A 72089-nucleotide genomic window follows, 5' to 3' on the forward strand; every position below is an offset into this window, starting at 1 on the left:
CGTCACAGTGGACCAGCACGGCCACTATGCCCTTTGCGTTGACATACGGCCACGATGCAGTGTTACCAGTTGAGGTTAACGTAAGATCAGCATGAGTAGCATTCCAACAGGGACTCACGCCAACGGCCAACAGCGAGATAATGATGGCTGAGCTCGATGATCTAGAAGAAGAGCGCTTGGCCACGCTGGATAGGATGCAGGTTCAGAAGAGGAAGGTTGCAGCTATTTACAACAAAAGGATATGCCCAAAGCACTTCCAAGAAGGGGACATCGTCCTGAAGGCCATACTCCCAGTTGGGACAAAGGATCCTAGGCTGGGTAAATGGTCCCCAACATGGGAAGGACCTTTTATGGTCTGCTAGGTGCTCCGGGGAGGGGCCTACAGGCTGCGCAACTTGGAAGGATGCATCCAGATCAGGCTTATCAATGGCAAGTTGCTTAAGGCTTTTCATCCTACGATTTGGGATTTAGGGTGAGCAAGACAAGAGAATCGCACCATAGGAGCGAGGCCGCGAGTTAAAGGAAAGTAGGCTTTAATCCTAAAAGAAGTTTAGACTAGGTACGGCCTGAGTAGGCTGAACAGACAAAAGCTAAAAGATAAACAGAGTATCATTGTTCTTTTGGCAGGGGAAGGGAAGGCACGCAAGCTTACTTTAGAAAGTCCTGAGGGGTGGTCTCTTGCAGTTCACTCCATTTCTTTTCCATCACGGTCAGACGTTCCTTAGCTATGACCAGATTAGCTTCATGGCTCGGTCTCAGTAACTTCAGCTCCTTAACTTGGACCTTGGCGACCGTTGCATCCGCAGATAGGGTCCGAGAGCCAAGGAGTTTCTCTTTGTTATCCTAGCTTAGGGTGGTCCTCTGTGACCGAAGAGCTGCGAGCTGAGTTTTTAGGTCCTGAATGTTGCGGTCTCACTGGGCTAGACGATTTTCTCCTTCTTTCACTTCATCCAGCACCTTCCTTAGGTCGTCCCGCAACTTTTAAAAATGCTCATCCGCGATGTCGATCTCCTTTAGAAGGGTCTTGTTGCGCTAAACATTCTGAAGAGTGAGAGGCACTGAGGTAGTCACGTCAAACATGAACGCAACGGCCCCATCCAGCCATTCCTTAGCTGGGGCAGGGAGATCTGGTGAAGACAGCAGCGTTCGAAGGGCCTCGACGATAGACATCAAGTTGTCAATACCCATGGCCTTGTAAAAAGGGGAATGAAAAAAAGACTGCAGGAGCACTTTTACTATGGACAGCTGCGTAGGGATGGAGCTGGAGCCCGAGGCGTCACCGGTTTCTTTACCATCCTCAGAAGAGCTTAACTCGGCTAGAAGCGCCTCAAAGTCGACAACCTGAGGAAAAGGGGGGTGTTAGCATCTGCGAGATATGAGAGACAGTGGTGGAATTAAGAAGCATGTACTGTAGGGGTCACTACAGGGGCAACACGATCTGGGGAGGACGGAGGTTCCGGGTCGTGAAGTCGAGTTTTGGACCCACTGGGCTCGGTCTCTCCATGACCGCTTGGTGCGTCGCCATTGCTGTCTTCTTCTTCTTCTCCTTCGGAGTTACCCTTTGATTCATTGGGGGAGGGAGAGGCAGATCCAGTTGTTAAGGAGCTAGAAACAACGACCTGGGCAATCTGACATGGCACGGCCTTTTTCAGGGGTACGCTTGACCGTGTGTGATCTTTCATAGAGCTGGAAGTACCTGAAGGAGATGCAACTGAGCTGAGAGGCTTGGCGCTTACAGCCTGACTTTGTGGAAATATGCTAGGAAGTGTGGCCCGGAGAGGGAAGGCTTTCGTCGGGCTAAGGCTCTTGGATTTCTTACTGATTGGGGGGAGTTCCTCTTCTTCGTCAGACTCTTCAGTGTTTTTTGGCGACGAATCATCGTCGCTCCGCGTGGACTGGGCCGAAGAAGTTGGTCGGGCTGAAGATTTGGCTGCGGCCATAAGAGGGGTCAGTCCAAAGGTGGATAGGAACAACAAAGAAAGACCAAGCACAAGGTTTACCAGCGGCTTGCTTAGAGACCGTCATTTTTTTCCGCTTTGGAGCAGTTGATTGATGATTGGCAGCTCCCGAGGCTGAGGGAGGGCCTTTGTCACCTTTGGAGCAAGTCCGAAATGGAAGCAGAGTGAAAAAATATGCACCCCTCTAGTTTGTGAAATCTTCGATCACTAAGGGATCTTGGATGAAGTACTGCAGTCAAACTTGGAGAGAACCAAGGCATTCAAGGCCGAGGCATGGAGTAGGACGGCTACCTTTAAGTAAACCACCCTTTCAAATTCATAGTCTATAACTGAATAGAAATTGGGATAGGAGATCATCTGGCGTAGACTGAACTAGCACGCACAAAAGTGGGGGTTGTACATTTTAAACCCACAAGTATTATTGCCGGATGGTTCCAGAGTGACGCCGATGTGCAAGTCCCGATAGACTAGAAATCTGGTCCATAGGGGCTAGGTCGATGGAGGGCAGTCCATGGTCAGGGAGAGCCATTCAGGGATGGCATCCCGTGATTCAAAAGGAAGGAAAAAGCTACCACTAGGATCAGGCTCAAAGGAGGAGAAGAACTGGTAATACTCTTGAAGGGACTTCAAATCGTGGGAAGGGGAAGAAGCAAACAAGTACCCAGCCACAGAATAGACTGGGAGTGGTGAGGGCACAGCATACTGGTCGGTGAAATAGGCACGGCGCCACATTTGAAGTAGCCAGAATGGGCCACCACCATAGTCAAAATCAGACTCTATGATATCGTTGCAGCCTCGGAAGAGGGCGGCCAGGGCAAAGGAGGCTAGATCGACCACTCGGCCTCGTGCCAGAGCATTGATGAGATGAAGGCAGGTCTTTGAGATCTTATTAGAATGGACACAGGCTGCATAGCGACAGAGCCAAAAGAGGAAGAAGGCTGTGAGCTCCCGGGCTGAAACAGAACCGCGGGTTTGGCGGTAGGTACGCAAGCAATGGTTGTAACTGGCTGACTTAGAGAATTCTAGGCCGTGGTCAACCTCATTGTCATTAGCATCGGTCTGGCCTGCTGATGAACCTTTGAACTCCTCCCCTTCAGCCTTCAGGCCGGTCAGGGCTCCAACATCCAAGAGGGTGGGACCTACCATGCCGAATCAGAAATGGAAGGTGTTGGATGACTGTGACCAAAATTGAAGAGCGGCCATGAGTAGAGGACGATCGAGAAGGATTGGAGTGGTCGAGAGCTGTATGGCATAAAGGACGCCGAGGTTGATCAGCAAGTCAGGGCGATCACAGGCTACCCGGTCAACCCAAGTCTTCCAGTTCAGAAGATAGTGAGGCCAGAGACGTACGAAGGCTTTATCCTTGAGCTGCAAAGGGGTTCATTTTTGGAAGAGCATTTGTTCTTAGTCGTATTTGGGGAAATTGGACACATCGGTAGGGCAAGAAGTGAACGCAGGTCCTAGCGCGTAGATAGAAGCTTCAGGATAAGGGATTAGTTCCTCAGGCTGGACTGAATGAGGGAGGAGCGAGTGTTTCTGTACCAAAAGGCTTACCGCCACTTCTGCCGTCGACTGAGCTACAGGTTTTTGGGCCATGGTAAAGGGTGATGCTCTTGGCAGAGTGGAGAGGAAAAGAAGAGGGCGAGAAGTTTGTTGGGCTCTCAAAAAATGGTGAAGGTTTAAAGGGAAGCTGGAAATTATGCCATCATTATGGCGCCAGGGTTTGAAACTCAAAACCCTAACGAACCGAGAAGAAGAAGCGACGAAGAGGTTTTTCACGCGGCAGGGCAGCTGAAGTTGACTGACGTTTCGGCCACAACCCCCCAGAGCTTGTGCCACGTGGCGTCACTCAGGGAGGTTATGAGGGGCATTGTTTGCAGCCCAAACCACCTAGTTCTGGTTAGGGTAGGCTAGGCATGAACCAAAGCTGGGCCATCATCATTGGACCAGGAACAGGGAAGGCGCCAGAACATGGCTGCGCCTTGGTGGTTAGGGGATGGCCCACGTGTTAAAGGCACAGGCAGTGACAGGCGCAGGTCTGCATCTCATATGGAACGAGGATGGTGATAGCATTGGTGGGGCCCACCACCTCTGCAACAGTCGGAGTGAGAATAGGGATGGTGGCTTGCATGGCAGCACCTGATTGGAGCTTGGGAGAAGTGGGCCGAAGAGGATCGCCTTGGAGGGAGCAGTTGCACAGACTGATAACTACTAAGGCCTATCTTATATAAGGGGGAAGGCTTATCCGTGAGGTGGGGAACACACAACACATCTGACAACCAGCATTTTGTCTATACTCGTTTTACATTCTACCTTTACTTGTTTGCTCTGCATTTCTTTATTGCTTTTTGTCATTTGAGGCTGAAGGGAATGTACGGTCACATACTAAAGACAGCAGGGGTGTATGCGCAAGGCTCACACTTGTATCTGGTATGATTGGTTAATGCATTTACTATTTCAATTCTTTGTTGTTTGTGTCTCAGAGTTCTTTTCCCTTTTATTTGAGCAATAGCAGCTCGGGCTGCAGTCCATAGTTGTTGGCTTAACCCAAAAGACCTTAGAGCTACTCAGGCAGGAGGGAAACCTACTAGCCTGGTAAGGAGTCAGATTAGGCTATTCTCGGCCTCGTTTGAACCTGCACAAAGGTTTTGGCACGCCCACACTATTCGCACCACGTGCATACCCCGCGTGTAAGTGTTTGGGAGTTTTATCACCAACAGTATGATGCACAATACAATATTTTAAACACACCCAGCACCCAGGGTCAGGAGCACCTACTACCAATTAGCTACAATCCCTTCCTTTGTGTAGTAGCACCCACTGTACGGGACCCCCAACTATCAAGCACCCACTTGATAGCCAATCATACAAATAGTAGGCTTTTTATGATGAAATGCCCCAATTATAAGAAAATGGATTTATAACAATTTTCCAAATTAAGCTCAAACTATGCTAGGCATTTCATCAAACATATAGCCTATGCAGTAGTACATGTGATTGAGAATACAAGTAAAGGTTACCTCCAACCAATATCAATTCCCTCTTGTGCGGGGTTCACTCTTGTCGAGTCTTGTTCAATGTGGGAGCATCAGCCAAGCAGTCACTTGAGATGATTGAAGTTTCTCAAAGAACCATAAACCCTTCATTCTCTTCTTCTTTTTCTCTTTACTCTACAACTCAATCCAATACCCATTTTGACGATAAGTCTGATTGCGATGATTCCGAGAACAATTATAACAAAAATTACCGTTCTAATAAACTCCTCTCAGGCTCCCTGCCCGGTCAGGTTCTTAGGTTCCTCTCATAGGGGATTGAAAATGACGACCTCACCCCCTGCCCGAACACACTACCCGAGTGGGGTGAGGTCGTCATTTTTGCCCTTCCTATGAGAGGAAGCTATGAACCTGACCGGGTAAGGAACCTGAGAGGAGAAAAATTCCTGATTGTTGGAGCGTGAATGATTGTTACCGTTCTGTTAAAAAGAGTTAGAGATAGTAGAGTTTGAAGTAGCAACATTAGCAGTTGTGATGGATGCAGAGGCATCAACCAAAGAAGATTTCAAGAAGCTCTCATGGCTGAAGAGAAGACCAGTGAGCTCAACAAATGATATTGGCTCAATACGCAAGTCAACGGTGGTTGTGAAATCATGAAAGCAAATCCAAGATCCTGGAGGCCGGACAGCTAAAACTAAATCATCATTACTCACTAGAATGAAACGAGAGGAGATAATCAAGAACTGAGTCGGAGCCCTTCTGAATTCGACAAAGACGATCTTCCTGTTAAGGTTTTTTATTTCAAACATTAACCATGGAAGGAAGTAGAAGAATAGAAATGGAGGAGGAGGAGACGAACACCAAGAACACGAGTTAAGTGGTTCAGGCCATAGGCCCTACTCCACGGATCCAAGGCTTACACAACCATATCTTTCATTATTTCTTGAATGAATTTTACATCAAATGACATCCACATATAGATGGTGAATGCACAATTACAGGAGATAAATATGGTAGTAGAATATCTCAGAGAAAGGAGAAAATCAAATATCCTTATCACCAGTTATTCTTGGTGGCCAAGTCATAGGCCTGATCCACCCTTATCTTCAATACTTTCAGATCAAGAACTCTGATGCGCGATGATGGCGCAAAAATTCGAGATAGTATGTTCTACGCTTCAAAGCCAGTGAAAGAACTAACAACATGATACACTATTGATTCAGAATGTGAGGAGATGATCCAACTTAAAATAAGTTGGTCCTACTGATCCCAAAGAGTAGTTGCAACATCAGGCGTAGAGTAGGGTTGTAAATGGATAATTGAAAATCCGAATTCGATTTGCATCTGTATCCGTTTAGGGACATCCGTATTCGTTTAGAGATATCTAGAAAAAAATCCGAATGCTTCATAATAAAAAAATAAGTAATGATCTTGAGGGTATTTGAAGATTCAACCGGGTCTAGAATATAAGGAAAAGAGAATCATGATCTAAGATATATGGATTGAGAGTAAATTGTATCCTTTAGGGGGAGGAAAGTCCAGGTTACACAAGACAGAGATGTAAGTGGATGGTCGAAATCCAAATTCGATCTGCATCCAAATCCATCCAAATCCAGTTAGAGGTATCCATATTCAGCTAGGGAATATCTGTTGGAATTTAATTCCTAATATAATTCCATGTAGACATAATTAAATCCCTAAACCAGGCTAATTAGAGTTTTGGTCTAATAAAGTGGGGTTATTAAGTTGTATTAGAAGCTTAATGTGGACTGGCTTAGTGTGGGCCAGATAGATTCCTACTGGGACTATGATGAGAGAGGCCCTTTAGGAATTACTATATAAAGAGAGCTAGGTCCCCCCTCTACCCATAACAACTAATTACTCTCAATCTCTATTGAGAAGTGCATTCTGGACAGAGAGGGAGATATTCAATGTTCATCGTCCCAGCGCATACGGTATTCTCATCAAGCCAGTTACTTTGGGAATAGAGGGGAAGCACCTAGATCTTGTTCTTTATTTTCCGCTGCAATCATCATCATCATGGATGCGAAACAATGTTGGTGGTTCTATCCCTATTTTCTATTATTTATTTGGTTGTATTCTTGAACGCCCTGTGGAGATCCTGGCTTTTGGGATTTTGTCCCTATTCGGATCGATTTAATCTAACATGTGATATCAGAGCCTCCATATATCCGTTCTTAAACCTATATGGATTCAAAATAATAGAACATAATAAGGGAATCGAAAATTTTTCGGTTTCGAATCAAGGTTTTTGGGGTTTTTTCAATCTATATGGACACGGGCATACTGTTGATTTTTTTAGCCCGCGAAAGTCGAAACAGAGGACATATGTGTGTTGAGCTTAGTTTTTTGAGCAATTTGGTGGGTGGATCGTCGCCGACGGCCACTGGGCCAGCCCTCACGCGCTTACAGCAGCGGCGAGTGGATCTCACTCTCCGGCTGGATTTAAAAAAAAAAAAAAAAAGTACTTGGGGGTTTTGCTATCGTGCGCCTGTTACTAATTTAGGGCACTGCTAACGTGTGCCTACTGGGCCGGGTCGACCCATTTTCTGACCCAAAGATCCGACCCAGTGACCCGGATTTCTGACCCATTCTGGGTTTACCCGAACTCGATTGGACCGGAGGCTAAACCGTTGGGTTGGGTTGAACCATCAGTGAACTGGACCAAATCGATTCTAGGTAACCCGTATAGACCCGACTGGGTTTATTGACCCATAAAGAACTGGCCCGGCTAGCCCTGACCCAGCATGGACCCTGAATGAACCTATAATCAGTACATAATTGAACCGGGTTAGATCGAGCCAATGAAATTGAACCGGAATCTTTTTGTTGGACCAAATAGAACTGGTCAACCAAATATAGCCTTTTTTGCTGCATCTTTGACCGGCTTTTCTGGGGGCTACGAGACTCCGTTTGGGGTCCCTTTTTTTTGCGTTGACTCTGTTTTTTTGTGCTCTACACAGTGGTACTCTCTGTTTTGAGCATTATCGATAGCTGTGGAGAAACAATTAGAGTCACCAGAGAAGATGAGGCAACCAGATCAGAAGTGGTGCTGGAATTATCCACCAGAGAAGATGCCATGAATGAACAAGTGTGAGAGGATTTCCTAACTGATACCACGTAAGAACAGATTTTCTCAACACCAGGTGTACAAAACAATACTAGTTGTACAAGTGGATTGGTGGTTAAGTGGGTAAGGTTACAATGTGATGAGGTGTAGCACTACTATCTTTATCAAAGTCTGGGGATGGTAGCACTAAGCCAACACTGCCCAACACTGTGTCTACCTCTTTCCTCCCACTGGAAAAGTTCCCCTACTTCTTCCATCCCAGCCGTCCAATGGTTGAGCTGCTAGCTCCAGAAAAGGTTGCAGCGCCCCAACATCCTCCCATTATTGCAATACACAAAATTTCATTGGAAAAGAAAAGTATACCACTAATGCGTTGGGTTCCTCTACTACCGAGCTGCCCCTACTATTGTGTGCGCCCCAGACACACAAAGACAGTGAAAAGACTGCCCTACCCCTACCTGAGCGCCTTGCCCAAACGGGGCTAAGGAGGTCTTTACCGCCTTACTGTGTTCTAGGGTGCATGGCAGTAGGGGCAGCTTGAAAGTAGAGGATCCGGATCCATACCACAATGCAAGGGATAAATCATGATTGGTCCATAGCCCTCAGCAATGAGAGCCACATACATGAAACAAAACGGGGTCCACATCTAAGATAGCCAGAAAATGTAACTTTTATATCCAACCCATGTATAAATTGTCATTCAAGCTGCATCCTGCAACAAATGGTCAAAAGTCAACCCCATCTAGACGTTGGGGCTTTTGCTGTTGTGTGTGAAGGTGAAGGTGAAGGTGAAGATGAAAGGAATCCAACTGCCAATGAAAGGGTCAAACAATGACCCACAGTTTCAGGAAAATTTTAACAACCTTAAATCAATTCCTTACCCGCCAAATGGGTAAAACTACTAAGAAAACAATAGGAAGAATAGATAAAGAGATAGAGAGGAAGGTTGATACAAAGTGCAAACACTAGAGAAGGAGAGGAACAACTTTCCTCTCTTTCTTGATAAAACCCTTTTCACTTTTCTCTCTGCTAAGGTGTTTACCTCTCCTTGAAGAACCAAAGTTTTCTTTGTTCTTGATTATTATGAGTAATATCCGTACGAATTCATCTCCTGAATTACTCCCTACATCATCTTCTTTCGTTTGCCCTAAAGAGCACACTTTAGAAGGTAATTTATCTTTCTAGCTAGCAATGCCATTCTCTACGATCCCAATTATTTACTTGTGTGCTTTTGCTCAAATTTTTTTGTTTTTTTGGAATTTATTGTGTTTGTTAGGTGTTGCAACAATTATAAAGTTGTTATCAAAATTATTCCAAGAACATATTGAGGTGGGTAATAGAGATGATGGCCGGAGAATGCAAAGAGTTAAAGGGATGCTAGCCATCCTTGATGATATTAAACATCGGATCCAAAAATCAGAGTCTTTTGGAAAGAAAAGGGATGCCGAATTACGGCGGTGCAACACCGATGTTCGCCGGACCACCACCGATAATCATGAGTTCAAGTCTAGCCATATACCAAAGGACAAGAGGCCACCACCGCCGGAACCGATAACAATGGAGGAACAAAAGTTACGAAAGGAGCTAAACGCGAGCATGGCGGCTCGAAAGAGCCTTGAAATGATGTTCTCAAGCTTGGGGAAAGAGAAGGAGATAATTGCTGCAGAACTAGCAAGAAAGGTTCAAGAATTGAATGATTTTGAGGAACACCTTAGTGATCTTAGAGCACAAAATGAGAAGTTATTAGCAAAGGTGAAGCTTTGTGTTGTTGAGCACAAAGAAAGATGTGATGGAGGAAGAGAAAGTACTCAAGGTAGTGCAGCTCTACAAGAACGAAATAAGATGCTTTCGGATAAGCTACTTAAGTCCCTTAATGGGTATCGATCATTGAAGAGGAAGTTAAAGGATTCAAAAGAGGAGAATGTAATATATCATACAAAGATGAGTGAGATGGCTATAGATGTTAGAGCAGGGATTAATAAGATTCATGAATTTCAACAGAGAATCTCTGAGGAGAAGGAAGAACCGGTGGAGATAGAGGAGGAATTATCTGCATTGGAACATATGTTTCAATGTTTTGAGATGAAGATTTCAAATGATAATTACTGCCTGAAGAGAGGGGAATGTGTTAAACCGAAAATCGAAATTAATGCCGAAAATCCTTCAGTTCTTGCCTGAGCAAGCGAGCAGGGAGGTGTGGTAGTTCTAGAACATTATCTCCAATATATGTGCCTTGTTTTTGCTTCTTTGATCTGTCAAGGCCCTCTAAAACACAGTAGTTTTGTTGTTTGGGAGTATTATTATTTTGATTAATTATTAAGTAAAAACACTTGTATTGTAACCAATGAACAGTTTACCTACATGGTTTTACATACTCTCTCTCTCTTAAGCTCTTAGGGTTAAGTGGTGGAAATTAAACATAAATGTATCAAAACATAATTAATTGTGAGGGAAAAAAATTCTCTACCATGTTCCTTACCCAGACATAAGACCACACGAAATGACCGCCCCAACCCTGAAATAAAAAAAAATCTCATTTCCGTTAATGCCTTTGCGGATGTTCTCATTGGCAACCACATTGGGGGGGTCATGCAGCTTGGCAACGATCTTCTGCTTACCTTTTGTTACATTATTTTAAATTAATTTTTAAAAATATACTGGGAAAATTACTAATAAAAAAATCCCAAACAATTTTTCTTGGCAATTGATAGTTGGTGGGTCAATGTGATAGGATATTCTGCACCGATCTGATTGGTTAAATTCCAACTCTAAAATAGTAACATGTGATTAAAGGTAAGATAAAGTCTCATAAAATTTTAAAAATGTCATTTCATATTATTCTTATTTGTATGAATATTTTATTATTTTGGATTTTCGAGGCACTTTTTTTTTTTTTTTTTTGGAAACACTCCTCTTACTTTTTTTTGCTAGAAGGTCAGCAAGTACGTATTAATTGAAGGAAAAAAGTACAGGAGATTACTCAAGCATAGGTACTGATACAATAGGCCCTAGCCTCACAAATCATTATCTGAAGCAATAGTATGGTCTGCCCAAAGCTTCCCAACTAATTGAGTGGGCAATGAAGCTTGGTGTGTCATTCCATCTTTCCGAGGTGCTTAGCTTCGCTGCCCGGGTTGCTAAAGCATCTACGGGGACATTTCCTTCTCTGTAGCACTGAGTAATGCTCCATTCAATTGATCTAAGGTAAGCATCTGCTGTCCACTAGTGCTGAATAAAGTCCCAAGGAAAGTTAGAAGATAGAATACCAGTAACCACCGTGGCTGAATCGCATTCCACCCATAACCTCTCCAAAGGAAGGTCTTGCGCCTCTTTTATTCCTATGAAACACTCCTCTTACTTGCTCAAGGCTGAAATTTTGAGCAATGAGATTGGTGATGTGTACCCACATATTATTTTGACACCAACCATGAATAATGCGATTCTCTAAATGACACATCTATAGGTGTATTTAGAACTTGTTCTTTATATGTGTATTTGTTTTTGGAAAGACTCCTCTTACTTGCTCAAGGCTGAAATTTTGATCAATGAGATTCGCGATGTTTACCCACATATTATTTTGACACCAATGATGAATAATTAGACTATCTTTAGTGACATATCTATAGGTGTATTTAGAACTAGTAACCTTCTTTTCATTGTCATTTATCTTATTTTAAAAAATTCTTGAAGGGTGGGGGGTAAAAAAAAGATTTTCAAAGTGACTTATCATTAAAATGTGTCATTGTTTTTGCACATTTTTCGAATACACATGTGTAATAATAAGATTTACTCTATTTGAAAGAAAAAAAGTGTGTTCTACTGAAAAGGTAAAACAATAAAGTTACAAATTATTTAACACTATAAGAGATGTCAATAAGAAAATCCCATATATAATTGTTCTAATGTTCATGAGCTCATTCACTAATTATTACATGGTCCAAGTTTAGGGGGTGTAGAAAACTGTGTCGATGACTATTTTATAAAAACAAAGTTATCTAACCAAGTAAAGTTACAAAATATTCTTGTGATGCCTCTTCAAGGATTGGGTCAATAAAGGATTTCCACTAAAAAAATAATTTGGAAATTTTCCCGTATCTCCCTTGAGGTATCATGTAATTACAAAAATACTCTTTAGTTTTGAAAAATTCTACGTGGCTCCTTGAGGTTCTTAAAAATTAACACATGCTCTCATTCCGTTACTGTAGAATTAACAATGTTAAAACCAAAGGATAAAGTGACCAAAATGCCCCTTCAAGAAGGAAAAAAAACCTTGAAAGTATCTTCCCCAAATCGTTTAGAGTTTGACAAAAGGGAATATGAGTTGCAAGTATCCTTCCACGAGAATTTTAATCCTATTTCCTGTATTGTGTTTTTCTTGAAAGATCAGACTTTATTCATAAATGGATTGAAGCAGCATCCTCGGATGCAAGGTTAAAACTTAAAAGCTGTAGCTTGTGGGCTGTTGATTTCTTCTTTCATCCTCTTTGTTTCCGCCATTGACAGTGGATACGGCCACTGCAACTGCGATGAAGAAGGCTTCTGGAGCATGGAAAACATCCTAGAATGCCAGAGAGTGAGTGATTTCCTGATCGCTGTAGCCTACTTTTCCATCCCCATTGAACTCCTTTACTTCGTTAGCTGCTCCAATGTCCCCTTCAAATGGGTACTCTTCGACTCTTTCAGTTCATGGCCTTCATTGTCCTTTGTGGGCTCACCCATTTGCTCAATGGCTGGACTTATGCTTCACACTCATTCCAGCTGATGCTGGCCCTCGCCGTAGTCAAATTTCTCATTGTTGTGGTCTCCTGTGCCATTGCCATAACCCTTATCCCTCTGCTCCTCAAATTAAAGGTCAGAGAGCTATTCGTAAAGAAAGCGGCTTGGGAGCTCGATGAGAAACAATGGGGGTATTTGGAGACCAGATTCATAAGATGGGTATGCTTTTATAAAGATTGAAATTGGGATTGGCAATGGTTGTTCTCAATCAGAAGGCTCAGTTTCAATGATGCAACTTGCAAGTAGGAGACACAACAGTGAGGGTATTGAAATTGGGAAACACGATCCGCTATTGTACAATTAGCTTCTTCTCCAGGTCGAATTCCAAGAGGGATACCCACAACTCATCTTCTCTTTTTTCAAATCTTAAATGATTTGTGGAAGATGAGTTGCAGGTTTTTTTTTTTTTTTTTCGTTTTTTCTTGAAGAGGCATTTTGTCATTTTACCTCTTGATTTTAACACTTTTAGTCCTAAACTAACAAAATGAAGGCATGTGTTATCTTTTACGAACGTCAAGAGGGCATGCATAATTTTTCAAAACTAAGAGGTGTTTTTGTATTTATGTGATACCTTAGGAAAAGTACGTGAAAATTTCCCAAAATATTTTACCTCACATCCTATGATGACAAGGATAAGGAAAAATCTTTTGGGCTGTACATAAGAGCGATTTTTTTCCAATAAAAAATAAATATTTGTACTATATTTGTCACTGAAATCTGAGCGGTGTACATATCTCTGGTCATTCAAATCTGGCCCATTTGATAAATAGCTTGTTAATATATTGCATTCCTTAGTGAAATGTACATATCTCTGATTATTGAATTTTTACTGCATTCCTTAGGGTTACTTTTACTGTTTTACACAGTTCTTGTTAGTTGAATTTTTATTTATTTAAGGTAAAGTATTATCAGGTAGGAAGGACATTGTGCCAGGCTACACACACTGACCCACTACTCCTTGCTGACTTCTATAATTTGGTAGCAAATTTGATACCCAAGTTCTTTGGTTCAAAGTCTTGAAAGCCAAATAGTTTCTGAATTATCTATTTTTGATCCAAAGGTTTTGGTCAAGCAAGGTTCATGGCCTTGGAATAGTATAGCACATGTTCTGCCTACGTTTAAGACAATGGTCCACCGATATACTGGTAATGGAAGGACCTCCTTCTTCTAGACGAATCCTTGGATTTCTTCCCTCCTCTTTCATCTATTTTCCCTGAATCTATCCATTCTAAGGAACTTATTTGTAATTTCTTGATTGATGATCATTGGAATTTATCACTGCTTTATAATTGATTGCCTTCTGTTTATGTTCAATTAATCTCTAATATTTATGCTTCTAGTGATGCTGACAGTTGGGTATGCTCTTTGTACAATGAGGGTAGATTTTCTACCAAGTTAGCTGCAAAATATTTGTTGCCAAGACAACCCAAAAATACTCAGCACTCTGCTTGGTGGTGTTTCTTTTGAAAACTTCCTTTACGTCCTAAATTTAAGATATTTTTTAGTGTGTTTTACATGCAAGAATTTTAGTTAAAGCTACCTTATCGAAATGGAGTCAGATTGACCCTATTGTATTCTTTGTGGAACTTGTATTGAGTCCACCTAGCATCTTTTCTTATCATGTGATTAGATTAAGAGTCTATGGGCTGCGATTCCTCTGGGACTGAAAACGGACACACCTATCAGTTTCTACTTTGTATCAGCTTTGTTTGTCCTTTCTTTCTAACAATAGTTTTGGCGAACCGCTTCTTAAGTGGTTTTTCGCTATTCTAATCATAACTTGTTATTTCATTTGGCACTACCTGAACAGGGTGAGTCACGGGGATGTTAAACTCGACCCTGATGTATCCTTAACGATGCTTCTCGTTGGTTGATTGATCTTATTATCCATCCCCCATCCCCTACTTTTCTCAGTGATGTATTTTTTCAGGATAATCTTGATATATCTTTTAATGATGTATTTAAGTCTCTACCTAAATTACATTATCCCATCTTTATCTGTGCAGGAACTTCTAATACAGTCCTAAACAGAATTAGGTGGAATTGCTGCATTCTGTTAAAAAGACAATTCATTTTGATCGCTGCAGATTTTTTGGACACTGGTCACTTTTTTGAGCCTTTGATAACAAGCTTAGCGAAGGGGCTTGAACATGCTGTGAACCTGGATGTTAAAATCAAGGAGATCTGGTGTTTAAATGAAAGGCTGCTTGATATTTCACCTGTTCCAAAAATCTCTTGGCCTTGGCACGTGATTCCTCACCTTTTGAAGATTTCAGATGCTATCACGGGAATTCCACTCTCTTATCATCAGGACCCTCCCTTGCTGACTTTTACGAACTTTTCACATGTTGTGAAAAATCATTATAATTGCCAAACAGATTAAGTTGGTCAACACAAGAATGGTATGATTAAGGAATCCAAAATCTAATTATATGACATGTATAACAAATCGTTAATTAGCATAAGGCAACTCGAAACAATATAAAATGACACAAAAATGTTACGACAATGCAAGTAGGGAAATTTCTAATAAGAATAAGGGAAAAGTTTCTTGGAGTCACTGGGGTAGGATATGCTAACATTTCTATATCTGTCTTTTTTGTCCTCACTTAAAATGACTCCACTGCCCTCCTACATATGATGTTGCTTTATCGCATCTTATTGGTGTACGTGCTCTCTCTCCTATGTCGCTTGCTCAGAGAAACCTCTTCTGGAAAATACTAATAATCCAAAAAACTTAAATAGATTTTTCAATATAACATTTGTATTTTTATATTTTTATTTATATATTCTATTAGCTGGAGTAGCTCAGTTGGTTAGAGCGTGTGGCTGTTAACCACAAGGTCGAAGGTTCAAGCCCTTCCTCTAGCGTTTTTTAATTTCCTAAACAAACCCAAATTCTGATTTTCAAGGTTGGTTTTTTTCTCCGTAAAATTCTGCAATAATAAAAAATGGTGAAATTTAATTTGTTTTTAGTGCATGTCCTCTGATTTTGTTAGGTTCAAGCCCGATCAGGATTTCTAGGCATCTAATAAGTTTCCAATACTTGAAACCAGGCTAGGTTTGATGTTTGACCATTATGCAAGAGTTATGTTTGATCATGAGATAGGCACTTCTACACTAGAGAAGATAAAGGTGGAATGACACATTATTGGATCAGCAAAGTCTGTTGGATTTAAGCAGTCCATCCAATATGAGGACGGTATGGCACATTGTGGGTTTTGCTTCAAAGCTGGAAGGAAAGGATTGGGAAGTTCTCTATTGGTCATGATGATCATAATGAAGGGAGGCGCTGAACCCTATTAGGGTTAGTTTGGAGAGGAGACTGTTCGTAGGACTAAAGAGCAGAGGAGAGGCATCAGGCTTCTTAGGAGAACGTAGAAAAAGAGGAGGATTGGGGTGATAGGTATGACTCCCAACCGGGTTCAGATCGGTCATTATAACATATTGTCCCTAACAATGGGGATGCTCGGCTCTTTGACTTGGAGTCTTTGCCTCATAGATTGAGAAGGCTTCTTGTTAGGATTACAGGAACACCTGGCATTACGTAGGACTGAGTGGCATATGATGTAAATAGTGTTATATCCAAGGGTTGTATACTTAATATTATCTATAATATAAATACAGAAAAGCCTTAAGGTTTCTCTCATTCGAGAGAGATCTCAAACTCTTCTCTGTCTCCTCTGTTATCGTTTTTCTCAGTTTTTTGTTCTTCTTTATGGTATCAAAGCCTTGACGGAGCTGACTTCTCGCTCTAATGGTGGCTACAGGTTCCTCTATGGAGTTCCCATATCCATCCAACCTGAATGTTGCTAATTTTGTGTCGATCAAACTCACTCAAACAAACTTTTTGCTCTGGGAGACTCAGATCTTATCGCTGATTGAAAGCCAGGACTTGCTCATCTTCATCAACGGTGACTGTCCTCAGCTAGTTCACGATGTAGAGGATCAAGATGGAGAAAAGACTCTGAATCCAGACTTCTTGTTATGGATTCGCATCGATCGACTGGTAAAAGCGTGGATCACAGGAACACTCTCGAAGGAGGTTCTTGGTCTGGCCGTAGGCGTGAAGAGTGCCTCAGATCTCTGATAGGGGTAACACAATGACCGAAATACCCGTAGCATGCCATAATCCGGACTTTTTCCAGAAAGGACCTGCAATGGGCAATCCATATTTAACACTGTAGATGGTAACCTATTGATGAGAAATACTGCTGATGAGAAGGCCTCCACCCAATAGCGATAGGGCATGGAAGCTGTGTACATCATTGCGGGCCCCAACTCAACCACATGTCTATGTTTGCGCTCAGCTATACTATTATGTTCTGGAGTTCCAGGACATGTAACATAATTCCACAAGTGCGCAAATGAGACAAGAAAGTTGAATCAGAGAACTCCCCACCACCATCACACTAAAATGTCTTGATCTTGGTACTAAACTGGAGCTCAACCATAGATTGAAAATCCACAAAGACCTTAAATAAGTCTGATTTTTTTTCTTTAAAGGATACAGCCAAGAAAATCTAGAGTAGTCATCAATCAAAATCACATAAAATTTGAAGTTCTGTACGCTGCTAACCAGAGCCTTGCCCCCTAAATTGCAATGAATGCGCTCCAAAGGAGCTGTGTAGCTAGTTAAAGTACCTATGAAGGGTAATTTCCTACTTTTACTAAGCTCACAGCCAGAGCACAGATGCTTCGTGGGCAGAGTTACAGAGATGAGCTTTTTATTACAGAGAAATTTAGTAACACGAATCTGAGGATGGCCAAGTCTCTGGTGCCAAATATCCTTAGTAGTGGACTGAAATCTTGAAAAAAACAGGGCAAGAGGATGTCTATCTTGATGATCCAATTGTGCATCAAACGTATAAAGACCTCAAACTTATTCTCCGATGCCAAAGTCTTCTTGGTTCGAAGATCCGTAATCAAGAAACCAGAGTTATTAAACTCAAAATAGCAAGGGTAGTCTCGGGTAAATTGAGACACAGATAGTAGATTCTTCTTAATTTCTGAAACTAAGAGAACTTTCTTTAAAGGTAATACAGAGTTACCAATAGGGATTTTATTAATGCTTGTAAAGAGTTAAACATAATTTCAGAAGAAGAAACTCTAGAAATAGAAGGTTATAGAAAATATAAAATAGTTAAAAATATTAAAGAAATAGAAGAAAAACAAGATTGGGAAGTTACTTCAGAAATATCTAGTCAAAAAGAGTTGATGAATATACAAGATGATAAAATTAGTCTCGCATCAGATTTAGGAGAATACATAGATTTAGGATACGATCCATCAAGGCCATACAATACTGATAACCCAAATATGTTATGGGGAAATAGACCAAGATGGAAAGTTGAACCAACAGACATAGAATATAAAGTTCCACAAAATATTAAACCAAGAGGACTTAGATTACCAATAGAAGAACCAGTTACATTAGGTGATGTGAATAAATCAGGAAGAATTTTAAATTTAGGATATCATGACCCACAAAAATGGGATTCAGTATTAGATATTTAGAAGTCAAAAGCAGTAAATGATGTATTACAGTTTAAAGAACCATTATCAACAGATGCAGATGAATTATATAGATATATGGAAACCTTTTTAGGTGAAACTACAAAAGCAATATGGGAAAGATACAAGGTTGAATATGCAGAAGATTTTAAACAATTAAAATTATTTGGAGCAAACCCATATAATTTTGTTAATAAAATACATCAGCTTTGCACAGGAAAAGACCCTAATAGTCAAAAGGTAGAACAACAGGGAGATGCCATGATACAATTAGAGCAATTAGTTCTTACAGAATATAGATTTGCGAAACTATTTTTAAGAGAATTCTACTATTTCGCATGTATATCAGGAAATTTCTTTACACCTAGTGTGAAAGATAAATTATTTCAAAAGTTACCAGGACAGTTAGGAGATGAAATTAAAAAGAGTTGGAATCCAATAGATAATAGACCAGAGAATGACAACGTAGGAATAAGAATCCAACATGTCATTAGATGTTTAAAAGAAAAATGTGTCAACATACAGATTCAACAACAGTTTCAGAAAGGACAGTATGATTTCTGTCAAAGTATATTTGTTCCACAAATGTATGGAAAAGAAATTAGACGTAAACCAGTACAAAGAAGTTCAAGACCAGTCTATAGAGGATCTTCCAGTAGAAGACCACAACAGGATTATAAGAGATATAATAGTATAAACTGTATTTTCTTGTTGAGAGGTAGATCCTGTAGATCCAAATCCTCCATGTCTAATGTAGGGTTGACCTTTTGTATAATTTTTAACTATTATTGCCTGTGCAATCTTCTGATATTCTGTAATTTCTACTGGTTCTGGATTATTATTTTTTAATATAACATTGATTTCTTCTGTATAATCTCCATCTATTACTCCTCCTAATACTGATATATTTTGCATGGCTATACTAGATTTTTCTTTTATAATTAACCCATATCCTGGGTTTATTTCAAATCTAAGGTATAAATTAATTCTTGTAGGCTGGTTTGGTGCTAATATAGTTGTTATAGGATTGATTAAATCATATCCTAAACTATGTTCTGTGGCTTTTATTGGAGTACATCCATTAGATTCTAATATAGGCTTCCAAACTATCTGTATTTCTTCATCTAAAGGGATTAAACTGTCAATCTTTGCTTTTAAAATAGTAATTTCATCTTCTATAGAGGATACAATAGAAATACCCAAGATAAAAAGTATTATTTGAGAAAATCAGATGCCAGAAAACCTTTCCTTGATAGGAATAGGCATGCAAGAAGATATAATCCAGATAGAGCTTATAAAAGTAAACTCGCATGTTTTTCATGTGGAAGTCCAAATCATTTAGCCAACATGTGTCCAAAAAGAATTAATGATAATTCCAAAAGAAGTTTAGTAATAGAAAATACAAATTGTTGTCTATTAGATGTAGAAGATAATATGAGTGAAACAGAATCCATATACAGTATTGTTTCTATAGAAGTTTATAATAATGAACAAGTTGATTATGATAGTGAAGATTACACACCAGATTTAATTACACAATTTTTAGAAGAAACAAGTTTAGTTGTTACCGAAGAATGTAAACTAGATCAACATAGATCAAAGGAATAGGAAATAGGAAACTTAATTTCTCTCTACAATTCTTCCTCTCCTAGTCTTAATCTTTAATAAAAACTTCTTTATTGCTTTGGGCGCCGGAGATCGTCGCCGGATATCGCCTCTCTCTCCTTTCTCTCTTCTCTCTTCTCTCGTTTCTCTCCTCTTTTGTTCCTAGCTTTTGTTCCTCCTCCCCTCTTACAAATGAACTCCTCTCTTATATAGAAGAGAAGAAAAGAAAAAGGAAAGATTCCTTTCTAAAAAAACAAAAAAGAAAACGACATAAAGTAAAAAGATGACGTCAGCCTATGCGTCATCAAGCACTATTCAAAAAGAAAACGCGTTAATGGGGGGTCCCACTAAGGCGGCGATAAGATTCTCTTTCGAGAAAAATATCTTCCTATAGGTGGGTCCTACAGGCGACTACTCTGCTGACTTGGCACGCTACGTGGACATTCCACACACACTTGCCAGGTGTGCTGTTTTTCTACATAGGTCTTGGACGTGGATCATGGGGTCCGCAATTCTTTTGCTGATGTAAACACGATGGGATGGCCCACCGCTCTTCTACTGCTGTATAGTGATGGAATGGCCCACCACTTCTTCTGCTGATTTTACAAGACTACCCCATTTCGAGGTTTTTGACTCTTGGAATATGAACAGGGCTTTCTGTATGCTGATGAAGCGTTATGGATTGCTGATGTAGATCCGATGTGGTGCTGATGTAGCTGATGTAGATCTGATGTGGTGCTGATGTAGATCCTCTTGCTGCTGCTGTTGTGGCTAATAATGCTGCCGATGATGCTTCTGCTAACTGCTGCTTCGATCATTCAATTTTGAATCTCGAACACCTGATGCTGCTGCTGTAGACTTTGTTTTCTTTCAAGGGCTTGATGTAATCTTGTTTTTTTATGTCCATTCTGATATTGTGCCTTAATCTGATATATGCTATCAATTAGCATTACCAACTGTTTGTCAAGCTGGATTGAAAAACTGAAGAGTATTCTGAACTGGTGTTTTTTGTTCAGCCTTTTTAACTCTTTAATAATCTTTTCTTTTAATTCTTTTGCTATTATTTTTTTATTTTATATATATATATATATATATATATATATATATATATATATATATTTTTTTTTTTTTTTTTTTTTTAATGACTAAGGGTGACTTTTTTAGACTAGGTGTTTCCACCTGTTTACCCTTGTCTTTTATCATATTTAAATCTTTTTTCTTTTGAAAACTGAAATCACCCGAAGGTGGCACACAATCAGAGGCGAGTCCCTCCGATTGGAACAGCTGGCTGGGGCCAGGTGCAACTCTAATAAAATCTGGTCTTTCCTCGGAGAGGATCAACTGCTGATGTCTGATAAATGGTCTCTAGCTCTGGGAGCGTGCAGTCTTCTTCTGCCTTCATTACTGGGGCCAGGTGCAACTCTAATAAAATCTGGTCTTTCCTCAGAGAGGATCAACTGCTGAATGTCTGATAAAATGGTCTCTAGCTCTGGGGAGCTGTGCGACTGATTTAAACTTATATAAACTAATTCAGTCTTCTTCTGCTGTCTTCTAATGAACAAATTTGAATAAAACTCTTTGCTAATAAAATCTGATATAATGTCCTGCATTAACTCACAATTTTGGATCAATGCAATTTTCTAACAAAATCTGCTGTAATTGTTTTGCAAAATCTACTTCTGTTGTTTTTCCTATATCCTCACCACACTTTGCTGTTAAACTCTGATGTGAAATGACTGGTATAGGATTTTTATTTTTAAACTTTATGTTTTCTACTAATAAACTTTCATCTGATTTATCACTATATCTTTTAGGACATTTTTTAGCTAAATGTTCTAAACTACCACATATATAACGCGCTGGTTTGCTTTTATGATCCTGATTTCTACTTGGATTACTTCTTGTTTGTCTATTCTTTTCATTCATCTGTGGGACATACATACTTTGACAAAAATCATACTGTTCTTTTTGAAACTGTTGTTGTATTTGTATATTGACACATTTTTCTTTTAAACATCTTATAACATGTTGTATTCTTATTCCTACATTATCATGTTCTGGTGTATTGTCAACTGGATTCCAACTTTTTGTTATTTCTTCACCTAATTGACCTGGTAATTTCTGAAATAATTTATCTTTAACACTTTGCGTAAAGAAGTTTCCTGATATACATGCAAAATAATTAAATTCTCTTAGAAACTGTTTTGCAAATCTATATTCTGTAAGAACTAATTGTTCTAACTGTATCATGGCATCTCCCTGTTGCTCAATCTTTTGACTGTTGGGATTTTTTCCTGTACAAAGCTGATGGATTTTATTAACAAAATTGTATGGATTAGCTCCACATCTTTTTAACTGCTTAAAATCTTCTGCGTATTCAACCTTATATCTTTCCCATATTGCTTTTGTAGTTTCACCTAAAAATGTTTCCATATATCTATATAACTCATCTACATCTGTTGATAATGGTTCTTTAAACTGTAACACATCATTTATTGCTTTTGATTTCCAAACATCTAATACTGAATCCCATTTTTGTGGGTCATGATATTCTAAATTTAAAATTCTTCCTGATTTATTCACATCACCTAATGTAACTGGTTCTTCTATTGGTAATCTAAGTCCTCTTGGCCTAATATTAGTTTGTGGTTTGTATTCTATATCTGTTGGTTCAACTTTCCATCTTGGTCTATTTCCCCATAACATATTTGGGTTGTCTGTATTATATGGCTTTGTTGGATCATAATATTCTCCTAAAAAACTTGTGGATTCTTTTTGACTTTTTAATTCATTCATGGCTTGAATTTATAGTTTGGCTTAATCTGACTTGAGAGAAATCTTCCTTCGTTAATCTTTTTCTTCTCTACACTAATTCCTGATTTTGAAATTTTTAATGTACTAAGCTGATTTATGATCTTATCTAATTCTGATGTAGTATCTTTTACTATTAACTTATCTGATTTCTGCAATATTCTTATAATTCCTGATATAATCATATTATTTTGTACGACTAAAATTGTATCTGGTATAGTAGGTGGTTTGTAACTTGTATAGCCTCTATATATATATCCATAATCTATTGTGCATTGTCTAATTCTGATACTTCTAAAAGTAATTCTAAATATTCTTTGAACTTATTCATTCTTAATTTTTTGGAAATATTTCTTGTAACTTCTGTATTAACTTATTGGCATTAAGTATACTATGGAGAACTGCTTTAAAATCTGAAAATTCTAATACAATCATTCTAATTAATTCTTTTCTTGATAACGAAATTTCTTATTATAGTCTTTCTTCTCATCGGAGATAGAGATCTATGACCAAACGCATGCACTCATATTTATCAAGTGATAAATATAATTCATTAATTTATAAGAAAATCTTTTTGGTATGATACCATAATTCTGTTTCAAGATCCCAAAGGAAAACGAAACAAAGCTTTGATACCACTATTTTTTGGGGTTGGCCGGAAATTGCCGGAAATTATAGAGAGCCGGTTCCCTCTGTAAATTAAATCAATTAAAAAACCTAATCATCATGGTGCGTAAGAGACTACAAGCCTCTATTATAGCACCCTGGCGTTGGGTGCTCGATAAACATTTCGCAGTCTATCTTCATGATGTTTCTACAAGAATTTCCACCGCGAGGTGTACTTGGGTCTTTTGGTTATCGACTAGGCACTTTTATCATGTCATAACAACAACGTCTCACGCTCACCTGACATGGAACACGTACTAATGGGACTTAGTTAGCGGCTTTTTGCCTTGGTTGCCCTTTTCCGTGAACTCACAGCAGTCTGTTGCAGAATTCCAATGGTCTTATGACAAATAATTAACCTCAGTCTTACCCAAACCGCAGATCTTGGGAGATCTCGATTCTTCAGATTAAAATTGACTAACCCTTCTTAAGAAAAAAGTTAACATGGTCCTCACCACAGGATGTCCTTCACACCATATTTCTATGGGTTACTCTTCACCATTTCTGGCTACATATGACATCGGAATATACGCCCATGCAGTATAGTCAAAATTACTCTGGAATAGAAATTTATAGAGGTGTCTGTTCAACTTATCAGATCTGATTTTTCAACCATTTTTAGTTCTTTGCCTGGGCTCACCTTTCGATTACTTGTGCCCGGCTCAGCAAAGTTCCAATAATCCTTTAAATTTACTTAGAACATCTCTAAGAGTGTGAGAATGTACAAAAGTGAAGTGTTGTTCGTGGGGATACCATCACCGTCGCCAGATAGGACTCAGGGTCTTAGGTGTTTCCAAAACCACGAAGAAAATAACAGATGAGGGCCTAGGAACCATTTCTGGTTCAAACCCTGCTCACCGTGCATAGAACAGATAAGGATTTACAAAAATTTATAAATTAATTATGCATGCTGGACATAGAGACCTCTACTCCTAAGAGAAACTAATAGAAAACTTAAAAATTAAGATGAACTTACTTGACAACGCTTAATCCTGAACTTTGGATCGCTTCAGGTAGGCGTTGACATAGATCAGAAATAGGAAACTTAATTCCTCTCTACTATTCTTCCTCTCCTAGTCTTAATCTTAAAAAAAAAACTTCTTTATTACTTTGGGCGCCGGAGATCGTCGCCGGAAATCGCCTCTCTCTCCTTTCTCTCTTCTCTCTCTGTTCTCTCCTCTTTCGTTCTTCTCCCCCCTTTACAAATGAACTCTCCCCCCTCATATAGAAGAAAGAAAAGAAAAAGGAAAAGATTCCTTTTTAAAAAAAACAAAAAAGAAAACGACATAAAGCAAAAAGATGACGTCAGCCTATGCGTCATCAAGCATTATTCAAAAAAAAACGCGTTAATGGGGGGTCCCACTAAGGCGGCGATAAGATTCTCTTTCGAGAAAAATATCTTCCTGTAGGTGGGTCCTACAGGCGACTACTCTGCTGACTTGGCACGCTACGTGGACATTCCACACACACTTGCCAGGTGTGCTGTTTTTCCACATAGGTCTTGGACGTGGATCATGGGGTCCGCAATTCTTTTGCTGATGTAAACACGATGGGATGGCCCACCGCTCTTCTGCTGCTGTATAGTGATGGAATGGCCCACCACTTCTTCTGCTGATTTTACAAGACTACCCCATTTCGAGGTTTTTGAGTCTTGCTTCAATTTTTGATGCTCTTTGTTGTGCGAGCTTTGCTTATTCAATTTGCTGTACTTTTTCGAGTAGCCTGTCATAATCTGACGTTGCTGGTGTAGAGTCTTGGAATATGAACAGGGCTTTCTGTATGCTGATGAAACTTATGGTTTTGCTGCTGTAGTCCTGCCGTTGATGTTGTGCTGATGAAGCGTTATGGATTGCTGATGTAGATCCGATGTGGTGCTGATGTAGCTGATGTAGATCTGATGTGGTGCTGATGTAGATCCTCTTGCTGCTGCTGCTGTTGTGGCTAATAATGCTGCCGATGATGCTTCTGCTAACTGCTGCTTCGATCATTCAATTTTGAATCTAGAACATCTGATGCTGCTGCTATAGACTTTGTTTTCTTTCAAGGGCTTGATGTAATCTTTTTTTTTTCTTCTTTTTTTTTTTTTTTTTTTTTTTTTTTGTCCATTTTGATATTGTGCCTTAATCTGATATATGCTATCAATTAGCATTACCAACTGTTTGTCAAGCTGGATTGTACATCTGACTTGTCTGATGAAAACTGAAGAGTATTCTGAACTGGTGTTTTTTGTTCAGCATTTTTAACTCTTTAATAATCTTTTCTTTTCTTTTCTTTTTAATTCTTTTGCTATTATATATTTATATTTTTTTTTTATTTTTTTTTTTAATGGCTAAGGGTGACTCTTTTAAACTAGGTGTTTCCACCTGTTTACCCTCGTCTTTTATCATATTTAAATCTTTTTTCTTTTGAAAACTGAAATCACCCCGAAGGTGGCACACAATCAGAGGCGAGTCCCTCCGATTGGAACAGCTGGCTGGGGCCAGGTGCAACTCTAATAAAATCTGGTCTTTCCTCAGAGAGGATCAACTGCTGAATGTCTGATAAAATGGTCTCTGGCTCTGGGGAGCTGTGCGACTGATTTAAACTTATATAAACTAATTCAGTCTTCTTCTGCTGTCTTCTAATGAACAAATTTGAATAAAACTCTTAATAAAATCTGATATAATTAACCCATATCCTGGGTTTATTTCAAATCTAAGGTATAAATTAATTCTTGTAGGCTGGTTTGGTGCTAATATAGTTGTTATAGGATTGATTAAATCATATCCTAAACTATGTTCTGTGGCTTTTATTGGAGTACATCCATTAGATTCTAATATAGGCTTCCAAACTATCTGTATTTCTTCATCTAAAGGGATTAAACTGTCAATCTTTGCTTTTAAAATAGTAATTTCATCTTCTATAGAGGATACAATAGAAATACCCAAGATAAAAAGTATTATTTGAGAATTGGTGGGGGTGGGGGTGAGTGTTGGTGGGGCCAGCCCCATTAATTGTCCAGCCGAAAGGGCACTAGAAGCTGTATCGTCAAAGCCAAATATGGGTTTAGGGCGTTGGAAAGTGTAGGGTCTCTCTTTGCATCGTTTTTCTTCTTTTGTTTGTATCTGTGTGTCGTTCTCGAACTCACAACAGAAAAGAAATCAAGAGAAAATACAAAGAGAGAGAAAAAGAAGAATGGAGAAGAAGGTGATTCTATCATAATTTTGAGATTTCTTTAAAGTCAGGAGACTTTGTGAGATTTGTGGTGTTTGTGGTGACAACTTGATTTTACTTCTTGTGAGATAATTTCTTTTGTATTTTCTGCCTAAACTTGAAAAAAATACTGTACTTTTATTTAATTTTTTCATAGTAGATTGATGCAAAATTTGTCTCATGGTTTTTTCCCTCTACATTGGAGGGTTTTTCGTGTAAGAAGTCTTGATGTTCATTGTGTGATATGCTTTATTGTAATTTTATTTCTTTTATTTGTATGGGTTAAATTTGTTTGGCAATTTTTTATATTGGATTATTATTGGTGTTTTTCAATTCACACTAGATAAGTGGGTTTGATAATCCCTATAGTGAGACCATTAGGAGAAAAAGAGTGATGTTTTATTTTTAACATGAAACCACTACTTTCCCCCATCAAATTAAGCATGTGCTTATTAAAAAGCAAGAATGAATCAAATAAAATAGACATTCTGAAACAGTTCCTCAGCTATTTCAGAATTCTATTCCACTTTATTTTTATTTAAGCAGTGCGAAAATCAAAATAAAAATCACTCCCTGAAATTGAAATAAAAATCATTACCAAATCAGACCCTAGTACAAAACTAAATCCTAAGTGTCCCCTACTATATAGAAATCTATGAATTTAAGGTGATGTTTTTCTTAATTTTTCTTGCATCAGTAATACTTCCATCAGGAAGTAAAGGGCCAGATATTTTTTGGTGATAGTTGAAGATATAATGATTCAATCATGTCTAAATGAGGCTAATATTGAATTTACAGTTAATTAATCATATTTACACAAACAGATCATCAATCCGTTGTAGTCTAGTTGGTTAGGATACTCGGCTCTCACCCGAGAGACCCGGGTTCAAGTCCCGGCAACGGAATAGTTTTTGTGTGTTTTTAACCCAATTGGAAAGCTTGGTTGGCCACATGTCAACAGTCTAAATTGTCCTAATTAGCCCAACTCAAGCATGACTCATGAGGCCCCCTATATAATGGAATCAATGTCTACATATCCCTAAAAGTCTGTTTCACTGAAATATTAAATTACAATCAAACCTGAGTTTAAGAACCATAATATTTACATGATATTCCTTCACATTCCTAAACCAAGTATAATATTGCAAGGCTCTGCAACTTACAGGCAGCAATGGAGTCCAAGACCCATGAGTTGCTAGCCACTTTGGTTCCAGTTGAATTGGCCAAAACCTCTGGCATCACCCCCTTCTATAATTCCAGATCTCAGTCTTGTTTACTGGATCACACTTATCTGGTTGCTCAAAGCTGTAAATCACAAAAGTTAGTTTTTTTGTTTTTTTCGGGAGACAGAGGAGTATCCGACTTTAGGCCGACTAAATCCCCCCGGCTCGTATGTGACACCCGCGCTACGTACGAACCGGGAGCTTCTGCACCCTAGTGAGCCTCAGGCGGGTGGCCCCAAGAAATTATACAGCGACGAAGGTTTGATCATAAGACCTCGCTCCCTGAGGTGGAGTCTCATGTCCCCTCCAAGCCCCCAAGAAATTATACAGCGACGAAGGTTTGATCATAAGACCTCGCTCCCTGAGGTGGAGTCTCATGTCCCCTCCAAGCCAGCTGCGCTAACCCTTTGGGGTTATCACAAAAGTAGTTGATTTAGAAGTCTCAGATAATACTCCTCCCTGGTCTTGAAATGGGTTTCCTTTGTAGAACTGTTCCTCCATCAGCAACAACTAGATCTTGCAGATATCCTTCATATGAAGACATAAATTCTCCCATGAAATAGAATGTGAACCCATTGAAAAGCTTCGTTTTCTGTATGACAAATCACATTGGAATATGAACAGTAAGTGAGAATTTCCATATACTTCTACTAATGTAAAGATCTAACTAAAGAAATTCACAACTCCTCCATGGAAAAATCTTGAGGAAGAATGGGTTTAACAACCATGTCTCAACCTGAGCTAAGACCTCATGTACAGGAACACTTTCCCCTTTCAGCCAATTGTGATCTTCTCGAATCTTGTTTTTCATATTTTGTAGCAGCAATTGCAATAGACAGAAGAAATAAGTTCTAGCCTTACAAATTTGTGACAGCAATTTCTCTACAAGAAGAAAAATACCTTGTTAAGGATACTTAGCCTTCCTAACTGAGGACCATTCCTGATTCCATGTATGTCCGTATTGATTTCATATTGAACTTCATCAACAGGTTCCATGGCTTCCATGCAAGCCTTAATCCCTGTTTATATAAAATATCGGTTACATAAAAATATCGGGATAAATTACATATCACCCCCTGGTTTTCAATCGAAACTCAAATCATCCACTTGATAGAAGATCCAGGATACTTCCATTGTTGGTACACTGTCAACCTATCTTCAACCAGTACTTGTGTTTTATGGGCATGTGATTCACTGGAAGCATCATACAGATACAACCAAAAAAATATAATAAATAAATAAATAAAACACCGAAAATTAATCGTAAATTTCAGATATACTTCAAGATCATACCTCCCAACAATATAATTTAAACATACCATTTGTAATTATATTATATTTTAAGGATCGATTCTAGGGGAGTCATAGATAATTTCACTTTAGATATTTAGGTGCAACCAAGGTTCAAGAGTTTGGAATCACAACCGGAATCGGTCACTGTCGATTCTGATCCAATTCCATCCCACATAGGACAGATAGGTTAGGAGCAGATATTAAAAAAAAAAATGAGATAATCATTTTTCTCTCCCTTCTCTCATCTCCCTCATGAGGTCCTGTGTCTTTCTTATTAAAGAATCATAGACAAACATCAAGCGCGCGTGTCCCGTTCGCCCTTGGAGAGGATGATTCTAGTAGTCTTTGGGCTATCGTTGGGTTTTCAGATTTGAGGTTTAATTTTAGAATTTTTGGGACTGATTATGATCGATCAATTTTGATTCAATCCAGATCAGAATCAATAGGGACATATATGCTCGATTTTTTATTCTGAATTTAAATCCTTAGTCAAACTTCAGGCCATTTCGGAATGATCGATTCTAGTGTTTTTGGGTCTAGATAATTGTGTTTTTAGATTTGATGGTCGTTTCTAGAGTTTTTGGGACTGATTCCGATCGGTCCAATTCCAACAATTACAGAACGGTCGCTTCTATGGTTTTTTGGGAGAGATTCTAACCAAGTACGATCCGACCTAGATTGGAATTGTTAGGGACCAGTTCGATATCTTATTTTGAGTTCAAATTCCTTGGTCGAATCGGTAGATTCGAGTCAGAATCGACTATCACCGAGTCCAATTTCGTCTATCATAAAAAGACTAATTGTAGGGTTTTAGGGATTGGATCATTGGGTTTTCAAATTTTATCACTTCTAGGGTTTTGGGGATCGATTCCAGCTGATTTTCTAATCCCTTTCACGACCTAGATCCGAATCGACAGTGACCAATTCGATATTCGATTCCAAGTTTAAAATCATTGGTTGAATCAATCATGACGAATCCCGATCCAAACATTTCACAATGATCGATTCTAGGGTTTTTTGGACCGATTCCAATCTGGATCGGAATTCAAATCCACATGGACCACTTCCATCTTTTATTATGAGTTTAAAATCTATCGGAGATTGAATTGGCCACTAGGGTTGATCCTGAGGCTCATACAGGGTTGATCGACCTAAGGCATCACAAAAGCTATTTAAGGTCCTGAGGTCAATGGTGAGGTTGATGGTATGTTATCGATCTCTCGATCAACCTCAGCAGCCATCCGAGCTGTTCTCCTCATGTCTTAAGTCAATCTCGGCTATATCCTTATTTTATAACAGAAAACCAAAACATAACATAGAATTTTCACAACCTTGATAAAATGAATGTCAGTTGCTCTTAAACTATAATTATAAAGGTGTCATCAATTTGTTATGAACAATGGACATATCAAATCAACATACATTTTGCGTAATGAAAAATCACCATGTTTGAATGATACTTGGTTATACAACTCATGAGAAATATTTACCATCCGAAAAGAGTTAAAAACGGAGTCTTTGTCTAAAGAAATGCATTGAGAAACGGCAGATGAATAGAACCTTTCAACGAGATAGTGCTTTTTCAAATCTCTCACTTCAATTGGTCTTTTTTCACGAAAAGCAGACATGAGATAACAAATCCAGTGTTTCACTAAAATTTCGAATAGCTGTCCCGAATTCAAGTTGATTATGTTTCGCTTCTTCCTCGGAGACCCAGATATTTTTACTGCTGTTTTTTTCTTTTGTCTTTCCTCTTAACTTGGATATTATTTTGTCAGAATATGAGAAAGAATTATGATCATGAAACTTCACAATACTACAACATTCGAGGAAACCAATCATATGAATCTATTTGGTAAATATTTATCTATCATAATCCTTTAAAAAATATTTCTTTACCTGAAATCAATTTTTTTTTAGTATTGATGTTGTCTTACCTTGGCCAAATTCAACAACAAAGATCAAGGTCTTGTTATACTTCTTGTAACTCTTTTTTTTTTCCTGCCATGTAGGAACCATCTTCTTCTTCTCTGGATTTCATTGTAATGCTGCGAGGGGGGCTTGTCGTTCCAGTTGTAGCTTTCTTGGTGGAAATGATTGTCGTTCTCATCCTTTTCATTCTCTCCCCTATCTTCTCTCTTCTTTCTCTCTTTCTCTTTTTCTCTTCTTTCTTCTCTCTGAACCAAGAATTGATGAATCAAGAATTCAAAGACGCAGCAACAATGGAACCCTTCATGGACTGTTTGATTCCCACATGCCGAAGAATTAGTTTCGATGGGAGAGAGTTCTTCAAATGTACTTTTTGCAGCATTGGGTTTGACAGTCAATCTGTCTTTCGAGGTCATCTGGAGGCGATACACCATGGATCTTTGCTGGAGTCCGTTGCTGCCTACTGCAGCATCCGTGCGTCAATAGGAGAATTCATTCCCAAGTTTATTCAGAACTATTGCATTGATACATTGGATGGACATGTTTACTTCTTCTGCCCTTTCTACGAAGACCATTTTTATTGCTACCAGTGTACTTTCCTTCAACACTTTAGCGAAATTTGTCACGCCCCCATTCCAGATAAGGAATATATTACAATATGAAGGGTGACTAGGACGACACATGTCATCCCACTAAGCTGGCCAGACCACAGACACAGTGTCCCAACAAACAGGAATGGACTGCTTTGGGAATATATGTTAAGGACATTATTTTCTATGATGGAAAATTGTATGCCATTACTGAACAATGTGATCTTAAACTTGTGGAGTTGTTTCCTCATCCAAAAATAACAAGTTGTAACATTGCTCCTCCAGCAAAAGAAGAACAGGATCTTAGCCCGTCCACTCTCCGCAACCGCAAGTAATTTTATTTGGTGGAATGTCTTGAAGAGTTGTTGATGGTTATAAAATTTTGTCTATATGATGATTCTCTATGCTTGGAAAAATGTACGATCAAGATATTCAAGTTAATTAGACCTAAAGAAGGGTAGTAAGAGCTGGACTAAGGTGCAGGACTTGGGTGATCAAATGCTGTTTATGGGCAAAAGTACTTCCTTGTTTGTCTCGGCACGAGACTAACCTGGATTTAGAGGAAACTACATATACTTCACAGAACATGAAGACTTAACCTCTTTAGAATCTCAAGGACATAAAACAGTTGCTACAATGTTTCACTTAGAAGATAATAGCATTGAACTTTTTCCTTCAAATGATTTGGGTTATTCTTCGTCTCCACCCATCTGGTTCACACCAATTTCTTGATAGAGGGGAGGGGGTTTGGGTCAGCTATTAAGATGGGTATCTAATTTATGTTTTCAAACTTGTCTTATGATTAACATTATGGGGATAATTTGATTTTTGTGTTCTTTGTACTTTTATGCTTACATTATTTTAAGGGAAAATTATGTACTCCTCCTCCCTTGTACTTTGCCCTAATTACACGTTCCTCCCCTTGGTTTTCCCACCTTACATACGATTCCTTTGTAGTTTTCAAAAAATTACTAATTCCTCCCCTTCCATTAGCATCTATCTGTTAAGTGCCAACGTGGCGTAGTTAGATTTTTTATAATGCCCAAACTAACCCTGAGAAGTCAAAGGATAGGCCTTAACAAGTAGAAAGAAGATAAAGTTACTACTTTTTTCTTTCTTCTACTCTCCTTGGTCACCGCATGGGAAGGTGTTAGGCACCCATCTTGCCCGGCATAAACCAGTCTTCTGCTATAAATGCTAGAACGATGAATATTCTCTCCTTATGTGATAGTGAGGCTATAGAATACATGCTACAATTTATATTTACAATATGTACATTAAAGCGGTAAAATACTAAGGACTACATTGTAATAAAAATGCAGTAATTATACCTTTAGGAGGTTATAGCTCAAATCTTGGCAGTCTCTTGGCTCAGGGGAGACAGACGAAAAGAATCAACGCCGACTTCTTTGCATAGAATAACGACTTCTTTTGGCAGCTTTTGCTATTGACGGCGGACAGAATAACAGCTGTAATGGGGGACTCTGCTTGCTATCCATGCCCAGATGGGATAACAAACTTGAAGAAAGGGGATTACTCTCTTATCGAACGGGTAATCGAAAGATCTACCCGCACCTAAGAACCTCGATCACTTTATCGGACAGTTTCAAGAAAGAGAATCAGGGTAAAAGGGGGTGAATCTCACTTTTGGGGGTCTCCCTCCCCTAAAAATCCATGAAAATGAGGGGAGGGGGTGCCCCATAGCCCTAGTCTGGACAGGTCCTCCACGACGCCATGGAGGATAACCACGACGCCATGGGCGACATCAGCAGGCTCACATCGAAAACCTCCGCCGCGGCGCTGCTCCGTACACCATTATCTTGGGGGACCTCCATAGGGCCGTGGGACACTGTCCACGGTGGCGTGGATAGTGTGGTCCCCCTCATCTCATTTTTTGGGCCCAAATGGGCCATTTTTTGGTTCCAGGGGGTGTTTGGGCCCATGGGCCAGGTCTTTTGGGTTCTAGGAAGGGAAAAAATGCATCGCCCATCGTCCATGTCTCGTCGTCATCATTGTCAAGGGTGGTGGCAAAATTTCAGTAGCTACACCGTCCATATCCGATGTGTCTTTGTTGGTTATCCATATGGCCAAAAAGGCTATCAGTTGTATGACCTCACCACTCACCGCATTTTTGTTTCACGTGACGTTGCTTTTCATGAGTCCATTTTTCCATTTTCCCCTTCCCCTCTTGACGTTTCTTTCGACCTTCCCCCCCTACAGTACCTGTTCTTCCCTTACCCCTCCCTGACTTTCTAGCCCCCTCTTTCCCGACGACTGTCCTTACTGTGCCCACCCGACCCTCTGCGGCTGTTCCACCATCTCCAGTCTCCACCATCCTTACCCCCTCTCGGTTCCCATATCCTTGTAGATGTCAATCTGTTAAATCCGTGCCCAAATCCTGGCTTAAAACCAGGTCTAACCGGTCTAGTTAAACTTGAGTAGAATCGGCGGCGGTGTACTCCAGGGAGCTGTGGGCAATGATACTTAAACCGTCCCATAAGATCGTTAACTTTGAGACGGGGGAGGTCGTCCAGGATAGGTTCATCGACAAGGACAGGGGGAAGTTTGTCAACAAAGGAGTGTTCTTGGCGTACCCTCCATAGGTGGATCCGCGGGGCCCGATCCGATTCGATGTACCACTTTACGACGACTGGGAATAAGCCATTATTCTTATACTCCATTTATAGCGTAGATAATTGATTAGGATTGGGTGTGTAGCACCCATTTAATTAAAGATAGAGATGGTCTGTGGGCCTCATAAAGTTGAGGCCCAATAACTTGAACATGAACCTATGGTTTGGTGTCCAACCAAACAAACCCTAGAGCATTTAAGCCTAAGGACCAACACCCAGCCAAACATTCCCTAGGGACCTTTTTGAATAGATAAGGCTAAGACCATTATTCCCATATCACTCTAACCCTAAATCGATTTGGGGAGGAAAAAAAGAAAAGAAGAAAAGAAGAGAAGAAGAGAAAGAAGGAGAGGAAGAGAGGAAGGGATGAGGATTCACTCACTCACCATCCCCACTTGGTAAGTTCCTCACCTAACCATTGTCCTTTCTCTCATCCCCATTAATCTCTACACTCTTGGATCTTGGATGGTGTCCTACCATTAATGGCTTCACCAATCTATTGGAGGAACCATTAATGGAAGGGACTAATGCCTTCTTGTTGTGGAAGGTGACCTTAAATGCTTCCATTCCACCCCATTAGATGACCTAGACCATCAATGCCAACCCTAGCTCAAGGATGTGAAGGCTAGGGTTCATTGCTTCCAAAGCTATCACCCACCTCATGTGTGAGCTTGGGTTTATAAACCCTCTTGGTGGTAAGATCTAAAACCCTGGACTAGGGTAACATTCTTGGGCATCATTGTATGGCATGACCTTAGAACATACCCATTTGGGCCATGAAACCAAAGCCCCAAGCTAAATGTGCATTATAAACTTGTTTATGTAAAAAGGTAGTTACAGTCGGGCTAAAACGGTAGGAGCAACCCAGGTGCCTTCCTAACTTTTTAAGCCCTACGTTCTTACCTTTTTCTCTCGGTGAAAAATGGTAGGAGAAAATGGTAGGAACAGTCCAGAAATACATCTACCGTTTTACCAATTTCTTCCTTCCGTTTTACAATATTTACACTTTTGAAACCTTATTGATTCCTACCCTTTTGGGGACTTTAGTAGTAGTCTCTTATGTGTCTTTTTGTGTATCTAGGGCACCCAAATACGAGGATCGGCTCACATGTTAGAGCGCCGGATCATTCACGATTCGATCAAACTAAAACTCAAGGTGAGGAAATCGGATACCCGAACCTATGTTTGAATGTGTTATGCTTCGTGGTTGTGGTTTACCTTTATTTACATATATGAACGGTTATCGAGAATGGTCGGTTGATGGACCATGTATTGTACAAATATATTGATTTCAATACTTGCATATTACACGCATTTTATATTTTCAACCCTTCTATTGTGATATGACATTGGTATGAGAGCATGTGGTGTGCGTGTGTTGAGATTAATAACATTATGTGATGAGAATGAATGTAACGTTATGTTGAAATGTGAGAATGGTTAATGATGATAGAATGTGTGAGTATGATGGGATCCAAGTACTATAGTGTGCGCCGGGCTTGGGATCGATAATTATGTTGTGACTGTATGTGTGCGTGTAAAGCTAGGGGGAGCGTGATGATAGCGAGCCCGGCAAAGGGACTATGGACTCAGCCCCTAGCTTACACGTGTACGTACCCCCCTTTTTTAAGTATTAGATGTTGTTGGTTAGGTCGATATCGTACCCCATACTACGACCCTTTCCAACAGGGGTTTATGTGTTAGATAATCCCCCATGGGGACACCAGTGTGTTCCGATTGAGGTGCTGGGAGCGGCGATTCCGACGCAAGGACCGAAACCATGGTAGTGGGATTAACTTTGGGGGTTTGCTGGGTAAACCAGTGTGTACCGATTGAGGTGTTGGGATCGATGAGTCCGATTGAGGACCTGGACCGGCAAGCTCCTTGCGCAACTCGGGTTTGACATCGCCGGATAGGTCATCCGCGTGTGAGAGATGGAGGGTCGGGGATGCTACCTAGGGCGTTGCAGTAGTACTATACCTGACTTAGGCATTTCTTTGGTAGGTGGATAATGTGCACATGTAAGTTAGAGGGTGCGAGAGGATAGCAAGCCTGACGTGGAGGGACTATGGACTCGACCTCTGGCCTACGTGTGTATGTACCTTAATATACATTAGATGTATACTAGTTAGGATGACACTATACCCGGTGCTACGACCCTTTCTAACAGGGGTTTACGTGTTGGATGATCCCGCATGGGGAAACCAGCGATTCCGATTGTGGACTGGGACCAACGATTCCGATCGAGGACTGGAACCATGGCAGTGGGGTTAACCTTGGGGGTTTGTTCGGTAAACCAGCGATTCCAGTTGAGGTACTGGGACCGGCGAGTCCGATCAAGGACCGAGACCGGCAGGCTCCCTGCACAACTCGGGTTTGACATCGCCAGATAGGTCATCCGTGTGTGAGAGATAGAGGGTCGAGGATGCTACCTAGGGCATTGCAGTAGTACTATACCTGACTTAGAGGTTAGAGTTAGGTGCACATGTAATCATTGTTTCATGCATCATAACATTATCATCTATGCATATTGTAACCCTTTGCATGATTTGATTTACTCATTGGGCTCAGTGGAGCTCATCCCTCGTGGAAACTTCTTTTTAGCTGATGATGCAGATTTGGTGGAGCCAATAGGCTTGGAGCCTATGGCCCCTGAGGGCGGCAGTGGCGAGGACTGGTAGGCCCCTGAGGAAGGGGAGCATGGATCGGATTGCTACTGCGAGACTTGCTACTTAGGAGAGTAACTTCTTGTGATATTGGGTCGGTGGCCTCTTTTTGATATATTACTCTTGACTCGGATATTTGCACTCCTCATTTTTTTTTTTGGATATTTACTCTTATTGGATACTTACTATTTTATCATCTTGAGTCCCATCATAAAAAATTTATTATCTAGATACTATGTAATACATAAGTCCTGATGGGAAGATTTCATGTTTTGAGTATGTATGTGATGGGTTGTTGAACAGGGATAAACATTGACTGTTATGTTATTTATATTATCATTTAGCTTCCGTTACTCTAATTTATTATATGAAATTCTCTCCTAACCATTTATGTCTTGAGCGATGTGGACAAGTTAGCTTAACTGCTGCATCTGTGATCCTGGCGGTAGTGCGGGAGCGTATTTATACGTTTCGATCACAGATTCCGGTGATTCAAAATTCAGGGCGTGACACAATCTCTAGTCTTTGAGATTATGTCAATCTTCCCTTTATTTTATTTTTATTTCTTTCCTTATTTCAATGGGATTCAATCCTGATAAACCCAAAATCACACCGACCAACCAGGAGCCGCCATGTGTCCCGGCTCAAATGGGAAGGCCATCCCAAGCCCGGCCACCTTGCGTTTCACTTGATTGGCCCGAATGGACAATTACCCTCAAGGTCCAAGTCCAGGTACTACGGACCACAACCACCACCAAGATCCAAGTCCAAGTACTACGGACCACGACCACCACCAAGGTCCAAGTCTAGGTACTACGGACCACAACCATCACCAAGGTCCAAGTCCATGTGCTACGGACCATGACCACCACCAAGGAAGTCCAGGTACCACAGGCTACTACCACCGCCAACAACAAGATATACATCATCTCATGGGCACTAGGCGCCGCCTACCAGCCACATAGTCCCAGATGGACTCAAGCACCAAGGATCTCATCCAACACATATAAGTGTCTATCTACTAGGGACATCCACCCTACCGAGACTCTACCTCCCGTAGGGAGACAACCAACCAAGGAAGAACCCTACTACCTAGGAACTCTATCAACTACGAGGACCACTCGTCATCAACTGGGATTCTCCACACCGCCATACTCCACTATAAATGCAAAGGTACTCTACCCCCATTAACTCATCTTGAATATCTGGAATTTTAATTATTCATTTGTTTACTCAGAGAGATCTAACTTAGACATCGGAGAGTCTTAGGCCGGAACCGCACCGATTCTCCTTTGTCACCCAGGTCCTTTTGCAGGTTACGGCACTCGAAGGGATCACCGGACAATTTCTTGACGCAACAAATCCCTTCTCTGTATTTTACTATAAAACAGTCTCACATGTCTTAATAAAATTAATCCTATTCAATCTCTCAATTCTGGGTTTATTAGAACCTTTTCCCTCAAATGATTTGGGTTATTCGTTGTCTCCACCCATCTGGTTTACACCAATTTCTTGATAGAGGTGGAGGGGGTTTGGGTTGGCTGTTGAGATGGGTATCTAATTTATGTCTTCAAACTTGTCTTGTAATTAACATTATGAGGGATAATGTGATTTTCGTGTTCTTATTTGTACCTTTTATGCTTATGTTAAAAAAATTTGTTGCTTTTCAAGGGAACCAAAATAAAATTGGTTCCTAGTGGATCTGGTTTGAATCGGTAGGAACCAATTCTATCTCCATTTTCGAGTTTAAAATCCTTAGTCGAATAATCAAAATTGACCGTGATTGATCCCAATTCCAGCTGTTCTGGAGTTGTTGTAACTAGGTTTTCTGGACCAATTTTGGTGAATTCCAATCCGCTGCAAATCCGAATTATCAAGGACCGATTCGATCTTTGATTTTGAGTTTAAAATCCCTGTCTGAATCGATCGTGACTAATCCGGATTTTGGTCATTCTGAAATGATGACTTTCTGGAACTGGATTGATGGGCTTTCAGATATAAGGGTCGGTTTTAGGGTTTTCAAGACTGATTCCATCTATGATTGTGAGTTTAAAATCGTTAGTTGAATCATTCGAATTGGATTGGAATCGACCATGAACGATTCAAATTTTGACCTTTATGAAATAGACAACTGTAGGGTTTTGGGATCCGATTCCACCCAATTCTGGATAACTTTAATCCGATACGAATTTAATCGGCAAGGATGAATTCGATCGCATATTTTCAAGTTTAAATCTGTGGTCAAATAATTCGATTTTGATTGGAATTGACTATCCCAATTTTGGCCATTTTAAAACGACCGATTCAAGGGTTTTGGGGATTGGATCCCTAGATTTTAGATTTGAGAGCCGATTCTAAGGTTTTGGGGATAGATTTCGATCAATTCTGACCGATATTGATTGGAATCAGCAAGGACCGATTTGATCTCCAATTTCAAGTTTAAAGTCCACAACTTAATCAATCGATTCGAATGGTAAGCAACCGTGACCAATCCCAATTCCGACAGATCTATAATTTTTTAATCTTCAGTTTTTGGGGTTTGATTTCTGAGTTTTCAGATTTGAGTGTCGATTCCAAGGTTTGTGGACAAATTCTGGCCTTGGATTGGAATCGGCATGGACCGCATGGATCTTTGATTTTGATTTTAAAACTCTTGGTTGAATCGGCTAATTCCAATCATTATTGACCGTAATCGATCCCAATTTGTGCCATTACAGAACGACCATATTTTTCAGACCAATTTCGGACAATTCCAATCTGATCTAGGGTTTTGGGGATTGGATCACTAAAGTTGTTCATCCAATATTGGTACTGAAGTCAGAAAAATAAAAACTATGAATATTAAATTAGATAAAAATAAATTTTTACAAGATATTACTTATAGTTGATTTCTCATTTGAAATAAGAAATCAATTGTATTAAACACACCAGTGTTTTTAGGAAAGATAAAACCTAGGAAGATGACAAGTAGCAAGTATATTAGGTTTTTTTTTTTGTTTGGTAACATGAAGCTTTACTGATAATCATGTGAGGGACCTTGAATTCCAAATATGTCTTGGAACCAAGGAGTGGAAATGGGTTAATCTGTCATGCACACGCTAGACAGGGCTCTCCTGGCAAGGGTATCTACAACAGTATTCAGATCCCGTGGAATAAAAGAAAATGAGACAGCAACAAAAGAATTACATAGGTGCATTACATCATCTAGAATTAGGTTGGGTACTACTATAATGATGACACATGAAATTTTTGTAATTATATTATATTTTAAAGGTCAATTCCAGGGGAGTGATAGATAATTTCCCTTTAGATATTTAGTGCAACTAAGGTTCAAGAGTTTGGAATCACAACCGGAATCGGTTACTGTCGATTCTGATCCGATTCCATCCAGATAGGATAGATAGGTTAGAAGCAGATTGACTAGGCCCAAGTGATCTATTTTATTGGATTAAAAAAAATAATGAGATAATCATTTTTCTCTCCCTTCTCTCATCTCCCTCCTCAAGTCCTCTGTATCCCTTATTAAAGAATCATAGAAAAACATGAAGCTCGCGTGTCCCTTTCTCCCCTGGATTGGATGATTCTAGCAGTTTTTGGGCTATTGTTGGGTTTTCATATTTGAGGTCCAATTTTAGAATTTTTGGGACCGACTATGGTCAATTTTGGTTCAATCCAGATCAGAATCAATAGGGACATGCTTGATCTCTGATTCTGAGTTTAAATCCTTAATCAAACTTCAAGCCATTTTGGAGCGATCGATTCTAGTGTTTTTGGGTCTACATTTTTTTATTTGAGGGTCGATTCTAGGGTTTTTGGAACTGATTTCGATCAGTCCAATACCAACAGCACCAGAACAGTCAATTCTTTGGTTTTTAGGGAGTAATTCCGACCAAATTTGATCCAACCTAGATTGGAATTGCAAGGGACCGATTCGATATCTTATTTTGAGTTCAAATTCCTTGGTCGAATTGGTAGATTCGAGTCAAAATCGGCTATGCCCAATCCCAATTACGTCTATTATAGAAAGACCAATTGTAGGGTTTAGGGGATTGGATCATTGGGGACCGATTCCACCCAATTCCATCTATTATAGAAAGACATATTGTAGGGTTTTGGGGATTTTGAGGTCAATTTTAGGGTTTTGGGGACCGATTCCGGCTGACTTTTTGATCTCTTTCACGATCTGGATCGGAATCGGCAGTGACGAATTCGATATTCGATTCCAAGTTTAAAATCCTTGGTTGAATCAATCACTCCGATCCAAACGTTTCAAAATGATCGATTCTAGGGTTTTTGGGACTGATTCCAATTCGGATTGGAATTGGAATCTACATGGGCCACTTCGATTTTTTATTATGAGTTTAAAATCTATCGGAGCTTGAATTGGTCCCTACCAATTCCATCTCCGATTCTGAGTTTAAAATATATCGGAATCAACATGGACGGATTCGATCTCCAATTTTGATTTTAAAATCCTTTATAGAATAAACCGATTCATATCCGATTTGATTGTAACCGATCCCAATTCCGACCATCCTTGAACGTCGATTATATTTTTCTTTTCTTATAAAACGTGTGACTGAAAGAATGAATCTTGTCCGTACCAAAAAAAAAAAAAAGAATGAATCTCGTGTCGTGTTTGGTTGAAGGATTCTGAGGAGTTGGATCCGATGGAATTCGGATTCCGTAAGTTTTTGCGTGTTTGGTTTCTCGGAACACGGTTCCGTGTTGGATTCCAAGAATCCATGAAAATCCATTTTTCAATGTAAATTTGGGAATCCACAAGAATTCGCCCCTTGGGGTGAATTCCAAATCGAGTCCAGGATTCTAGGCCCTCATATATATAGGATGGATTCTTGTGGACTCCAAAAATGGGGATTGAAACGAAGTTCGATTGCTAGGGTTTCTCTTCAGCCTTCTCGTTTTCTTCTCAAAGGAACCGAAGACGAAGACAGTCTCTGCAATTCCAAGGAAGTGAAGGTTCTTCACGACTCTCTTTCTCTCTCGGGTCTTCAGCCATCTCGTTTTCTTCTCCAAGGAACCGAAGACGAATCCACAACTCTAAGGAAGCGAAGGTTCTTCACAACTCTCTTTCTCTCTGGTCTTCAGCCATCTCGTTTTCTTCTCCAAGGTTCTTCACTACTCTCTCTCTCTCTCTCTCTCTTTCTCTCATTGTTTCTCTGTCTCTCGCTCTCTATCTCTATCGTTGTCTCTGTCTCTCTCACATTATCTCTGTCTCTCTCTCTGTGTCTATGTATCTCTCTGTCTCTCCCTTTATCATTCTCGTTCGATTGTAGTTAGGGTTTTTTTTTTTTAAATTGGATTATTGATTGCTAACCAATTTTTCTCTTCATTTCAGGTTCTAGGCAGTTCAATAGGGTCATTTTGAAAATCTCCAGTGGAAGGAACATCTTGGATTAACGCAGGTATGGCACATTTCTTCGCTCTCTCCCTTATCTCAGACAGCTGCTTATATTCTTTCTTATAAACAGTGTTTCCATTTCTCTAGGCAACCTTATCCATCTCAAACAGTATAGTACTGTGGATGTCCATGGATTTCTCATATATAGCCTCTAGGTATATGCTTATAGCAATTAAGGAATATTAAATGATCACTAAGCTATGGCTTTAGTAATATGATGCAAGGAACTACAAAGGTTTTTTTTTTTTTTTTTTTTTCTTTTTTTTTTTTGGGACTATCCTACTCAAGGGCTCATAGGCCAACTACAAGCTAAGGGGAAGGCTAAGACAACCCCACAATCTACAACTAGGGGGGGACGGGGACGGGGAGAAAGGTGTCTTTTTTTGGCACAATATGCAATCCAGGAGAATCGTTCCGTTGACCTCCTGGGGGGCATGCATCAACTTACAATGCCACCAACCAATTGAGCTAGCAGTTGTTTGCGAACTACAAAGATCTGTGATTGTAATTATTGACCAAGATGTGCTAACTGAGTTCGTAAGGGTGGCAATACCTAACTTGATTCATACACCATTATGACACATTTATGGAATTTTTGAATGGGGGCTTGTTAGGAATTTAGGAATTTAGGAATTTAGGAATCTCTCCGTCTCTCCCTTTATCATTCTCGTTCGATTGTAGTTAGGGTTTTTTTAAAAAAATTGGATTTATTGATTGCTAACCAATTTTTCTCTCCATTTCAGGTTCTAGGAAGTTCAATAGGGTCATTTTGAAAATCTTCAGTGGAAGGAACATCTTGGATTAACACAGGTATGACACATTTCTTCGCTCTCTCCCTTATCTCAGACAGCTGCATTATAGTTAGGGATTTTTAAAAAAACCTTCATGGTTTGTCTTCAACTAGGATTTAAATGGAGAATCAGTCTCTTCCCCTTGTCTAATTATTATTGTATAAAATTTAGTTTATCTTATACCAAGTTTTACATGACCAAATAGCATTCAAAAGCAACTATATAATCTTGAAGAAAGAAGGAAATAATATATTTGATATTAAATATATAGTATTGATGACAGAATAATACTCCTTGTCTGCATATGGAGTTTTTTTTTTTTTTTTCTCAATTTTTTTTTCTTTGTTTTGTTTGATTTTCAGCCCCACAATTTTTTGTAATACAAAGTAAAACAATTGGTTTGCATGTCATACGTAAGCTATGATGAAACTAAAACGCAAGAAGCCACAATGCAGTCAATGAAGACCAGAACCCTCTAGTCATGGTTTAGACCTTGAAAGGAGGGGGGAAATTGTTTACTCTGCAACATCAGACATGAGTTTATGGGGTGGAGATCCATAGGCTTGGATTAGGGATAAGGTCTGTTTGCTTTGACCTGATCAAAAGAGTTCGTATTGACCTTCTATTCATAAAAATAAAAAAAAATACACACAGATTAAAGTTAATTAAGAACAAGGTGACTCAAAAGATAGTAGTTGTTAATAACCACATTTGATTTTTCTTAGTTTTGGGTTAGATGTGGGGTTAACCCACCCAATAATGGGGGTTCTAAGATCATCTACAAGTGTGACCTATTATTGCAACACATGTCAGTTGGCATGAATCACAAATATTAAACTTCAGTTCATGGATAGTTTGAGATGAGATGGGGTGGGGTGGTTATCCGTAGGGGGAAAGGAACCAGAAGCAGGTGTCCTTCTGCCTTCCACAAACATAAAGATTCGATTGGGAGCTTCAGATCTTTTAGAACAGGGTGTGAAGGGTGAAGTGATCTTCATCAAAGGGCGAAGTGATTGATAGTTTCAGATAAGTTTCCCAATAGATCTGAGAGATCTAAAGTAGTTTCTAGACTCTAGAAATGGAGATAAAGCTGATTTCATCACTCCTCCCTCTATTACAAAGAACGAAACCTACTAACCCAGATTCTAAAAACACAGCCAATCCCTGCAGAGCAGAGGTTACCCTGTTTGTCTCAAGACCCAAAGATGCTTATCAAGATGGATTCGAGGCTCAAGGTTCTATCCAAACTCCGAAGTGTCAAAAGACTCAAAACAGATTGATTGATTACAAACAGACTTTCCCCTGAGTCAAATTCAAAGTACAACCCCATGCCTCTGATATTTGTCAGCCGGGTAAGGTTTTTTCTTTTTATGAAATAAAAGTTCATTAATTGAAAAGGTATTCACATACAATTAGCCTCTATAGTCATGCTCAGTTTGCTTACGCCAATTACCCAACAAAAAAAACAAAAAAAAAGTTTGCTTAGGCCAGATTTGATATGATTTGTATTTAAATTTTGGATTGATTAAGAAATAGTCAACACACCCCCCTTGTTGCCAAATACCTGAGCATACACCCCCCTTGTTGCCTTACAACTGAGCACACACACCCCACTTGCTGCCGAATACCTGAACACACACACCCCTCCCCTTGCTGTCCCACACCTGAGCACACACCCCCCTCCCCTTGCTGTCCTATACCTGAGCACACACACACCTTGCTGCCCAATACCTGAGCACACACCCCCCCCCCCCTTCTGCCCTATACCTGAGCAACACATCCCCCACCCCCTTGCTGCCCTACACATGAGCACACACATCCCTTATATGCAACCAGGAAAAAAGGCAAGAAAACAAGATGAAAGGTTTACCTAAAAACAAAAAAAGACAAAACAATATGAAAGACTTGCATTAAAAATTGACAAAAGAAGAAGAAATCATGGAGGGTACTAGAGTGGTTGTGAGCATCAGTGTCAAACCTTCTCTATTCTTCTCAAAGTGTTTTCCCCATCCAATTAATATCATACTATATGCAACAAACCCTCTCCCTGAAAAAAAAAAAAAAAAAAAAGCATTGAAGGAAAGTTTTTAGAAACAAACTCACACAAATAAAATCCAAAGTGTCTTCCCAATTTGGCCACTTTGGACTTTCCATCAGTTTAATAGGACTATGTAACTGTACACTGGATGGACCTCTCTCTCCAGCCAATGTATTGCTTTCTTTAACATGCTACTTTTATTTAGTCTCAAACATGCTATTTTTATGCATATTCACAAGTCATGACAAATGAAACTCACTTCAGAGTAAAAACTTGGATACAACATTGTCAATGCCATTTGGTGATTACTTTCAAGAATTGAATGGATGTGCACCGGTCCATGCACTCATCTAGAGAGCTTAATGCTTGATCTTGGGCTTTTTCACAATCATCACAGAACAGTGAGCATGGTGAGCACAGTTGTCACTTACACTGCCCAAAACAGCCCTGCAAGGCATCAAGCAATTTATCTGTTAGTTTGTATGCAGTAATATAGACAAACTAAAGGAGGATAACTTGTTCTAGGAAGGGATGGCTAGTGAGGTTGTCCACCACGTATGCGATGTACGTGGCTGGGCATGCGTAATTGAGATAGACAACTCACTGTCTTTGACCTACGAGATCACAATGGAGGGAAAATGTACTATCCATGGGATGATAAACCATCAACTGTATCTGTATGGAAATGGAAAACAGTCATAAGTGGTGGTTGAGGAAAGAAAATATTTATGTGATAATCTGTGGATCCATATGTAGATTAAGGTGGAGGAGCTGATAGAGAACCGCACATGTACCAGTTAAATTCAAGATCACATTTTCAAATTTTCATCAACAGCAAACATTAACCAGTGGGTAATTCCCTTGAGTCAATATGATCTTCAGATCAATTAATGGGGAAAAAGAAGAATTTCACATTAACCAGATAATGAACAAAGCTAACTAATATGTTGCTTAGACAGAGATGAAGTATATAAATCCAGATGACATCTTCTACTCTTCTGTATGCTACACCCTTCTTCCACTTTCTCCTCTTTTGATTGCCCTTGTGTTAGAAAATCTACTGTCATAACCTTACAGAATATCACCTGAATCCATGAAACTTATTTTCCCTAATCCTTCCATAACGTATCCCAAAACAACCATCTGCTTAAGTCCAAAGTTTTAGTCTCCCCTTTCTTTTGAAAAGGCCTCTTACTGTTATTTCTCCAAGTGACAATGCTCACCATAAGAAATCCAACAAGGGGCTGAGCCACTGTTCTATGATAGGAAACACTGCCAGTAGAATCAACAGAAACATCCTGCATTATTCTCTTATTATCTTCTCCTTTGCACCTGCCAACAGGTCTAGGAGTTGACAGGAATGTTGCCAGATTTGAGCTGCGATTTCTAGATTTTGTTAGTCATCTCTAGCATTTTTAGCAGCATTTATACTCCTTGAATTTCTATATATGCACCATATATAGATGGTTTTAAAACATTTGGCTGCAAAACTGCCACCTCCAACCCCGGAAACGGTTCTTCAAGTTGTTAACAGCAACAACAACAGTACTGATCGATGCCTCTCTGATCAGGCCTTGTAGCAGTCTTAGAAATAGAAACTAAAGAGAGGAGGGATATAAGAGAAAGGGGAAGGAAGAAGGGGGATATGACCAATTCCTCTAACCTATATAGCCTTGGTCAGTCTCTCACTAACCACAAAGATTTCACACCTCTCAACTGCATCTCACAGCAGCCATGGCACAAAACCACGCTTATTCATTCATGAAAAATTGTGGGTATGGATACAATGGCCCTTACAATATAGAGGTGCTGGTAGCACTCTAACAAACATAGAAAATAAATAAGAAAGAAGCCTCACGGATATATTTGGAACCTTGTATAATAAGAATCATGAATAAAAGGAAAGATAATATCCAAGTAGTATCTAATTAAAACTCAAAATAGAAACTACAGTAAGCCCCCCACGATTCTGGTTTTTAGTGAACCAACTAAAACCCAGACCACATGAGCTTGGTCTGGCCTGGACCAAAGTCAAGTTGAAGAAACATGGGCCTAAGTATGTGCCTGGTTCTTCTTAGCTTTGCGATTATAATGCTTGCTGTAATGTTTGTCTACATCACAGGATTCACAGCCTGACCAACCCATTGCCACCCCACAGGGAGGATGCTTATTATACCAGTGAATCTGCCACCATAGATCCGCAGTACACTGCTAATGGGTGAGAAGTTGAAAATTTGTGTGTTAACTGTTTAAGCAATCACCATTGTTACGAATCTGCCACCATAGTTTCTAGATTGTCATTCCCATTACATATTATTGACCTATTTAGGCATTTGGGTGGGTTGAAAGTGATCCAAAATGGGTTTTTGGAACCCAGGATTGCATTGACCTATTTATGCATTGTGGCCATGTCTTGTGCATTAAGAATCTTTGATTTGCTAAATTAGCCCAATTCTAAAAGGGATTGTGGTGTTAAATTTTTCATGCTCTTTAGATTGTTAAATCACAAGACCTGAGTTTTGCTTGTTTATTGGTGATTATTATTATCATTACCATTATATATAATATGAAAATTAAACTGGATGTTACTGCACTTGAATTCAGGAACCTGAATCATTGGCAGGTGAAGATTTCATTTTCTTGAAACTCCGTCAAATCCCAACCCTGAACTGCTGGTAGCACACCCTTCTTTCCTTAAACAACACAAGCCCTTGTCTCTCCATTAGGTCCTGCAGATAGAAGGAGGTACCAAATTCAGAAAATATTTTCCTTTTGTTTTACCTAGATTTCTGCCTTTCCATCTTGCCCCGAACAGAGGAACTGGTTGCGGAGAATATTCTTGTTCACACATTGCATTATAATTCATTACATGGTTGGCACTCAAACATTAAGCAAATTTCCCACTTGTTGGTTCAACTGCATATCCACACTTTTTAATTGTCAATATCGGGTGATGTATTCACTGTATCGAATGAATGAGAGCAGGGGCAAAAAAATCCGAGAGAGAATAGAGGGAGAATAGATGCGGGAGAGAAGACATAGAAGTATAAAAAAAGAAAGAGAAATCTTATTGTGGTTTTGTTGTGAGATGCAATGGCTGTGAAAGACAGTTGCTCGGTGAGAGAGCCACAGTGAGAGGCCATGGGTGAGAGACCCGGGATAGAGTGGGATCCAATCTTATCTTTCTTCTCTATTTTCTTCTTTGTTTCTTTTCCGGTTTTTATTTCCCTACAAATCTGAGATCAACTGAGGTTCCAAACTACTGCTGGCATGGGATTCATTCATTCAATAGAAGATTTCATGCTACCATAGTTGCTGATTGAAGAAATAATCAAAATGCCCTGTGGATGCTCTTCTTCATTGAAGAGTTTATGATCCTCCTGTAGAATTGGTTGCAGCCTGGCTATTCTACATTACTGTGAGTCCTTTCACCCTGGCTATGTTTACATTTCCTTTTCAATACTTAAATAAATCCATGGTTTATTCTAGGCACCTAATAATAGCAGTTTTCCCCCTTTTCTTTTTTCTCTTTTATTGTAAGTGGCTGCTCTCTCTTCATTTTTGGACTTACTGGACCACTGGTTCTTGTGATCTGGGGCTTCAATTCAGAATTGGAGAATTAACTTGGAAAGGCTTTGAATGAGTACGGTGGAAGCATAGGATTTGTTTTTTGTTAGTCTTTTCTTTTATTTTAGTTATTTGTACATTCCAAGCTCCACTTGATGGGTCTTTAGCTCAAATTAGTAGAGCACTTGGAACATGAGCATGTTCCAGGGATGATGGTTCGAATCCACCAAGACCCTTTTTATTCAACTGTTCATTCTTCATAGCATAGTCAGTTATGACACTAATCCACACAAGAACCCAAATTTAATGATATCTTTGAAATTTCACAAAAAATTTATATGTATGTACTTAAATTAAATGGATATGGATTTTTTACCATATGTAGAGATCTCTGTTGTTTGAAAATGCCCGTACTATGAGTTTTGCTTTGTTGAAGTAACATAACACCAATTAGTGCTAATTTTGTAATTTTTATGGACACATGAAAAATTGGGAAAGGTTTCTTTTGAGAATTTTAATCCAATTTTTTGATTATCTTATTTTTTATAAAGTCATATTAAATGTATGCCTATGTTGTATAACAAAACAAGGTTAAAATATGTTTCCAGACAAAATTCAAGTAGAATCCAATTGACAGATCTAGGGTAACCAAACAGTCTTACATATGGATTCAGCCGGATTCCACCTGACAGAACCAGGGCAACCAACTAGTTTTTCAACTAGATTCCACCTAACAGATTTTGGGTAACCAAACAAGTTTTTTATTAGAATCCAAATCCACATAAACCAGATTCTTAAGAAGCTGATCCAATTTAAGAATCAGACTCATACGACACCTTCAACCAAACATGCCCTAACACATCAGCACTGGTTCGTCCCAACATCAACCGAAAAAGGTTCAAGGGGAAGGGAAAAATGAAGCCCATGAACATGAAGGTGCCTATTGGGCACGCTATGGGTTTGGGAAATTTGGTCATTTCAAGGTTAATTGTCCCAATCCCCATAAGAAAAATACCAATGAAAACCTTGCACCACCTGCAAACCATCAACGTAGAGAATTCATTGGCACTGTCGAATACAATCTCAATGATGGACAATTTGAGGAACGGTGGATTGATTCTTGTGCAACACGTCATATTGCAAGGACCACAGTGGGACAGCAAGAGCTGTAGTCTCTCCTACCTGGCTATCACAAAATCTATGTTGATAACTAAACATACAGTGAAGTGCAAGGTATTACAGATTATGTTTTAGACCTCGGGAGGGACAATTTTTGTTTGAAGGATGTACTCTATGCTCCTGAGGTCTCGAACATAATCTTTGCTCCAGATTATGTTTTAGACCTCGGGAGAGATAGTTTCCATCTGAAGAATGTACTCTTTGCTCCTGACATGCATCGGAATCTACTATTTGTGCCAGCCCTTGTCAAAAAAAGCATTTATGTGCGCTTTACTGGCACCAAGGTTACTATTGGGCGAACGATCGCATCTTTGCTTCTGGAAGTTTTGACCCTAAATAAGAATTTTTTTAACTTTCCACTGTTAACAATATAACCACTGATGTTGAAGGAAATACATCTGGCTCTTTAGTTTATATCGATTGTGCAAATGTGTTTGCTTCATACATTTGGCACAAGAGACTAAAGCACCTTGGAAATTAGAAAATGATTCAAATAATTAAATTCGGGTTAGTTCCTAAGGCTCTTATTGGCATAATTTATATTTATATTTATAACCTATTTATGAATAATCAATTATGATAATAGGTTATTGATTATGCACAATAACTGTTTGGCTATTAGTAGACATAATAGATTATATAATGAAAATAGGTTTGGAATGTCTAGTGCATGATATATTATGTATGTGCTTTATAAGAAGTATATGTATACTTGAACATAGAGACTCACACAACGGTGATATCTATTGCAAACTATACAAAGTAGGCACCTCCAATTGGCAAATTGATAAAAAATTATATGAAAAATAAAATGACGTAAAAAATGCTAGTCCATCGATATTTGTCTTTAAAATTGTCATACCAAAGTAAAATGTCAAATAAACATAAGCCCATCAATAATGGTCTTTGACAAAAATCACATCAAAAAGTTAAATGAAAATAAATAAAAATAACACAAATTAGCACAATTGTTTATCATCAATCACAGTAAGCTTCTTCAATTTTATCTGCAATTTGTTTTTGATATGCTTCCCATTGTAATTGTTGTGTACAACGTACCACATTTGCAATATTCACGATCTCATCATCGTCACTATCACTATCATTGTCCACATGTTCACTATCAAACTCTCCCCTATCAGCTTTTTCAAAAAGCCAATCTGATGCCACCTGTTTTCTAATAAAATTGTGTATGACTACACATGCAAGTACAATCAAAACTTGTGTCTTGAAACTATATGGAGACATCATTTTTAAAATGGAAAACGCTTCTTCAAGACCCCAAATGATCGCTCTATAACAGTCCAACAATGAGTATGTAAAATTAAATAGTTCCTCTGCACCTTGTGGTTGTCTACGCTTAAAATCATGTTGATGATATCAAATATTTTTAAAAGGACCCATATACTCAGGCATATATGTGTATCAAGAATCAACAACATAGTATTTTTCTACAAAATTAAAATTAATAGTTAAATTTTCAACAGGTTCAACTAGCATATAAAAAATTTAGTAACAACTATAATAATTAGAATATAAAAGTCACCTGATGGCGGATGAGGAAAATTCAAACGAGGAGTGTTGATGGTTTCTCATAATATTTGGTTGTCATGTGTCGTACCTTCCCAGCCAGCCCAAAAGAAAGTGAAGCCCATGTCAAATGAACATGCAGCACACACATTTTGGGTAAGTTCATTATTTCTACCTGATCTATATGGTATTTGTTTTGCAAATAGAATTGATGCATTTACATGTATTCCATCTATATGGTACTTGTTTTGCTAGATGATGTTTTCCCTAATTTCTGAAACAAACCAACGCAATAATTTCCTTGAAATCAAAATGAAAGATTTGGGAGAGTAATAATCAGAGAGGAATGGAGGGAGAGAACAGGTAGAGACAATCAATATGGAAGGGAGAAAGAGGCGGGAGAGATGAGATGAGAGAGATGAAAAAAAGAGAGTACGTACCTGGCAGCTCTAGATGTGTCTATTTGAGATTTCGGTAATGGTTGGTATATCTATTTGAGAGTTCAAGAAAGGTAAGGTATGATATATCTATTTGAGAGTTCAGCAAAGGTATGACTCTATATTTTTAGAAGAAAATAGTGTTGGTTGTAAATGGAAAGGGGGAGAGGATAGAGAGAGAGAGAGAGAGAGAGAGAGAGAGAGAGAGAGAGCAGGAGGGGAGAGTGAAACTTTGCAGCTCTTCTTTGAGAGTTCAGCAAGATAGGACTCTCTCTTACGGAGATAGTTTGTAAATGAGAAGGTAGAGAGAGGACATAAGAGAGAGAGAGAGAGAGAGAGAGAGAGGGAGACGGAAGAGACTACCTTGCACCACATCTTTGTGAGTTCAGTTAAGGTAGGAGACTATCTCTTACGTAGAACTAGAACTGTCAATGAGGAAGAAACGTGAAATAGTAACAGATTTTATAAAATTATGCGAAAGTACATATTTACTCTTAGTTTTGAGTCGTTACAACACGTGCTCTTTAAGTTTTACCGAATAAATAACAATAAACTCTTTATCCCAATAAATCATAAACAGTTCACCACCTCATTATGGATTTTGCTTTAAATTGATTTATTTTAAATAGAAATAAGGACTATAAATTAAACCAAACATCCCTTCTTCCCTTTATATGTCAAATAAACATAAATATAAACCATACAAAAGAGAGCCTAAATTAATTAATGAATATGATGCATGTGAAAACTATTTATATGGCAAGATGACTAAAAAATCTTTCCCAGTGGAAGTGAAAGGAGCCCCCCAGAATAGTACAATTTTAAATTTGTGGGCCGCTCAATGTAAGCACCTATAGTGGTAAGACATACTTTATAATGTTTACTGATGATTTTTATAGATATGAGTATATTTATTTACTCAGTAGAAAATAAAAAGCATTTGAAAATTTCAAACTCTATAGAACTGAAATACAAAATCAGTTGGGAAAGAATATTAAGGTTCTAAGAACTGATCATGGTGGATATACTCCACTGAGTTTGAGAAATTCTGTGAAGAACGTGAAATTATCAAACAGAGGACAATGTCTTTCACACCACAACAAAATGGTGTAGCTGAAAAACGGGATAGAATACTACTCAATGTAGTACGTTGTATGTTATCACATTCTTCTCTCTCCAAGAAATTTTAGGGAGAGCCCATTCTCACAGTAAATTATATTGTGAATAGAATTTCCCCCTAAGTCTGTTGAGTCTACATCCCATGAACTATGGACAGATAGGAAACCTAACTTAGAAAACCTAAGGAAGTGAGAATTAATAACCCACGTACTAATACCTTAGCCATATAAAATAAAGTTGGTTCTAGAACTATCAGATGCAAGCTCATAGAATATCCAAAAGGATTAAAAGATACAAGTTGTTACATCACCATGAAAAAGGGGTTATTGAGAGTCGTGACGCAGAATTTTTGAAGAAACTAGAAGAGGAACTGCCACAGGAGGATCCAGAACCCCTATATGTCATTAAAGATGACCATGATGTTGACTCTCAAGAAGAACCAGGAATTTTTTTATCAAGGAACTCAAGGTACAGGAAATCAAGTTGATCCTCAAAGACAAAATCTGAAACTTAGGGTAAGTGGGAATTAGAGAACCACAGCACATCCGAATTATTTAGATGACTATTATCTTTATCTATGTGAGCCGTCTTGTCACACAGTTGACACAGGTATGGAAGAAGTAGTTGATCCCATAACCTATAGTGAAACAATAAAATCGTAAGAATCAGGTGAATAGTTGAATGCCATGTAGGAGGAAATTGATTTCGTCACAAAGAATCAAGTATGGGAACTATGTGACCTACCCAAAGGTAGAAATGATATAGGTCGCAAATGGCTTCTCAAGAAAAACTATAAAGTAGATGGATCTGTTGATAAATTCAAAGCTCGATTAGTTGCAAAAGGATTTACCCAAAATGGAGAAATAGACTACCAAGAAACTTATTCATCAGTAGCAAAATTTGCCTCTATAAGTTTAATATTAGTACTTGTCGCACATCTAGACTTAGAATTATTCAAGATGGATATAAAAATCACATTTCTAAATGGCAAGCTGGAAGAAATTATTTATATGTGGCAACCTGAAGGTTTTCATGATAAAATATGTAAACTTAAAAAGTCTTTGTATGGATTAAAGCAGTCCTCACGTCAGTAGTATTTAGTATTCCATAAAATGATCCTTAAATTAAGTTTTGTAGCTAACAAGTTGGACAACTATGTATATATCTTGAAGAGTAGGAATAGTTTTACTATTCTCTCCTTGTATGTTGACGATATACTGTTAGCTTGAAATGACTTGGATATGTTGAACAGAACCAAGTCTGAACTTAATAACATAATTGAAATGAAGGATATGGGGGAAGCATCCTATATCCTAAGAAGTCAAATCTCGAGGGATTGAACACAACGTAGGTTGTGTTTAAGTCAAGAAAAATACTTGAACTCTGTGTTGAAAAGATTCGGTGTAGAATTCTAATCCCTCATCAACTCCAATTGTGTTGGGAAAGACTGTCAAAAAGTCAATGTCCTCAAGAAGGACAGGAAAAGTTGAATGTACGTACTTTATGCTTAGATAGTAGGTAATTTGATGTACGCTATGTTGTGTACACGATCGAATTTGGCCTATGCAGTCAGTTTGGTTAGTAGATATCAAAATAATCCTAACTCTGCCCATTGGAAAACAGTGAAAAGGATTATGAAGTACATCAAAGAAACTAAATACTTGAGGTCATTGGATGCTCCAATACTGACTTCAGTGGTGATAGATATTACTGTAAGTTCACCTCTGGTCATGTGTTTATATTTGAAGGTGCAATTGTTTCTTGGGATAGTAAAAAAACAAGGGAGTGTTGCAAGGCACACACAGGAAGCTAAGTAAATTACTTATAGTATGGCAATTACTCATACAATTTGGATAAGACAATTCTTAATGGAACTTAAGTTGGATCTTGTAAATGATCCCATGAAAATACCTGTGATAATCAGGCAGCAATAAGTCTGATACACAGTGGTGCAAATAGCTCAAAAGAAAACCATATAGAAATACAATATCACTATATACGAGATATAATAAAAAAGATGAAATTAAAATAACCTGTATACCTACGAGCAATATGATAGCTGATCTCCTTACAAAGAGAGTTCATGTTGAAATCTACATTAAACATGTGAATTTAATAGGACTTAGATTAGTCTGAGTCTGAAATTAAGGATGTAAATGGATCCGCATCCGCATCCGCATCCGATTAGCTTTCGGACGGATTCGGATAGTGCTAAATGGATACGAACATGGATATGGATCGGATATTTTATCCGTTTACATATAAATATATATAGCTTTTCGGATAGCTATAGCCTATCCATATCCGCATCCGCTTAGCTTTCGGACGGATTCGGATAGTGCTAAACGGATACGGACACGGATACAAAAACAGATTTTGGCTATTCATTTACACCCTTATTTGAAAATAGGAACTGAATGCTTCTCATCATGATAATAAAAATCTTGAAAGATCGTTCATGGAAATAAGAACGGAAATGGAAATATCATGGCAAAACATCCTGGAAATGGGAACTAAAAATTTACATTGGGCCAACATTATGGCCAAATGAGAGATGTTAGGGATATGGCCATGTTGGCCTCGTCCAATATTTCCCGAATTATCTCACAACAGAAGGGATGATGACCTTATCCAACATTATCCCGTAACAAAAGGGATAAAGAGAGAATTCAATGAGGATGGGCAATTCCTTGTTTCTAGAAGAGAACCGTTGTTCTCTCCAATGAATCCCATAACTACCATGACTCCTATAAAGACTAGGAATTGGTAGTTGGAAAATATGATGATTTGAGGAACACCAAATCCACTACAAACGTTTGCAGAGCCCCAAATTTGAAAGACTCCCATGACTGCCATGACTCCAAGGATGCCTTGCTTGAATAGTTGCTATAGAGAAATGGGGAAGACTGGTAAGAATTACTGAAGAGGGAAAATGATTGAGACCCTTACACAGCCAAAATTGAAACTGCATGCAAGGTTTCTTCCACTAAAACATTCAATCTTACACTAATGTAAATGGAAGGGTGTCCCTTGAGTGAATGTGACAATGGAATGGACACATTTGCAATACTACATGTTCCTTTTTGTGAGGTCCATCTCAACTCATGAATCATAAACTGTAAAAATTAATAATGCCACTTTCCAAACCCATCCCTCCAAAGGGCCAGTTGGGCCATCTTCAAGTATCTTACTGTATATCCATATGTTCTTTGCTTATTGCAAATTTGAAGAACTATTATTATATAATTTTCAATAGATAGTGGATATCAGTCATGGCGAGGTTGAAATAGGGTGGTAAATTAGGTAATGTTAGAAGTTGAAAGTGAATTTGAGTTTGACTACTGTAGATAACTAATCTGATTCAAAACAACTTGAGAATTCATAAATATACAGCTGATTTGCCTCAGCCCTAATGAGGGGAGGAAATAAATAAAAATAAAAGTATCAAAATTATAATTACAAAAGCAAATGATATGTATTGTGCATTTATCCTCCATATGCTTTTTACAACATCTGACTAACAAAGGCAAAGACTGAAATTACATGGAATACCCCGAACAACCTGAAGCTCTCTATAAATAAATACATCCATCTTATAATGCTCTCTCTATCTGGGGTTGGATAGTGAGAGTATTGATTGCCGCAAAACTGTAACCTCTACAAGATCACAAATGAACCTGAATCTCAATAATTTTACCTAATAAGCAATATGGTCAATAAAGCAGCACCAGAGTTGGCTGAGTTTGAAACTAAAGCTTCAAGTTGACTGAAATATGAAGCTTCCATAGAATGCCAGCTCACAGTATTGAACTGAAGCTCTCGAGGGGATGTGATTCTTCGAGCATAGATGCTGCTTGGAAGCAATCACAGGCATCCACTAAACGTCCATCATCCTTGTGGACCATCCCTAAATAATACCAAGCCATACGGTTGGTGGGTTCAAGCCTCAATGCATCTGAGAGGAAGCTACGTGCCACAGGCAATGCCTTGGGGCTCATCTTCCACAACAAAGCACCAAGTAGGACCTTTGGAGGCACATAAGTCTCGTCGAGTAGAAAAACATTATTATAAGCAGCCAATGCTTCTTTAATTTGCCCTCGTCCTTCATACACTAGACCTAATAAAGTACAGAACAAAATAAGAAAGATAAATGGCATTATATTTCAAACGATAAAGTAAGAGTGACAATTATGTATACATGACCTAGTAAAATTACGGAATAAAATAAGAAAACGACTTCGTTTTGCAACAAAATTTTTTATTATCTGTGTATTTCAAAGTGGTTTTAGAATTGGGTTTCAGGCTCTTACATTACTTATCTCTCAACCAAAGGGTTTCTTAAGAGAAGTTCAAAAAAGTTATTATTAAGAACCAGTCAGCTACAATCATCACTGATTTTACACGATCTTTCAGACAAAATAATACAAAAATATAGTCCAATAAAAGGTCCACAAAACAATGCTTACGGTCAACTAACAAGCAACCGACAAATCCTCAAACATAAGACACAATAGTCCTCATGAAATAGAAGGGAAGATAATAGCGAATTCATGTTCTTGGTTCCCTCCTATTTTACATGTCCCCCCTAGAAGTTGGGTTTCATTGAATGAAAATATCTCCAGAACTTAGACAACATAGGGTCAACAAAATTCTGATAATCAGAAAGAACAACGAAATAATTCACTCCAAAAAAAATAGAAAACAAACTTATTTGAAATGGAATCAGAAAATTAGAAATTCAAATAAGTTTATCAAAGATAACATCAATAAGCAGTTCTACTTCCAAAACAAACCTATTCTACAGTATACAGCAGAAGATACATGCATCCACCCTTCTTTGAAACAGGCAGATGCTTTTCGAGCAATTCAATCTCAGAGGGCTTTTCGCCAAAAAAATAAAAAATCCTGAAATCCCAATAGAGCTATGGATAGATGAAGGAAAATCTTCCGCATCACGATAAGGAGTGAAGCAAGATGCTTCATTATTCTTTCATAACCCCTGGGTTAGCATTTAGCAAAGAAAAAAGGATGAAATTGGGTAGTATCTCACCCACACCAGCAGGATGTTTCCATCACTGCACCCACTAACAACTGCTTGCCTATCTCGGCTTTCACTCCAACACATTCAAATGGCATACTAAGGCACATAAAAAATGCCATCTTATCCCCATTTGCTGCCATCTTCAGAGACAGAGATGATATAAAGGAGTGAAACAGGCCACAGGGCAAGTGGGCGTGGGACACAGATGAACTGAGCAGCACCTATGCAATTGAGAGAACCTTTATGATCTGAGATTTAGAGGAAACAGAGAGACTCATGCCACCTGCACCCATTTCCCTCACTACACAATTGACCATTTCAGAATCCACAGGAGCCTACTCTCCCAGTGACACAGCAAGTACCCCGTCAAATGTGACAGTTGGAAACTCCCAGTGAATCGCGAGCATTTGCATATATGGGAAAGCTCTTCTACATGCGCTTCCCTGGTACGAAACGAGCCACTTCAAATAGGTTCATTGATCTGTTCAAGAATACAATGAATCTGGAAAGGTCTATGTAAGCTAGACTAATTTACCGACAAATTGACAAGTTGGGGGGCATTTCTAGCCCACATTTGGCACGTATAACTACTGCCAGCAACAATCTAAATTGCTGTGTAAAAGCACACCTGTGGCACCCATGGATGCTGCTGACAGAGAGTTTGGATCCAACTTTGACTGAAGAGTCATTGAATTGGAAAAATAATCAAGAGGTGGAAGACAGAAAAAAGACAAGAAAAAGAAGTGGCATCAACATTGTTTTCTCTGCTTTTACCCCTACTTGTTTAGAAGTCTATAGTATATAACCAAGGGCAAGGAAATATAGTGAAGCTATCCACTTCGCTCTTCATCGAATTGTGAAGGACTCAAAAACAAATATTAGCAAGATAACCATACCATGCATTGAAATACATCTGGGATCCATATCAAACACCATCCTCTCATGTTCCAACACCCAAAAGAAATTTCATTTTTCCTCTGCCACAACTATTTCTTCTGACTTTCTGTCTAGGAGGTTGGGCTAAATCTACTCCCATCTCTAGTCATACTGTGTCACCTTATATGGTCTGATAGCAAGCACCTCACATCCCTTTCTTACAGTACTTCAATGGATCTAAAGAATGCTAGAACCAAGTACTATGGTACCAACAAGTGGCCCTTTGTAGTTGAGCATTTCTATCACTTAAGTGAACCACTGCAGCAGGTCAAGTCAAAGCACTGCAGAACTAGACAATGATCTAAATGGAACCAATTACTGTACTCAAGGTAGGGGTGTAAATGAATAGCCGAAATCCGTTTCCGTATCCATGTTTGTATTCGTTTAGCACTATCCGAATCCGTCCGAAAGCTAAACGGATGCGGATACGGATAGGCTATAGCTATCCGAAAAGCTATATTTACATGTAAATGGATAAAATATCCGATCCGTATCTGTGTCCGTATCCGTTTAGCACTATCCGAATCTGTCCGAAAGCTAATCGGATGCGGATGCGGATATAGCACTATCCAAGCCGAATCCGATCCGTTTACATCCCTAACTCAAGGACATCTATCTTCTTCACACACACCTTTGACCATATGGTTTCAGTCACTAGGCAAATTATTAACCAAGGCATTTCAGGAAAGGTGGCTGTTAAACTAAACCTCAAATGTGTTTGGATTTCTTCCCCAATTCCATTTGTACAGGGGACAAGAAAGCCACAACATTGTACCATGAAATGTAGAACTGTAATTGAATAATCAAAACAGTACCAAAAACAGAATCTTTTCTCAGAGTATAAAATCCAGATTTAGAAGAATTGTCATAACTCAAAATCAGTAGGTCAGATTAGACTAAAACTCAAATCTAGTTCACTAAACCAGTGGTAGAATATTTTCTGAATATTCAAACTTAATCCAAGGGCTGGATCTGAGGATATGGGTCAGTCCTACCAGCATTAGGACAAGGGTATATCAGTAATTTCACAGATCAGATCAAAAATCTGATAGCAGAAAATTGATGATCAACCAAGAATGATCAGATGAGATAAAATTTGACAATAACAGATCAGTCGAAACAATGAATCAACCAGCAATTAGATATGAAATATTATATTTGAGAACACAAGGGCAAAATAGGAAATCTGTAATAAAACCAAAACTGCAAGTCAGATCTGATGGCGATTCTAATCAAGTCTCTCTAGAACAGTAAAGAACAGAATCCCAAAATCTAAAAGTATTCTAATGGCTGGATTCTCCCAACTCAAATTCATGCAAAAAAGACTTGCATATGAATTCCTATTTAGAGTAGGAAGCACAGGAAATTGCAGAAGCAGTACTTACTTATTAAGGAAGAAGAAGATGGCAATAAGAGAAACACCCGGGCTTCATGCCACAAGATGGTTTGGATGGATCTAACACCAACCAACCTTGACCTTAATCGAACACAAGATTCTTCACCAATGGAAAAGGAGGGTAGTAATAGCCTTTTCATTAATCAAAATTCGTGTACAATGTTGGCCCCCCTTACAAAGTATAGAAAACTCAAAAACAGACTTAAACACTAAAAAAGAAAGACCTAACCCAATCCTTAACTAATAAGATAACCTAAACTGACTAGGAAACTAAAATAACAAAGAAATAAAGACACTAACTGAACAAATCCCATATGCCTAGTCTATAGCCATATTATAGGTAGGCCTGTAAACGGATCGGATTCAGCTCGGATACGGATCGGGTGTAATCTGATTCGGATATTTCCTGGTCGAATACGGATACCTCTAAACGGATTCGGATGGATTCGGATGCGGATCGAATTCGGATTTTCGACCATCCGTTTACACCTCCGCCTTGTGTAACCCGAACCTTCCTCCCCCTAGTGGATACAATTCACTCTCGATCCATAGTTTTAGATCATGATTCTCTTCTCCTCATATTCTAGAACCTGTTGAATCTTCAAAAACCCTCAAGATCATTATTTACTTAATTTTTTATAATTAAGTATTAGGATTCGGATTTTTATCGGAGTATTCGGATTTTTCTCCGGATATCTCTAATCGAATACGGATGCCCCTAAACGGATACGGATGCGGATCGAATTCGGATTTTCGGTTATCCATTTACAGCCCTAATTATAGGTCCATTAAGGTGACCCATTACAATGAAAACTCATGGGATCAAAGGTCCAACACAAACATAACCCAATCTAAAGCTTATTTCCACTCTAAAAATCCATTTAGGTGATTTGACTACATTATTGTGCTTCAGTCCTATGATACCAATAGTTGGTTATCTCACCTTCTTTGTATTTTATATTAGTGGATCCTTAACAATTGGGAATGAGATAACACTAAGAACTCTTAATCCTTAGCAAGAGTCACATACTTGAATAAGAAAAAGCTAAAACAGCTTCTAGCATATAAAAGGTTCATTTTCTGCAAGAAGCGAAGAATCAAGGTGTATGTACTCACCCAATAAGGACCCCAAAATCCCCATATACAAGCTACCATTGGAAACCAGAGCCCTTTGTCCCCCAACACCCTGTTCGTAGGGCAATATGACAATTGCTATTTGGCCATCATGTATGAGGTCGTCCACATAACATTGAGAGAGAGACACGAATAATAATAAGAAATTTTCATGAGTGTGAGGCAAGGGCAAGCTGGTTATCAATAAGGTCTAATCTAGCAATATGCTTATCTTACTAATGGGTATGTTTTTTTATACTTCTGAAATTTTAGGATTTAATGGTATTGTTTTTGGAAAAAGAGTTAGTATGGTAGGTCAGAGAGTATTTTGGTGTTGGTCCAAAGCCCGGATAAAGGAGGAGGCTTGGTGCGTCAGGTCGGCAGCTGGTGTTGAGGTTTTGGTGTCTTGACTTCTGATGATGGACTGCTATGTGGAGCCTCCGGGGGCCGTGGAACAGCCTCAGAGGCTCCTGTGAGATTCACTCATTGGACCCACTTTCAGACTATCGGGGGGTATAGAGGGGGTTTGGGGGCGGCAGCCCCCTTCAGAAAATTTTTTAAGGACTATTAATGTAGTCCTAGATAGGTAGGAGACCTACTAGGAGCTAGTTCAACCAGGATCTGATCTGAACAGGTCATCCGAATGGGTCAAAATTAGGATTAAAGTTAGGTTTAGGTTAGGGTTGTCTGATATGGTAATGATAGGCAGGTGTAGGGAAGTATAATGGTATAGGTTTTAGTTGAGTTTCAGATTAGGGAAACAATGGAGAAGGAAGGAAGATGTTAGAGAAGAAGGAGACAAGAGAGGGAAGAAGAGAGAGTTACGGTTCAAAGTTGTGTGTGTTAGAGAGACTTCTCCAACCCACCTATATTGCTCAAATAGAATTACTAAAAGTATTACAATCACCTCCCTAGGGAGGTAAAAGGTAAAAAGACATAAAAAGTTAAAAATACATAATAAGGGAACTAGTTAGAAGTCTAGTTCCTGAACTACCCCTGATACATATTTACTATCAACTCTAACACTCCCCCTCAAGCTGGAGAATATATATTATGCATTCCCAGCTTGCTTAGAAGGATATTAAACTGAGGAGAGCCAAGAGCTTTGGTGAGGATATCTGCCAACTGATCACCAGTCTTCACAAAGGGAGTACAAATGCAGCCAGAGTCTATCTTCTCCTTGATGAAGTGTCTATCAACCTCTATGTGCTTGGTTCGGTCATGTTGAACAGATTGTGGGCACATGCGATGGCTGCCTTGTTATCACAGAGAGTCTCATAGGACCTTCGAGTGTCAAATCCCGCCTCGAACAAGTCTTCTCAACCATATAAGTTCACAAACTCCATGGGCCATAGCTCTAAATTCTGCCTCTGCGCTGGATCTAGCTACAACATGCTGTTTTTTGCTTCTCCATGTAACCAAATTACCCCCAACAAAGGTGCAATAACCGGAAGTGGATCTCCTGTCTGCGTAATGGAGCCAGCCCAATCAAGATCTGTGAAACCTTCCACTTTCAAGTGGTTATGTCTGGCATACAACAATCCTTTCCCTGGAGAAGACTTCAAATATCTAAGAATACGGTAAACGGCATCCAAGTGGCCACTCTTGGGAGCATGCATGAATTAGCTCACTACTCCCACTGCATAGGAGATATCCGGACGTGTCATGGCAAGATAGATAAGCTTCCCACTAGCCTTTGGTACTTTCCCGCATCCACTAGAGAAGAACCACAATCTTCTCCTAGTTTATGATTTTGCTCAATAGAGAATTGGCTGGTTTGCAGCCCAACATTCCGATCTCTGTCAACAAGTCAAGAACAAACTTCCGTTGACATATATTAATTCCTTTCTTGGTCCTTGATACTTCAATGCCTAAGAAATACTTCAAGGACCCAAGTCTTTAATTTCAAACTGTCGTGCCAAGTAACTCTTCAAGTTATCTATCTCAACTATATCATCTCCTGTGACCACAATATCATCAACATAAACAATAAGGGCTGTAATGGTACCATGGCCCCTCTTAGTAAAGAGAGTATGATCAGCTTGGCTCGGGAATATCCATTCTTTAGAACGGCTTGCAAAGCGCTCAAACCATGCCTTTGGTACTGTTTGAGACCATATAATGCCTTCTTGAGGAGACACACCTTCCCTTGGTGATGGCAGTTTGAAGCCTGGAGGAGTTTGCATGTACACTTCCTCTTCCAAATCCCATGGAGAAAGGCATTCTTCACATCCAATCGGTATAATGGCCATTCTTTATTGGCAGCCAATGACAAAAGAACTCTAATTGAGTTGTGTTTGGCAACCGGAGCAAATGTCTCCCGATAGTCAATTCCATAGACTTGATCGTATCCCTTAGCCACCAACCTTGCTTTGTATCTCTCAACACTCCCATTAGATTTGTACTTGATTGTAGACCCATCTCGCATCCAACAGGGACACGTCCCTTAGGAAGATCCACCGGTTGCCAAGTACCATTCTTCTCAAGTGCCATCATTTCCTCTCGACATAGCTTGTCTCCATTTTGGGTCGACATAGCATCAATAACATTTTTGGGAGTAGAAGAAGAGAGAGAGGGCGAATAAAGGCAAGACCTGTAGGAGAAAGAGCATCATAGGAAACAACTGGGCTATAGGATTAGTACAAGCTCTTTTCCCTTTGCGAACAAAGCAATAGGGAGGTCTAAATCACATAAAGAAGGAGAAGGAGATCACCTGAGTTAGAAGAGTGGATCTCGGGTTGTGGATCTGGATCCAAAGAGGACTCTTGGTAGGTCTTCTTTCTTTCATTATGCAAGCCTTCACCTTTTACGTATGTAATGTGGTAATCTTTCTCCTTACTAGGACCCTGCGCATTCTGTCAACCACCGAATCAGATGCACATCATCCGATTCACAGACTTCCCAATGTCAAACATAAAGGGAGAGATAGGTAGTGGGTAATGGAGAGAATCAACAGCTGTTCATTCCCACAATTCTCCCCCGAAGAGGATCTTGAGATGGGGCAAAAAAAGGAATAGATTGAGGAAGGTGACATCTTTAGAGGTAAAGCACCGCGAGAAGAAGCATGGTAGCACCAGTAACCTTTAGAAGTAGAAGAGTAGCCAAGAAAAAGACACTTGAGGGCTTTGGGATCAAGTTTTGTGCGATGTGATTTGTTAACATGCACATAACAAACACGACCAAAGATTTTAGGAGGAAGAGAGAAAGCAGAAACTTGTGGAGATAAGATGTCTAAGGGAGATTTGAAACCAAGAAGTTTGGTTGGCATGCGATTGATGAGGAAAAAGAAGCGTGAGAAGACGGAGACCAAAAAGTCTTGGGAACATGCATACCAAACAAGAGACTACGGGTGACCTCCAATAAATGGCGATTTTTCCTCTCAAGAACCCCATTTTGTTGGGGTGTGTCAACACACGCTAACCGATGGAGAATGCCATTCTTAGTAAAGAAAGCTTGGAGACCACTAAACATATATTCTCCCCCTTTATCGAGACCGGACAACTTTGATACAGTATCAAATCGAGTAAGGATCATTTGATAAAAATTCTGAAATGCCTCACAAACATCACTCTTATTTTTCGGAAAAACAGTCCAGTGGCACGAGAAAAATCATCAACAAAAGAGACAAAGTAACGAAAGCCAAATAAAGAAGTAGTGGGAGAAGGTCCCCAAACATCGATATGTATAATATGGAAAGGAGCAGCGAGTTCTATTACCATGATATAGATAAGAGGAGCGACAATGTTTGGCCAACATACATGGTTCACATTCAAAAACATGGGAAGATGCAACAGAAGAAAATAAGTGAGGTAAATGTTTCCTCATTACAACAAAAGATGGATGGCCTAGACGCCGATGCCATAACATAACGAGACTCCGCTGAACTACTGTCATCACGTCCACACACATGGGATGAGTCGGTACACTAGGATAAAAAGGTAAAGGCCTTTCTCCTCACGTCCGCTACCAATAATCCTCTTCGTCACCAAATCCTGAAAGAGACGGTGAGAAGGAAAAAGGTGACACAACAGTTGAGGGATTTAGTCAAGTGACTTACAGATAAAAGGTTAACAGCAAGGTTAGGAACATGAAGAACTGAGGTAAGGGAAATAAAGGAGGTAACAGGGATACTACCTTTACCAGATATCGAGGAAAGGGATCCATCAGCTATCCTGACTTTATCCTTACCAGAGCAAATGGTATAGGTATCATAAGTAGAGGACATACCGGTCATGTGGTCAGGTGGCACTGGTCAATGACCCAAGACGTAGGCTGAGAGAGGTCGTAGCGGAGACCTGCAAGGCTGAGGACGAAGATGAGCTGGCCACGGTAGATGCAGGAGATGTGCTCAACTGGGCTATAATCCGGCGGACTGTGTCAACCAAGATAGGATCATCCTGTGGAGCATCTGCCGCAGTCGTCACGGAGTGAGCTCGAGCTCCCCCTCTACGACCACCACGACTACGTGTGCTAGGGGGGCGACCATGAAGGGACCAACACCTATCCTTGGTGTGCCCAGTTCTCCCACAGTGATCACATTTAAACCTGTCTCTCCCAACTCCACCTGGCACCAATTGTCTCTACTACACTGGCTGCCTCACGAGTGGGCCCTGGCCTCTACTACCCCCAGGGTGTCTCAAAAAACTGGAATTGAGAGCCGACTTGTCATGAGATGATGTTGATGTGGAGTCCATAGTGACACGGCGAGTCTCCTCGCTCTGTAGGTAACTACAGACCTCACTAAGAGATGGAAGAGGAGATCGGCCAAGAGTTGGAGCCGGATGGGTTCATAGTCCGGGTTCGGACCACCAAGTAAAGTGAACACCCGCTCCCTTTCAAAGGTCCGATACACCTTCGCTTCATCCGCCGGTTAATCAAATGGAGGTCCGGTAGTGGTCATATTCTTCCAAAAGACTAAGGAAGGCATGATAGTACTCGAGATAGTTCTGTCCCTCTGCCGCATGGAATGAATCTTTTGGTGCGGTGATACACTTTGGCAGAGTCACCCACTCTGTCATAGCCCGAGAGACACTATCCCGGATGGCCTGGCGATCTCCTTTCTTATAAATCTTCTCCCAATCTCGAGGCTTCTGGAGAAGATCAACCATGTCATGACCGTAGAGTTCTCGTCTCCCATTTCTCATAAGTAGGTGCATTCGGCTCTGGAGGCTTGATAGCACTGTGATGTACCCAAGCTTCCCTTTGCTCCTAAGGGAAAGTTTCACGGAATGTGACCAGTCCAAGTAATTTGTCTCATCAAGTTTCACAAAGGAAAGCTGAATCTGTGTGCTTTCATAGGCAAATTGAGGAGAAGGGACAGGTATACCAGGTCCGAAATCTCGAATCAGCCATTGTTCAAGTGGGAGTACACACTCTACCCGAATAATAAAAAAAACTTCCAAACAGTCCGATAACACGAACCAGAAGTAAAGGCAGCCTGTAGAGGCACAAGTAAAGGAAAAAGCAGGAAAAAGGGCTTCACCCTAGCATTCACCAAGAAATAACATATCCGAAACAATCTTAAGGCCCTCACACAAAGCTGATGTTAAACATTTCTCAGAAAGGCAGCAATACATAGCAGTCCGTAAATAAGAGGAGCAGAGAAATTGCAAGTGAGAAATTGCAGTCCCGATATTACCTAAGCGTAAACTTAGATTCCACGAAGAGAGTAATCGCTTCAGGAGTGGAAGATTGAAACCAAGGCCGATGGGATGAAAAGAACACCCTTGGCGATTCTATGGAGCCATTCCAAGGTCGAAACCAAGGCCGAGAGAGAGAACCAGGGGCTCGAACTTGAAGCTGGCGGTAATAGTTGCAGGTGATGGAATGGCTTCAAAACTTCATAATAGCTTCTACCAAGCTCAAAGAACACCTCCAAACAGATGAGTAGGTTATTTCCAACCTATTTCATACTTCTATACCACAGATTTTTTTACATTGGTAGCTTCTCTTTGAAACCCTTTGAATCCTAGGATTCCAAAGAGAAGAAAAGAATAGAGAAGAGCAACCAAATATGACTCTCAAACCAACCTGCTCTGATACCAAGTTGAGTTTCAGATTAGGGAAACAATGGAGAAGGAAGGAAGATGTTAGAGAAGAAGGAGACAAGAGAGGGAAGAAGAGAGAGTTACGGTTCAAAGTTGTGTGTGTTAGAGAGACTTCTCCAACCCACCTATATTGCTCAAATAGAATTACTAAAAGTATTACAATCACCTCCCTAGGGAGGTAAAAGGTAAAAAGACATAAAAAGTTAAAAATACATAATAAGAGAACTAGTTAGAAGTCTAGTTCCTGAACTACCCCTGATACATATTTACTATCAACTCTAACAGTTTTATGATGTTTGAGTGAATGGAAGTAGGTTAGGTGAGTTGGGCAGCAAGATATGGTTATTTGAGACAATTCCTAATGGAGGTAGGAGAAGGGGATTCTAGGGTTTAGGGCGGTGGGGGTCTAATGAAACTTGGATCGAGTGTCAATAATGATGTAAGGGATGTATGCTGAAAGTTTGGCTTGAAACTAATGGACAGATTTGAAGTTATGGAGGAATCCTAGTTAGGGTAGGAGAGGGGTAAAACTGTAATTCCATACAATCGTCTGAGTGGATGGAGCCGAAATTTGAATCTAGTCTCTCTTAGGGTTTGAGGAAGATTAGATCAAATTTTTAGCAGGTTCTAATGGTTAGATTTGGCTAGGCAGAATTTTCACGAAAATCACCTTGCATGTGACCTTCTAGAAGAGAAGAAGAATAGTTGCAGGTTTTAGGGTTCTAATGGATCTATGATATTAATGGTGGATGCGGAAAGTAGTAATGATTGAGTATTGGCAATGGGGATTGATGGGGTTGGGTTTAGAGGATTAGGAGAAGAAGGGTTGCTGAAACTGTAAAGTACTTACTTGAACACTGATCTTCAATGGCAGCAGCTTTGAAGATGAACAATGAGGTCTCCCGATCCACAACATGCAAGGAGATAAGTAGCAGCCCACCCGATCTTCACGATGCAAAGAGTCGATTAGAGATCCACCAATCCCTTCACCTTGATATTACTCATAAGGCAACCTTGATATTACTCACAAGGCACACTCACGATGGAGCAAAGGCAGCAAGAGTAAAGCTGAGTTTTTATTAAATAAATTCGTGTTCAATGCTGGCCTTCCTTACAAACTTATATAGAAGACTCAAAAATAGACTTAGACACTAAAAAGGAAAGGCCTAACCCAATCCTTAACCTATGAGCTAACTTACATTGACTAGGAAACTGAAATAGACACAAAATAGAGTCCTAATCCAGCCCAACTAAACAACTAAAAGAAAAACTAATAAAACCACTTAAATTGAACCACTGGTTTAAACCAGCTTTGGACCAGTTCAATTTAAAACATTAAAAACATGAAAATAAACTAAGTATAGGGCTAATCCCGTATGCAACCTATGTACCCATATTTTAGGTCCATTAAAGTGGCTTATTACATAGAAAACCCATGGGATCAAAGGCTCAACATGCATATAACCCAACCCTAGACTTATTTCTAATAAAAGAAGCCCAGTTTCGTGATAAATATGCATCAACTATATGGGTATTTTGGTAAATTTCCTATATAGGGTTTCGCTATAAATCTGTAGCAAGAGTACTTTCTCTGTATTGCAAATCTGAGAGAGGTGTGACGAACGAGTAATTGTAACTCTATTCTCCATTGATAGTGAAATAAATCTCATCTCACCGTAGAAGTAGGCAACCTTGCCGAACCACGTAAATCTTTGTGCGCATTGTGTGATTGTGTTTGCGATTTCCATTCTTCTTTGCATCGTGTTAGGTTTTACAGCTGGCACTAAAAAAACTTTAACCAAACCCTTTTTACATGGATTCTAGAACCTTATATTTCCGATCTTATGCTAGGGCATCCCCCCATAAGTGACATGCTACACTTTGATCTCGGTGTAGTGAATAATGAGCAAGGGTGTCCTCTGTAAGCGGCGTGATGGTTTTCGCACCGTGGACGAGTGCAAGTAAAGAAGCTAGTCTAAAAGCGTCAGATTAAATTAGCATCTTGGAGCATAGGATATTTAACGGGTAATAGCTTGTATTCAAGAGACTAGATGGAAGGGTAAAAAAGCAACGGAGTTGGATGATTTTAACCTTTGATAAACGGGGGATAAAAGTGATAGAAATGGATTGGACATAGAAGGGGATAAAGATTTAAGAATGATGTGGTAGATATTAAAAGATTTGGTGATACCATTATATCCATCAAGCTTGTGTTGGAGAAAAAGGCTGTCAACTTGTCAATATAATTAGCGCTTACACACCCCAAGCAGAGTTGGATGACATTAGTTAGTTACAATTTTGGGAACTCATGGATGGATTAGTGCAAGGTTTTAATCAAGGAGAAAAGATTATTATAGGGGGTGATCTGAATCGGTATGCTAGGAGAGATCGTAGAGGCTATGAAGCTGTACATGGAGGATATAGTTTTGGAGAGGAATGAGGAGGGCACTTGCCGCACTTCAATTTTAGATTTTTCTGTGGCTTATGATTTATCCATTGTAAACACATACTGGAAAAAGAGAGAGAAGCATTTAGTTACCTTCAAAATAACAAATTGCTGCTCATTGCAGACAAAGCACTCAATCGGTTTACCAGCTCTAGCCGCTAGCATGGATCTGATCCTCTCTGTTCGGTAAGCTGGCGGTAATCCATGAATCTGGATCCAAATTTTCAATATATAAAGACAATCCAGGAGGGCAAGCAGCCCACGATTTTGCTATTCAATATTGTTGTTAAGCTACTGCTTCTACTGAAGTATTTCCATGGTATTCGATCCTTGGTGATGGAGCTGGTGTATAATCCAAGCTGACTCCTTGCGGTGGGAAGCCCAGGAGGTTACTCTTCAGTCCTTGTTCTCATTCTTTTTAAGCACTCCAGCCATTAGAAGGCATCCCCACTCCAGCCGAGATTCACTATTGCTGCCTGCTCTGCAATTCCTTGGTTAGTTTCTATTTTTGGACTACCTTCTAATTCCATTCCCCCTCTTTCCTGCTCAATCCCACCATCACCTTCCTCCCATCTTTTCAGCAAACTTTTTCCCCTCTAAGACCTCCACTCAATCCTTGTTTCATCCCATTCTACCCAGCAGATTGTCTGCTACACAATTTTTCCCAAAACCCATTAAAACCCTGTTTTCTACCCTGTTACTCAAATCAACAGAGAAGAAAGGCCTGCTCCAGATTTGTTTGCCTAATCCCTTGACTTCCCTGTTATTCCAGACCTATTCCCTCACCTTACCTCTACCCTAAGCCTACCCATTAATCCCCCAATCCAACCCAACCTTAACCCCATCGAGCTGAACCTTTTTCCCTGATTTCAGATCCTGTTTGGGACTGGTTGAATCTTCATTCCTGTCCTACATTATTAGTGCTCGGTGGAAGTCAACGCCTGACCTTTATTATGCTCTGATGACCAACTCGTCGGAGTTGGTCATCAGAGCATAATAAATAAAGGTCACGGTCAATTTCACACCTAGAAGATCGCCGGATTGGAGAGTGGAGTTCCTCGCAGATCGCCGGAGATGACAGGAAGATGTGTATGCAAGTCGCTGGAGAAGAAAGAGTTGAGATGGAGGAAGATGAGGTTGGAACGAAGGAAGGTGAGGAGATGGGTTTAGGTTTTGTAATGTAAGGGTAAAAGGGTAGAACTACACTAATGAAGGGTAATATGGCCATTTATGAATTTTTTTGCTTCAACTAACAGTTTCAACTTAACGGACTGGGGTTATTTGTAAGCCCCACCATAGTCCAGCCGTCCAGGGGAGGTCCATGTAATTGTTCAAACAATGGGGGGTTGTTTGTAACTTACTCTTACTATTCTTATTATTATTATTCACTAAAGCACTTTTCAAAATGGATTGTCCATGTCTTGCATAGTAATTGGAAAGTATCTTTTGTAGTAGGATCCCACTGACCAGAAGAATGTTCAGCCCGCATGGTGATAATAATGAACAGAAATGTCTTCAAAGATCCCTAGCTATTGGATTTCAGCACTCGCACACCAAGGACGCAGACCCAATTCTTCCACCTGTGGGATTTAAGTAGAAACTACATCCACTGCCCATGGTGGAACCCAAACAAAAGATGCCACTTATGGTTGGGTACAACCTGAAACCAACTAGCTAAACCTGGCTTTGGGTATTGTGGGAAGTTTTAGACCAAGATTTGGTTTTATACTCAGGAAAGTCAACCAACTTCGATAAAATGATGACATAATAATGAAAAAAGTGTCTCATGGAACGCTACAAACATGGAAATCTAAGAGTCATAAATTAAGCAAATATCCATCACTAGTTGGCAAACAGTGCACCTTCTTAGGCTGCGACCCATCTGCTAAACATCCGAAAACCAGGACCATCTAAAACAGCACATCCATCATACATAGGATAGAAATAGTAGAAAATGTTTGATAGCTCTTCGCAGGTTATATGTATGACAGTATGACTGATCCTTTACAGCAGGTTTCCATATTGCTAAGGTATTCAGTAACATTGTTTTATCATAGACATGGTTATCTTCGTTCCATTCCTATACA

General features: G+C 39.5%; 3 protein-coding genes, 1 long non-coding RNA gene and 2 other non-coding genes across 6 annotated transcripts in view; 3 read left to right on the forward strand and 3 right to left on the reverse strand.

The window, feature by feature from the left end:
• Positions 1-9117: 9117 nt before the first annotated feature.
• Positions 9118-10248, forward strand: LOC122640533. Its single transcript, XM_043833755.1, has 2 exons — positions 9118-9210; positions 9319-10248. Exons 1-2 carry the CDS (start codon positions 9126-9128, stop codon positions 10218-10220), a joined length of 987 nt encoding a protein of 328 aa, XP_043689690.1. The 5' UTR covers positions 9118-9125; the 3' UTR covers positions 10221-10248.
• A 5367-nt stretch (positions 10249-15615) lies between these two features.
• On the forward strand, positions 15616-15689 carry TRNAN-GUU. The gene has a single exon. It is a non-coding gene; the product is annotated as a tRNA-Asn (tRNA).
• An 11749-nt stretch (positions 15690-27438) lies between these two features.
• On the forward strand, positions 27439-27511 carry TRNAE-CUC. Its single transcript has one exon. It is a non-coding gene; the product is annotated as a tRNA-Glu (tRNA).
• Positions 27512-28250: 739 nt separating this feature from the next.
• Positions 28251-28868, reverse strand: LOC122640780 (protein BREAST CANCER SUSCEPTIBILITY 1 homolog). Its single transcript, XM_043834032.1, has 2 exons — positions 28730-28868; positions 28251-28421 (listed from the first exon to the last, which is right to left on the reverse strand). The coding sequence occupies exons 1-2, from the start codon at positions 28832-28834 to the stop codon at positions 28272-28274; spliced, it is 255 nt and encodes an 84-aa protein (XP_043689967.1). The 5' UTR covers positions 28835-28868; the 3' UTR covers positions 28251-28271.
• A 16519-nt stretch (positions 28869-45387) lies between these two features.
• Positions 45388-45863, reverse strand: LOC122640578. Its single transcript, XR_006329697.1, has 2 exons — positions 45810-45863; positions 45388-45712 (listed from the first exon to the last, which is right to left on the reverse strand). It is a non-coding gene; the product is annotated as an uncharacterized LOC122640578 (long non-coding RNA).
• Positions 45864-56456: 10593 nt separating this feature from the next.
• The window catches only part of LOC122640634 (protein NPG1-like), a 25113-nt gene continuing 9480 nt past the window's right edge, over positions 56457-72089 (reverse strand). Inside the window, exon 5 of the mRNA XM_043833847.1 lies at positions 56457-57140. Coding sequence (XP_043689782.1) covers positions 56821-57140 — 320 coding nt within the window. The 3' untranslated portion in view covers positions 56457-56820. The remainder of the gene's footprint in view (positions 57141-72089) is intronic.

The sequence above is a fragment of the Telopea speciosissima genome, chromosome 9 (genome assembly GCF_018873765.1).
Source record: "Telopea speciosissima isolate NSW1024214 ecotype Mountain lineage chromosome 9, Tspe_v1, whole genome shotgun sequence".
Classification (NCBI taxonomy): Eukaryota; Viridiplantae; Streptophyta; class Magnoliopsida; order Proteales; family Proteaceae; genus Telopea; species Telopea speciosissima.

Excerpts from the sequence above, each read along its gene's own strand:
- LOC122640780 (XM_043834032.1), bottom strand. The coding sequence starts at position 28,834 with ATGGAAGCCATGGAACCTGTTGATGAAGTTCAATATGAAATCAATACG. Across the intron at positions 28,422-28,729 it reads GGCTAAGTATCCTTAACAAG|AAAACGAAGCTTTTCAATGG; the intron begins GTATTTTTCTTC and ends TTTGTCATACAG.
- LOC122640533 (XM_043833755.1), top strand. The coding sequence starts at position 9,126 with ATGAGTAATATCCGTACGAATTCATCTCCTGAATTACTCCCTACATCA. Across the intron at positions 9,211-9,318 it reads TAAAGAGCACACTTTAGAAG|GTGTTGCAACAATTATAAAG; the intron begins GTAATTTATCTT and ends TGTGTTTGTTAG.